Source organism: Oncorhynchus kisutch, linkage group LG12 (genome assembly GCF_002021735.2).
Source record: "Oncorhynchus kisutch isolate 150728-3 linkage group LG12, Okis_V2, whole genome shotgun sequence".
NCBI lineage: Eukaryota > Metazoa > Chordata > Actinopteri > Salmoniformes > Salmonidae > Oncorhynchus > Oncorhynchus kisutch.
Window position 1 is genome coordinate 13864513 of NC_034185.2, and position 60948 is coordinate 13925460.

Genomic DNA, 60948 nt, shown 5'->3' on the forward strand with positions numbered 1-60948 from the left:
GCAACTATTGAGGTTGTGTCACGGTTTACCTCTGTTGAAGGAAAGGCGGACCAAAACGCGACGTGGTTTGTGTTCATCTTGATACTTAATTAAAGAAAGTACTGAACACTGAATACAAAAACAATAAACAAATAACAACCGTGAAGCTAAATGAGAACTGTGATGACACAAGCAATCAACATAGACAATCACCCTCCAAAAAACAGTGCAACCCCATGGCTACCGAAGTATGATTCTCAATCAGAGACAACTAATGCCCCCTGCCTCTGATTGAGAACCATACTAGGCCGAAACATACAAATCCCCAAATCATAGAAAAGCAAACATAGACTGCCCACCCAACTCACGCCCTGACCATACTAAATAAATACAAAACAAAGGAAATAAAGGTCAGAATGTGACAGGTTGTTTATTCTGCTCGTCTTAAGTCTTAAGTGTCACACTCCTGATGGGAATACAATAATACTACAATCTTAGAAAAAAGGCTTCCAAAGGGGTCCTTTGGTTGTCCCCATAAGACACAAGTGTCAAACACATTCCAAGGAGGGCCGAGTGTCTGCGGGTTTTCGCTCCTCCCTTGTACTTGAGTGTTGAATTAAGGTCACTAATTAGTAAGGAATTGGTTTTCTAGGCCTTAATTGAAAGGAAAAAACAAAACCTCACAGACACTAGGCCCTCCATGGCATGAGTTTGACACTCCTGCCATATGAGAACCCTTTTTGGTTCCAGATAGAACACTTTCTTTTTGGTTCCAGGTAGAACCCTTTGAGTTCCATGTAGAACCAACCCTCTGTGGAAAGGGATCTAGCAAACTTTTGGGAAAAATCATGTTTGACCAAATACACGTTTATTTGACAGAAAACTAGTTAACAACAGACTTTCAACATGCTTATAGAGAAGGGCACTCAACATGTACTGCACTGTTATGGCTTTTCAACCTCTGCCATATTGTAGATGCAGAGCTACAGTATCTATCTAATAGAACTCAGTGGGTTTTCTTAAATGGAAGCTTATCTCATGTCAAATATGTAAAGTGTGGTGTCCCGCAGGGCAGCTCTCTCGACCTTCTGCTCTTTACTATTGACCTGCCACTGGCATTAAACAAAGCCTGTGTGTTCCTGTATGATGATGATTCAACCATACACGCAACAGCTAAGGAAGTCACTGAAACACTCAACAAAGAGTTACAGTCTGTTTTGGAATGTGTGGCCAGTAATAAACTGTTCCTGAACATTTCTAAAACTTTCTAAAACTAAAAGCATTGTATTTAGTACAAATCATTGTGAAAATGTTAAGTTAAGTTCTAGACCTGGTAATACAGTTTACAATACAGTTTACAACCTGGTAATGAATGGTGTGGCTGTTGAACAAGTTGAGGAGACTAAGTTATCCTAGATTGTAATCTGTCATGGTCAAAACTTGTAGTGGTTAAGGGCGCTGTACTGCAGCGCCGGCTGTGCCACCAGAGACTCTGGGTTCGCGCCCAGGCTCTGTAGAAACCGGCCGCGACCGGGAGGTCCGTGTCCGGGTTAGGGAGGGTTTGGCCGGTAGGGATATCCTTGTCTCATTGCGCACTAGCGACTCCTGTGGAGGGCCGGGCACAGTGCGCGCTAACCAAGGTTGCCAGGTACACTGTGTTTCCTCCGACACATTGGTGCAGCTGGCTTCCGGGTTGGATGCGCGCTGTGTTAAGAAGCAGTGCGGCTTGGTTGGGTTGTGTATCGGAGGACGCTTGACTTTCAACCTTCGTCTCTCCCGAGCCCGTACGGGAATTGTAGCGGTGAGACAAGATAGTAGCTACTAAACAATTGGATACCACAAAATTGGGGAGAGAAAAAAAAAGGGGTAAAAAATTAAATAAATAAAAAACTTATACTTGTAAAGATGGGGAGATGTCTGTCTGTAATAAGAGATGCTCTGCTCACACTTTAAAAAATCTGACACCATTGAAGACTTGTTCATTGGAACCATAACTTCATCCCAAATGGCTCCCTATTCCCTACATAGTGCACTACTTTTAACCAGAGTCCAATAGGGAATATGCTTCTATATGGGACGCATACCATAAATTAGTAGCTGTGCTTCACTGTAATTGTCAGATTTTTTAGAAACCTGTTCAAGCCTATTGGTCTCAGTATCCTTCAGCCTTGGGCCAACACAGAGGGGGCGCTTCCAGGCGCTAGGCAACAGACTATGCGTTGGGCAGGTGTGTGACACAGAGATACGTGGTAGACAAAGATATGTTCTGGATTATTCATGCGCCTAAACCTCACCTCATTACTGACTGACCTGCTGTTACCTGCTCGTATCATAACCAAGTGCTTTGGTTACAAACCTACAAATGAACATATTTGTTGTGTAAATTGTGCAATTTTTAACAACTTTTGAAATACTATTTATGGGCTTACTTTTTTGATTGAACGTGATTCCAGTTTACTTGAAGGTGATATACCTGAAATAACGTTTCTGTTTCTATTCCGTGTACAGTACCAGTATACCAGTACCAAAAGTTTGGACACACCCACTCATTCAAGGTTTTTCTTTATTTTGACTATTTTCTACAGTGTAGAATAATAGTGAAGTCATCAAAACTATGAAATAACACATATGGAATCATGTCGTAAGCAAAAAAGTGTTAAACATATCCAAATATATTTGAGATTCTTCAAAATAGCCACCCTTTGCCTTGATGACAGCTTTGCACACTTGTAGCATTCTCTCAACCATCTTCATGAGGTAGTCACCTGGAATGCATTTCAATTAACAGGTGTGCCTTGTTAAAACTTAATTTGTGGAATTTCTTTCCTCCTTAATGCGTTTGAGCCAATTAGTTGTGTTGTGACAAGGTAGGGGGTATTTGGTAAAAGACCAAGTCCATATTGTCACAAGAACAGTTCAAATAAGCAAAGAGAAACGACAGTCCATTGTTTCTTTAAGATATGGATCATTTCAAGAACTTTGAAAGTTTCTTCAATTACAGTCACAAAAACAATCAAGCACTATGATGAAACTGGCTCTCATGAGAACCGCCACAGGAAGGGAAGACCCAGAGTTACCTCTGCTGCAGATAATTGTTCAGGTAATTGTTCAGAGGAGATTGCGTGAATCAGGATTTCATGGTCGAATTCTTGCAAAGAAACCACTACTAAAGAAGCCCCACCTGTTTTAAGGCCCATATTTTTGTGCATCTTATTTTGGCATTAATATATGTCACATATCACTTTGCAAACAATGTAAAAAATATATATAATAATCATTGCGTCAATAAAGCCGCATACAAACATGGTCTCTTTTTGCGTTCTTGAGTAAGGTAGCTCCAAAATGTAGGTGTTTCAGCCTAGCTTAGTGCTTTCTGTGGTTGCTGTGGGGGTGCCAGTGGTAAATATACGGAGTGTAGGAGTTGGTAATGTTCTCTACTTGCGCCGTGATTGGCTCAGTGTTCTGTCACTCATGGGGACACTAAGTTACTGCCTTATCTAAGGGTAGAGCTTGAAAATTCAAGCCCCTTGGGTGCTGCCGTAGAGTTACATTAGAAGTGCCATCCAATAAATCTCAAGGTCATTGGCCACAGATAAAATGGTGTCAAATCACGTTATATCTACAGTAGCTTTGATTGGACTGAGGATGATCAGTCAAATCAGGATAATGAGGCCGAAGGAAATGGCCGCCGTTTTACGATCCCGTAACAAATTGTGCTATTGTGTATATTTTGTTGTGTTATTTTAAACTAATTTTGTACATAATGTTTCTGCCACCGAGTCTTATGATCGAAAAGAGCTTCCTGATATCAGGGCAGCGATTACTGAAACCGTACTGGAGGAATTCTTCTTCATCAATGAGTCGGACAGGAAGGATTTACTCCAGACACCCGACAAGGCCCTCATCCCCGTCATTCGCAGGAGGAAAAGACGGAGGTATTGTGGACGAAGGTCCGGGTGCCATGTAAGGATTCGTCGCCAAGAGGGTAATCTACCTTTACCATCGGTCCTATTAGCCAATTCACAATCAATTGATAATAAAATTGACAAACTATGAGCACTTATATCCTACCAACGGGACATTGAAAACTGTAATATCTTATGTTTCACAGAGTCGTGGCTGAATGACGACATGATTAACATACAGCTGGCGGGTTTTAAGCTTTTTCGGCGGAATAGAATAGCATCCTCTGGTAAGACAAGGGGCGGTGCACAAAATATGGTGCACAAAATCTAAGGAAGTCTCAAAGTTTTGCTCGCCTGAGGTAGAGTATCACATGATAGGCTGTAGACCACACTATTTACCAGAGAGTTTGCATCTATATTTTTCTTTTTACACTTATGCTACTCTCTTACTCTCTGTTAATCATATATGCATAGTCACTTTAACAATACCTACATGTACATACTACCTCAATAAGCCTAACATGTGTCTGTATATGGCCTTGCTACTTTTTTACTGTTGTTTTATTTTATTGCTTACCTACACACACACACACACACACACACACACACACACACACACACATATATACCTTTTTTTTTCTCGCAACATTGGTTAGAACCTGTAAGTAAGTATTTCACTGTAAGGTCTACCTACACCTGTTGTATTCGGCGCACGTGACAAATAAACTTTGTGGACTTCAGGAAAAGAAGGACCGAGCACGCCCCCATTCTCATCGACGGGGCTGTAATGAAACAGGTTGAGAGCCTTAAGTTCCTTGGCGTCCACATCACCAACAAACTATCATGGTCTAAACACACTAAGACAGTCATGAAGAAGCCACGACAAAGACTATTTCCCCCCATCGAGAGCATCCTGACGGGTTGCATCACTGCCTGGTATGGCCTCCGACCACAAGGCACTACAGAGGGTAGTGCGTACAGCCCAGTACATCACTGGGACCAAGCTTCCTGCCATCCAGGACCTCTATATCAGACGGTGTTAGAGGAAGGCCCTACAAATTGTCAAAGACTCCAGCCACCCGTGTCATAGATTGTTCTCTCTTCTACCGCACGGCAAGCGGTACCGGAGCGCCATGTCGACCATGTCGAGGTCCAAAAGGCTTCTTAATTAACAGCTTCAACCCACAAGCCATAACGCTCCTGAACAGCTAATCAAAGCGCTACCCAGACCCTTTCTTTACGCTGCTGCTACTCTCTGTTTATAATCCATGCATGGTCACTTTAACTCTACCTACATGTACAAATTACCTCAATTACCTCAACTAACCGGTGCCCCCGCACATTGAGTCTGTACCGGTAGCCCCTGTATATGGCCTTGCTTGTTATTTTACTGCTGCTGTTGAATTATTTGTTACTTTTATTTTCAAATTTTTTTTTACTATCTATTTTTTACTTATCTATTTTTTACCTGACACTTATTTGTTATTTTTTTCTTAACTTCTTAAAGGATTGTTGGTTAAAGGCTTGTGAGTAAGTATTTCACTACCTGTTGTGTTCGGCATATTTGACAAATAACATTTTATTTAATTTTATTTGATGTCAACATCATACTTTTAAAATCTTAGCAAGCTAGCAGTCCTCATCATCAAACAAGTTGACAATCTACTGGCAAATGCTTTTTAATCCTTGTATATGAAGAGAAATTATAGATAAAACGTATTGGTGCTCATCGGCCATTGGACATAAACAACAACAACAAGTCGGAAATCGCAAATTCAACAATGAGTGGTTCGGAAGGAATTAGTGGCTAACTTCAAGCATTGCAAAGCAATCACTAGCCTGCTATTCAGTGGAGTGGCTGTGTGGTCCCAAATCTGGATTTAAGGGTCTCTTTTCCAAGCTTAAAATTATAAACATTCAACATTGGCCATGCTGTCAATCGAACACGATTTCTGCTGCGCTAAAAACAACTGTTACCTCGGAACTGGGAAATCTGACTTCAGTGAGTTCAAGTCAACTGGAACTCAGGGAGAAACGAGCTCCAACTGGGAAAATACTTTTTGAACGGTCATCCAACTGGGAATTGTAATAAGTCGGGAACTCTGGCCTCTTTCTAGAGCTACGACCTGAAGATCGCTGACGGCATCATGATTTGACCTTGTTTTTTTCAGTTCCCAGTTGTCTTGAAAGCAGCATGAATCCAGAGAATGCCAGACTTTGATGACAAAGTTTGATTACAAAATTTGCCCATGAAGGACCGCTGTGCCACCTTCCTGTTCAAGTGAGCACAGCAAGGTAAGTCCAAAAATGTATGTTGTGTAGTAAGCTGTTAGTAGCCCATGTGCCTCAACCTAATAATTTGGTCAATTTTCCCCTCTTAATTTCGCCTTCTGACTTGGTGGTTCACATGTAGCCTGTAACCTGTTTTAGAGAAATGTAATCATCGAATATTGTAAGAGCTTTCATTGTCTGCTTATATGCCCCCTTTATTTATCCTATTTATCCTACGGTTCTGACTTGGTGTACAGGGAGAAAATGCTAAGAACTATGTTGCTGAACATTTCAAAAGTACTGAACAAATAGTTATATTAACTACATCCATCCGAGCTCGCTCATTAATGTCTTAATTGAAATTACGGATTGCCTCTTATCTACGTGTCGTCCCCTTATGTCATAGTTTGTACATCTCAATTGTCAGTAGACACCATTTTGTTTAAGCAAGTTAGCCATTTCAAGCTATGTTTTTTTTAAAGACTGACTGAACTGTTTCGCTGCCAGACAAGGCTCCGCTGATAGGCATGTGTAGTAGTGATAAGGTGTTAGGACTATTTTTCCAACCAAGATTTACATGTTAGGATTAGGGGAGGCTTAGCTAACATGCTAAGTAGTTGCACCTTCTTTTTGTTATTGCCTTAGGTAACCATCTGTAACCATACCAAATATATCATACCAAATGTAGGGTTTTGGATTAATTACAGAATAATATGAAATGCTCTGAGACCAGGTTGCATACACACATCCATTGTCCACACTTCCACACACCCACACCCACACGTGTGTGTCCGTGTGTGTGTGTGTCTGCACGTGTGTGTCTGTGCGTTTGTGTGTCTGACTACATGGTCACAGGCCCTGTAACAGGAACACAAGCAGTGGCATGAATAATTCATGGTGCCAATCAATGATTAAAGGTATTCATGTATCATACCTCACACCACACAGGGCTGGCTTTAGTGGCATTCAATGAAGACATGGAGTTAGGAAGAGGTGGGGTGCGGCGGGGTGGGTGGGGTAGGCGGTGGAGGAGATGGTGGGGTCGAGGTAGGGGGTGGAGGAGGTGGGGGTTGAGGTAGGAGTGGAGGAGTGGGGAGTGTGGTAGGGGGTGGAGGAGGTGGGTGGGGTAGGGGGTGGAGGAGATGGTGGGGTGGAGGTAGGGGGTGGAGGAGGTGGGGGTCGAGGTAGGAGTGGAGGAGTGGGGAGTGTGGTAGGGGTGGAGGAATGGGGAGTGTGGTAGAGGAGTGGGGTGGTAAGGGGTGGAGTAGGTGGGGGGTTAGGTAGAGGGTGGATGAGATGTGTGTGGGGAGGGGTGAGGTAGAGGTGGAGGAGTGGAGGAATGGGGGAGAGAGGCAGTTGGCAAACAATGATCTATGTCTATTAAACTATTTGCAATATAATCACCAAACATGGGGAGATAAAACTAAAATGAACTGAAATCAAATACACTATACTACACGAAACTACTCTAAACAACATTAAACTACACTATACTACACTACAACATTACACTACAATACTGCACTACACTATACTACACTACTACACCACTACATTACATTACACTACAGTTCTACACTACACCACACTACATTAGACTGCAATATACTACACTACTACACAAAACTACACTACTAAGCAACACTACTACACTACACTCTTGCTGCTGGTGATTCTCTGATACACCTCTACGCAGACGACACCATTCTGTACACTTCTGGCACTTCGTTGGACACTGTGTTAACTAACCACCAAACAAGCTTCAATGCCATACAACTCTCCCTCCGTGGCCTCCAACTGCTCTTAAATGCAAGTAAAGCTAAATGCATGCTCTTCAACCGATCACTGCCCGCACCTGCCCGCCCGTCCAGCATCACCACTCTGAACGGCTCTGACTTAGAATATGTGGACAACTACAAATACCTAGGTGTCTGGTTAGACGGTAAACTCTCCTTCCAGACTCACATTAAGCATCTACAATCCAAAATTAAATCTAGATTCTGCGTCCTATTTCGCAACAAAACATCCTTCACTCAAGCTGCCAAACATACCCTCGTAAAACTGACCATCCAACCGATCCTCGACATTTGCGATGTCATTTATAAAATAGCCTTCAACACTCTACTCAACAAATTAGATGCAGTCTATCACAGTGCCATCCATTTTGTCACAAAAGCCCCATATACTACCCACCACTGCGACATGTACACTCTCGTTGGCTGGCCCTCGCTTCATTCTTGTCGCCAAACCCACTGGCTCCAGGTCATCTACAAGTCTCTGCTAGGTAAAGCCCTGCCTTATCTCAGCTCACTGGTCACCATAGCAGCACCCACTTGTAGCACGCGCTCCAGCAGGTATATCTCACTGGTCACCCCCAAAGCCAATTCCTCCTTTGGCCGCCTTTCCTTCCAGTTCTCTGCTGCCAATGACTGGAACGAACTGCAAAAAACACTGAAGCTGGAGACTCATATCTCCCTCACTAGCTTTAAGCACCAGCTGTCAGAGCAGCTCACAGATCACTGCACCTGTACATAGTCAATCTGTAAACAGCCCATCCAACTACCTCATCCCCATACTGTATTTATTTATTTATCTTGCTCCTTTGCACTCCAGTATCTCTACTTGCACATTCATCTTCTGCACATCCTACCATTCCAGTATTTAAATGCTATATTGTAATTACTTCGCAACCATGGCCTATTTATTGCCTTACCTCCCTTATCTTACCTCATTTGCACTCACCCTATATAGACTTTTTTAAATATTTTTTTTTCTACTGAATTATTGACTGTATGTTTTGTTTATTCCATGTGTAACTCTGTGTTGTTGTATATTTCGAACTGCTATGCTTTATCTTGGCCAGGTCGCAGTTGCAAATGAGAACTTGTTCTCAACTAGCCTACCTGGTTAAATAAATGTTTAAAACAAATATTCTTAAAAATGCTACAATACCTCAATACAATACTACACTACACTACTACACCACACTACCACACTACACTACAATACACTATACTACACTATACTAATACACTAGAATATACCACACTACTACAATAAACTACACTACTAAACAACACTACTACACTACTCTACACAACACCCCTACACTATACTACACTACAATACACTACAACACTACACTATACTACATGACCACTACAAAATACTACACTACTACACTACACTATACTACACGACACAACACTATTTCACGACACTATACTACATGACCACTACAAAATACTACACCAAACTACACTGCTACACTACACTATACTACACTACACTACACTATACTACACTGCTGCACTACACTAAACTAAATTACACTACATTATACTACACTACTACACTAAGCTACGCTACACTGCACTAAAACACTACAAAACACTACACTATTACACTAAACTACACTACTACGCTACACTATAATACACTACGAGATGGCAGGTAGCCTATTGGATAGAGAGTTGGGCCAGTAACCAGAAGGTTGCTGGATCGAATCCCGAGCTGACATGGTAAAAATATGTTGTTTTGCCACTGAGCAAGGCAGTTAACCCACTGTTCCTCGGGCGTCGAAGACAGGGATGTCGATTATGGCAGCCCCCCACACCTCTCTGATTCAGAGGGGTTGGGTTAAATGTGGAATACTCATTTCAGTTGAATACATTCAGTTGGACACCTAACAAGGTATCTCCCTTTACTATTATACTACACGACTACTCCACATCCCTCTACAGTCGTGGCCAAAAGTTTTGAGAATGACACAAATATGAATTTACACAAAGTTTGCTGCTTCAGTGTCTTTAGATATTTTTGTCGGATGTTACTATGGAATACTGAAGTATAATTACAAGCATTTCAGAAGTGTCAAAGGCTTGTATTGACAATAACATGAAGTTGATGCAAAGAGTCAATATTTGCAGTGTTGACCCTTTTTTTTCAAGACCTCTGCAATCTGCCCTGGCATGCTGTCAATTAACTTCTAGGCCACATCCTGACTGACGGCAGCCCATTCTTGCATAATCAATGCTTGGAGTTTGTCAGAATTTGTGGGTTTTCGTTTGTCCACCCGCCTCTTGAGGATTGACCACAAGTTCTCTATGGGATTAAGTTCTGGGGAGTTTCCTGGCCGTGGACCCAAAATATCGATGTTTTGTTCCCTGAGCCACTTAGTTATCACTTTTGCCTTATGGCAAGGTGCTCCATCATTCTGGAAAAGGCATTGTTCGTCACCAAACTGTTCCAAGATGGTTGGGAGAAGTTGCTCTCGAAGGATGTGTTGGTAGCATTCTTTATTCATGGCTGTGTTCTTTGGCAAAATTGTGAGTGAACCACTCCCTTGGCTGAGAAGCAACCTGACACGTGAATGGTCTCAGGATGCTTTACTGTTGGCATGACACAGGACTGATGGTAGCGCTCACCTTGTCTTCTCTGGACAAGCTTTTTTCCTGATGCCCCAAGCAATCGGAAAGGGGATTCATCAGAGAAAATGACTTTACCCCAGTCCTCAGCAGAGATACTGGGGTGCAAGCAGTCCAATCCCTGTACCTTTAGCAGAATATCAGTCTGTCCCTGATGTTTTTCTTTGCTGCCTTTCTTGACACCAGGCCATCCTCCAAAAGTCATCGCCTCACTGTGCGTGCAGATGCACTCACACCTGCCTGCTGCCATTCCTGAGCAAGCGCTGTACTGGTGGTGCCCGATCCCGCAGTTGAATCAACTTTAGGAGTCGGTCCTGGCACTTGCTGGACTTTCTTGGGCGCGCTGAAGCCTTCATCACAACAATTGAATCGCTCTCCTTGAAGTTCTTGATGATCCGATAGATGGTTGATTTAGGTGCAATCTTACTGGCAGCAATATCCTTGCCTGTGCAAAGCCGTTTTTGTGCAAAGCAATGATGACGGTACGTGTTTCCTTGCAGGTAACCATGATTGACAGAGGAAGAACAATGATTCAAAGCACCACCCCCCTTTTGAAGCTTCCAGTCTGTTATTCGAACTCAATCAACATGACAAAGTGATCTCCAGCCTTGTCCTCATCAATACTCACACCTGTGTTAACAAGAGAAACACTGACATGATGTCAGTTGGTCCTTTTGTGGCAGGGCTGAAATGCAGTGGAAATGTTTTTGGGGGATTCAGTTCATTTGCATGGCAAAGAGGGACTTTGAAATTAATAAAAATTCATCTGATCACTCTTCATAACATTGAGGCAAACTGAGGCAGCAGACTTTGTGAAAATGTATATTTGTGTCATTCTCAAAACTTTTGGCCACGACTGTACACTATACTACGCTACATCACACCATACTACTAAATTACACTTCACTACTACTGTACGCTGTTCTACACTATACTACATCACACTACACTGCACTACTACTCTAATCTGCACTACACTACACTATACTTCACAACATCACACAACACTATACTACACTACTATACCACACTACTAAATTACACTGCACTACAACACTACACTACACTACCACACTACACTAAACTGCATTATACTACACTATACTACACTACTACACCACACTACACTATACTACACTACACCACCCTATACTATACTACACTACTACACTACACCACTACACAATAATATGCTTTACTACACAATACCACACTATACTACTACACTGCACTATACTACACTACCCAACTCCACTACCACACTACACTATGCTACACTACCACACTATACTACACTACACTACTACACTGCGCTACTACACTATACCACACTATTACACAACGCTACATTACACTACACTACTACACTACTACACTATACTACACTATACTACTACATAATGCTACACTACTACACTATACCACACAAACTTATCCAAGATGGCGTAGCAGTAAGTCGTCCTGTCGTGTCGTGTCCCTGTATATTTTGTTTATATTTTGTTTATTTTTCGTTTTTTTACATAGCTATCCCTTTAAAAACATTTTGCTAAACCTAAGCTTCCAAATACGCTGGATCTTCACAACTAGCCCCTGGCTAGCGTTTCCACCCACTTAGCTTGAAGCTAGCCCGGCCTGCGCTACCACCGTAGCATACTCCTGAGCTACAATACCCGGGCCCACGACCGGTCTATCGATGTCACCGCATGAAGAGGAATAAACAGACTCACCCCATCGCGACGTCCCCCAAAGGCTAACTCTCTAGCCCTCGCTATCTCCCTGCTTGCTAATTCGGCCTGCTAACTGCTAGCTTGTCCAGCTCCGGTCCGCTAACTGCTACCTTGTCTAGCCCGGGCCTACAAACTGTTAGCTTGTTAGCACAGGCCTGCTAACCGCCTGAATCGCCGCGTCCCAAACGCCCACCGGACCCATATTTACTTTCTATCTCTTTTGACTTTAATTTGTTTATACCTTCCGGAAACCTGCCTCACCCAATGTGATACGGAATCGCTATTATTTTTTATTTATTTTTAGAACACACTCAAGAACCTCCAGAAGCTAACCAGCTAACTAGCTACAAGCTATTTAGTCATTGTTCGTTTTTTTTAACCTGGATAACACTCGCCAGGCCAGCTTCCCTTCCCCATCCACCGCTGCCCCCTGGACACTGATCTCTTGGCTACATAGCTGATGCACGCTGGACTGTCCATAAATCACGGTACTCCATTCTGCTTGTTTGTTTTATCTGTTGGCCCCGTTGCCTAGTCTACGCCATTTTACCTGCTGTTGTTGTGCTAGCTGATTAGCTGTTGTCTCACCTACTGTTTTAGCTAGCTTTCCCAATTCAACACCTGTGATTACTGTATGCCTCGCTGTATGTCTCTCTCAAATGTCAATATGCCTTGTATACTGTTGTTCAGGTTAGTTATCATTGTTTTAGTTCACAATGGAGCCCCTAGTTCCACTCTTCATACCCCTGATAACTCCTTTGTCCCACCTCCCACACATGCGGTGACCTCACCCATTACTACCAGCATGTCCAGAGATACAACCTCTCTCATCATCACCCAGTGCCTGGGCTTACCTCCGCTGTACCCGCACCCCACCATACCCCTGTCTGCGCATTATGCCCTGAATATATTCTACCATGCCCAGAAACCTGCTCCTCTTATTCTCTGTCCCCAACGCTCTAGGCGACCAGTTTTGATAGCCTTTAGCCGCACCCTCATACTACTCCTTCTCTGTTCCGCGGGTGATGTGGAGGTAAACCCAGGCCCTGCATGTCCCCAGGCACCCTCATTTGTTGACTTCTGTGTTCGAAAAAGCCTTGGTTTCATGCATGTCAACATCAGAAGCCTCCTCCCTAAGTTTGTCTTACTCACTGCTTTAGCACACTCTGCTAACCCTGATGTCCTTGCTGTGTCTGAATCCTGGCTCAGGAAGGCCACCAAAAATTCAGAGATTTCCATACCCAACTATAACATCTTCCGTCAAGATAGAACTGCCAAAGGGGGAGGAGTTGCAGTTTACTGCAGAGCGAGCCTGCAAAGTAATGTCATACTTTCCAGGTCCATACCCAAACAGTTCGAACTACTAATTTTGAAAATTACTCTCTCCAGAAATAAGTCTCTCACGGTTGCCGCCTGCTACCGACCCCCCTCAGCTCCCAGCTGTGCCCTGGACACCATTTGTGAATTGATCGCCCCCCATCTAGCTTCAGAGTTTGTTCTGTTAGGTGACCTAAACTGGGATATGCTTAACACCCCGCCAGTCCTACAATCTAAGCTAGATGCCCTCAATCTCACACAAATCATCAAGGAACCCACCAGGTACAACCCTAACTCTGTAAACAAGGGCACCCTCATAGACGTCATCCTGACCAACTGGCCCTCCAAATACACCTCCGCTGTCTTCAACCAGGATCTCAGCGATCACTGCCTCATTGCCTGTATCCGCTACGGAGCCGCAGTCAAACGACCACCCCTCATCACTGTCAAACGCTCCCTAAAACACTTCTGTGAGCAGGCCTTTCTAATCGACCTGGCCCGGGTATCCTGGAAGGACATTGACCTCATCCCGTCAGTTGAGGATGCCTGGTCATTCTTTAAAAGTAACTTCCTCACCATTTTAGATAAGCATGCTCCGTTCAAAAAATGCAGAACTAAGAACAGATACAGCCCTTGGTTCACCCCAGACCTGACTGCCCTCGACCAGCACAAAAACATCCTGTGGCGGACTGCAATAGCATCGAATAGTCCCCGTGATATGCAACTGTTCAGGGAAGTCCGGAACCAATACACGCAGTCAGTCAGGAAAGCTAAGGCCAGCTTCTTCAGGCAGAAGTTTGCATCCTGTAGCTCCAACTCCAAAAAGTTCTGGGACACTGTGAAGTCCATGGAGAACAAGAGCACCTCCTCCCAGCTGCCCACTGCACTGAGGCTAGGTAACACGGTCACCACTGATAAATCCATGATAATCGAAAACTTCAATAAGCATTTCTCAACGGCTGGCCATGCCTTCCGCCTGGCTACTTCAACCTCGGCCAACAGCTCCGCCCCCCCCGCAGCTCCTCGCCCAAGCCTCTCCAGGTTCTCCTTTACCCAAATCCAGATAGCAGATGTTCTGAAAGAGCTGCAAAACCTGGACCCGTACAAATCAGCTGGGCTTGACAATCTGGACCCTCTATTTCTGAAACTATCTGCCACCATTGTCGCAACCCCTATTACCAGCCTGTTCAACCTCTCTTTCATCTCGTCTGAGATCCCCAAGGATTGGAAAGCTGCCGCAGTCATCCCCCTCTTCAAAGGGGGAGACACCCTGGACCCAAACTGTTACAGACCTATATCCATCCTGCCCTGCCTATCTAAGGTCTTCGAAAGCCAAGTCAACAAACAGGTCACTGACCATCTCGAATCCCACCGTACCTTCTCCGCTGTGCAATCTGGTTTCCGAGCCGGTCATGGGTGCACCTCAGCCACACTCAAGGTACTAAACGACATCATAACCGCCATCGATAAAAGACAGTACTGTGCAGCCGTCTTCATCGACCTTGCCAAGGCTTTCGACTCTGTCAATCACCATATTCTTATCGGCAGACTCAGTAGCCTCGGTTTTTCGGATGACTGCCTTGCCTGGTTCACCAATTACTTTGCAGACAGAGTTCAGTGTGTCAAATCGGAGGGCATGCTGTCCGGTCCTCTGGCAGTCTCTATGGGGGTGCCACAGGGTTCAATTCTCGGGCCGACTCTTTTCTCTGTGTATATCAATGATGTTGCTCTTGCTGCGGGCGATTCCCTGATCCACCTCTACGCAGACGACACCATTCTATATACTTTCGGCCCGTCTTTGGACACTGTGCTATCTAACCTCCAAACAAGCTTCAATGCCATACAACACTCCTTCCGTGGCCTCCAACTGCTCTTAAACGCTAGTAAAACCAAATGCATGCTTTTCAACCGGTCGCTGCCTGCACCTGCATGCCCGACTAGCATCACCACCCTGGATGGTTCCGACCTAGAATATGTGGACGTCTATAAGTACCTAGGTGTCTGGCTAGACTGCAAACTCTCCTTCCAGACTCATATCAAACATCTCCAATCGAAAATCAAATCAAGAGTCGGCTTTCTATTCCGCAACAAAGCCTCCTTCACTCAAGCCGCCAAGCTTACCCTAGTAAAACTGACTATCCTACCGATCCTCGACTTCGGCGATGTCATCTACAAAATGGCTTCCAACACTCTACTCAGCAAACTGGATGCAGTCTATCACAGTGCCATCCGTTTTGTCACTAAAGCACCTTATACCACCCACCACTGCGACTTGTATGCTCTAGTCGGCTGGCCCTCGCTACATATTCGTCGCCAGACCCACTGGCTCCAGGTCATCTACAAGTCTATGCTAGGTAAAGCTCCGCCTTATCTCAGCTCACTGGTCACGATGGCAACACCCATCCGTAGCACGCGCTCCAGCAGGTGTATCTCACTGATCATCCCTAAAGCCAACACCTCATTTGGCCGCCTTTCGTTCCAGTACTCTGCTGCCTGTGACTGGAACGAATTGCAAAAATCGCTGAAGTTGGAGACTTTTATCTCCCTCACCAACTTCAAACATCAGCTATCTGAGCAGCTAACCGATCGCTGCAGCTGTACATAGTCTATTGGTAAATAGCCCACCCTTTTCACCTACCTCATCCCCATACTGTTTTTATTTATTTACTTTTCTGCTCTTCTGCACACCAATATCTCTACCTGTACATGACCATCTGATCTTTTATCACTCCAGTGTTAATCTGCAAAATTGTAATTATTTGCCTACCTCCTCATGCCTTTTGCACACATTGTATATAGACCCCCCCTTTGTTTTCTACTGTGTTATTGACTTGTTAATTGTTTACTCCATGTGTAACTCTTTGTTGTATGCTCACACTGCTATGCTTTATCTTGGCCAGGTCGCAGTTGCAAATGAGAACTTGTTCTCAACTAGCCTACCTGGTTAAATAAAGGTGAAATAAAAAAATAAATAAATAAAAAAACTACATTATACTACACTACTGTCACAGTTCATGAATCCACTGCCTCCCTCTCTCTTTCTCTTTCTCTTTCTCTTTCTCTTTCTCTTTCTCTTTCTCTTTCTCTTTCTCTTTCTCTTTCTCTTTCTCTTTCTCTTTCTCTTTCTCTTTCTCTTTCTCTTTCTCTCTCTCTCTCTCTCTCTCTCTCTCTCGTGTTTGTGTGGGCGTGGTTCCCAATCTCGGCCTGATTGTCTGTGCCAGCTGGAATCACTTATCTTCCCTTTATATGTTCTGTAACCAGTGTTTCTTGTTGTCAGATCGTTGTTACTTCTCTGAGGTTGTGTCGTGTGTCCGTGCTCATCTCTCACCGCCCTTGTGTGGATTATCTGCTGTGCTCCCTCCTACCCATCCGGACACACTCCCCTGGATTTCTCAGCACGCTATCATCGGAAGATGCGCCCTAGTCCCTGGGTCGGATTCCGTCTGAGTACAGTCTGTCTGTCCTGTTGCTGCTGTAAACTGTATTCATTAAACCATCGTTGCTTGCATCTTGCATCCGCCTCTGTATTGTCACAACTACACTATATTACACTACTACACTATACTACCACACTACTACATAATGCTAACCTACTACACTATATTACACTACACTATACTACACTATGCCACACTACTACACTACACTATACCACACTACACGACTACACTACACCATACTACACTACACTACCACACTATGCTACACTACTACACGATACTACGCTTTACTGCACTATACTACACTACAACACTATAATACAATACTACACCACACTATAATACACTACACGACTCCACTACACTATGCTACACTACACTACTACACTATACTACTACACTGCACTACTACACTACTACACTAAACTACGACTACGCTAGTTAGTGTACTACATTAATGTACTACGACTACACTAAACAACATCGCACTACACTATACTACACTACACGACATTACATCACCCTACACTACACAGCACTCAACTACTACACTACACAACACTACACTTCTACACTACACTACACTACATCACCCTACACTACACAACACTAAACTACTGCAATACACTAGACTACACTACACTACAATCCTACACTACACTACTACCCTGAACTACACTGAACTACACTACACTACTCTACCACACTACACTACTACACTAAACTATACCACACTACTCTAAATTATACTACACTACACGACTGCACTACACTATACCACACTACACCACTACACTACATGGCTACACTAAACTATACCACACTACATTACACTATACTACTAGACTACACTATACCACACTACACTACTACACTACTACACTACACTATACCACACTACTACACTACACAAAACTAAACTGATAGACAGCTAGACAGAAAACAGGGGTCATATACAAGTGTTTGGTTTTATGGGTGAATGGTAGTTGTTTTAGTGCTTACTGTATATTGATTCTGGGATGATTGAACTGAAGCTGGACTGCGCTGTTAAAGTCTTCAAAATTGCTCTCTGTGGGGATTATATAATTGAGGGTGGGGCAGTGTGGAGAGAGGGGTCAGAGGGATGCAGCATATACTGTATATGTAGGGTGAAGTTGCCCCTAAAGGCTGATTTTGGATAATTTTTGCATTTTCCCCACTAATTCTTAAGGTTAGGATTGGGGGAGGGGAGGGGAAGCTGATCTTAAGGCACAGACAGACCAGTAGTGTCGGCCATAATTTGCAAACCAAGTTTAAACCGATTCTACATGTACAGAAAAGTAAGATCATAATTTGAGCCAGTTTGCTACAGCAGGAAAATAATCCTGCAGCAACAGGAAATGGGAATAATTATGTGGATTATAATGATCGTAGGAGTTGATGTATTTTTGATTTGGGCAAATCAAGTCTGAAATGGAAATTACAAACTTTAGATGCACTTTTAAAACTAAAAGATAGTACAAGGAAAATTCTCAGCAACAAAAGACTGATCAAATTAAGATCTTAGATCTGTAGAAATTGTAAAAAATGACAGCTGTCTGACACCAACTGGCAGGTGTTCCTTAAAACATACCGAGCCGTCAGCAAGTGAATGACCAGCAGACTGTCAATCGATGCAATGTCCCATCATACATGTCCACATTGGCATGATATATTGGGCCCATGTATGCTGCCAACAATGCCCCCAAGGCATTTGCCCAGTGTGGCCCAGTGTGGGCAGCCCATATCTGGTGAAGGCAGCCCTCACTTTGCCTGAAATAGGCCCCTCTTTTCCCAGAAAACATGCCCATATTGCCACATCCACTTATTTTCGTTTTTTTTAAAAGACTTCATCATTGGCAGTGTACTAGATTTAAAAAAAATTGGAATCACATGGGAATCACACAACAGGGGAAATGGGAATCACACAACAGAACATTTAAACTGGAGCAACACGCTCAGTAATGGTTGCACAAAAACTTCCTGTGTGCAACCACGCCCCAAACCACGCCTCTTGGCTTGGGGTGGGTTTGATGTGGGCTAGCCCGTACCCACCTGGCCCAACGAATACCAACATGGGGCCAATGGGGTTGTGTTTGATGGGGTGTTTTCACCATTAGATCTGTACCTAGCGATACAGTAAGGGTTAGGGTTAGAAGAAACTTCCCCCTGGAGTGATACAGTTAGAGTTAGGGAGACATCCCCCTGGAGTGATACAGGTAGAGTTAGGGAAACATCCCCCTGGAGTGATACAGGTAGAGTTAGGGAATCATCCCCCTGGAGTGATACAGGTAGAGTTAGGGAGACATCCCCTTGGAGTGATACAGTTAGAGTTAGGGAGACATCCCCTGGAGTGATACAGGTAGGGTTAGGGAGACATACCCTGGAGTGATACAGGTAGGGTTAGGGAGACATCCCCTGGAGTGATACAGGTAGGGTTAGGGAATCATCCCCCTGGAGTGATACAGGTAGGGTTAGGGAGACATCCCCCTGGAGTGATACAGTTAGAGTTAGGGAGACATCCCCCTGGAGTGATACAGGTAGGGTTAGGGAGACATCCCCTGGAGTGATACAGTTAGAGTTAGGGACACATCCCCCTGGAGTGATACAGTTAGAGTTAGGGAGACATCCCCCTGGAGTGATACAGTTAGGGAAAGGTTTATATGTTAGGTGGTAGTGTCCTGAAAGCCTCCTTTCTGACGTTGTATGTTATTTTTCTCAACAAAACCACCACGAGAGAATACAAAATTGATTGACGTGAAAAATACATTTGTATAATTGTTACTAAAAGGTTTGACGTCTAGCAATTTCACATTTGTTACCAACAATTATAAACATCTATATTTGATGTCAATCGTCTTTGTGTGATGGAACAAAATTAACCAAATTAAACTATTTGCTTTTCTGCGAGTGTTGTGGCTCTGCTCGTTAGCGACTAGTTTTTCAGGAAACTCACACCAGAGTGGTGGCTGGGATAATGGAAAAGTTTGTTATGTTTGAAAGAAAGGAAGATTGAACTTAAAGTCAATCTGAGGGCTAGATGGAGGGAGAGGGGGAAATAAGTGAAGAGGTAGGGAAGAGAGGGACAGGAAGGGAGAGGGTTTTGGGATAAGTAGGAACAAATACTGTGTGTGGATGAGAGGGGGATGAGAGAAGCTGGGCAGGGAGAGGTTAATATGGTGCAGGGAGAACATGGGGGGACAATAGGCAGGTGTATTGGCTCGTAAAGCCTGGCTATAGTGTTGCAGAGAGGGACTTCTCTCTCTCTCCACTGACTGCAGCATCACCCACCGTGCTTCCTGCTTACTCACTGTATTAATCAGTTTCACAGCATCGCCCACTGTGCTTCCTGCTTACTCACTGTATTAATCAGTTTCACAGCATCACCCACTGTGCTTCCTGCTTACTCACTGTATTAATCAGTTTCACAGCATCATCCACCGTGCTTCCTGCTTACTCAGTGTATTAATCAGTTTCACAGCATCATCCACTGTGCTTCCTGCTTACTCACTGTATTAATCAGTTTCACAGCATCACCCACTGTGCTTCCTGCTTACTCACTGTATTAATCAGTTTCACAGCATCACCCACTGTGCTTCCTGCTTACTCACTGTATTAATCAGTTTCACAGCATCATCCACCGTGCTTCCTGCTTACTCAGTGTATTAATCAGTTTCACAGCATCATCCACTGTGCTTCCTGCTTACTCACTGTATTAATCAGTTTCACAGCATCATCCACCGTGCTTCCTGCTTACTCACTGTATTAATCAGTTTCACAGCATCACCCACTGTGCTTCCTGCTTACTCACTGTATTAATCAGTTTCACAGCATCATCCACCGTGCTTCCTGCTTACTCAGTGTATTAATCAGTTTCACAGCATCATCCACTGTGCTTCCTGCTTACTCACTGTATTAATCAGTTTCACAGCATCACCCACTGTGCTTCCTGCTTACTCACTGTATTAATCAGTTTCACAGCATCACCCACTGTGCTTCCTGCTTACTCAGTGTATTAATCAGTTTCACAGCATCATCCACTGTGCTTCCTGCTTACTCACTGTATTAATCAGTTTCACAGCATCATCCACCGTGCTTCCTGCTTACTCACTGTATTAATCAGTTTCACAGCATCACCCACTGTGCTTCCTGCTTACTCACTGTATTAATCAGTTTCACAGCATCACCCACTGTGCTTCCTGCTTACTCACTGTATTAATCAGTTTCACAGCATCATCCACCGTGCTTCCTGCTTACTCAGTGTATGAGTCCATTTCACAGCTGATGTCATGCCACTGCATGCACAACAGGATGCAAAATTTACAACACATAGTGGTGGGAACTAATGTACTGTAGGTTTCAACATTTGTGTGCAATTTGTGTTTCCTGTTGAATTGTTGAAATGGATTGAATGTTGTGGATTTTAATGCTTCCTTATCTTGTTAAAGGGGAAATTTAACCTCATATTATCTCCATTCCAGCACCATGTCAGTGTCTACACATGTTTAAACAAAGCCTTTCTACGTTCTGTAGTTAAAAAGATGAGAAGAGAGGTCCTAAGAAAGTACCATGTGAAGATGTCATCATGTTCAAACCATGGAAACGGAATTTCAGAAGATTATGATCACATTTCCTCTTTAGTGTGGTGGGACTCCGACAAGGGCTGTCTGTATGACAAACAAACACCGTGTTCATCTGAGGCTGTTGATCCCTTCATTTTGCATGACGCCTCTGAAAAACCCAAGTGAGATAAGAAAAATATTTGTTTGGCAAAGTTTTTGAAATTAACATAGCAAGTCAATGGAAAAGACCAGGGTGATGAGGCTGGACAAGACCAGGGTGATGAGGCTGGACAAGACCAGGGTTATGAGGCTGGACAAGACCAGGGTTATGAGGCTGGACAAGACCAGGGTGATGAGGCTGGACAAGAAGATCAAACCAAAATATAATTTAAATAAATAAAAAACGTACTCATTTTGAGTTTTTCTTGTCTTTAACTTGATGTGTCGGTTAATGAAACTTTATCAACATTTGAATCATGTTGCAACAACATAAATGGTTGATTGAATTTGCAGCATTTATTGGGTGTAATTTTAACCTAGATTTCAAGCAAAAATCAGCAATAGGGCTTTAAGTGTTGGTTCATTTCAAGTAGAATTCATATTTGTTGACAACTCATACAAATGGACGTTGGATGTTCGTCTGACATCTAACCATGAAGTGGCATCCTTTCTAGCATGAAATCAAAGACTAGACAGTGTTGGGTAGACTTCAGAGCAGAGAGACAGGTCTAGTTACCTAATCAAATATGAAATCATTCACCTTTAGGGGATCCTCGTCTCCAACTCTTGGCAAGTGAAGAAAAAACATAATCAGTGCTTAGCGTTAAAAACGGAGAAATGCAGCATTTTTTTTCAAAGGAGAAAAAGTTTAGGACCTGAGTTTAAACCTCACATCTGTAGAACATGAAGGTCACAGCTTGTTGTGTGTGTGTGTGTGTGTGTGTGTGTGTGTGTGTGTGTGTGTGTGTGTGTGTGTGTGTGTGTGTGTGTGTGTGTGTGTGTGTGTGTGTGTGTGTGTGTGTGTGACTGGACTAGAGCCAGAGGAGATCTAGGGGGCATCATGAAATGCTGAGTCCAGCTCGGGCCCATGCAGCAAGCTCAGCAGCTGCTGTACGTCTAGACTCTATGGCAGCTCAATACCAATTAATCTGTCTGCTGCACTCCTATAGCAAACTACATTAGGATTATGTTATGGACCGAGATCGATGTGGATTTCCAGGAGATGAGAGATCAAAGTACAGGTGACATTGACCAAGAAGGACGGTTTCAGAAGGCTGGATCAATAAACAACCAAGCTAGATTCTTAAAACAAGATTTGGTAGTTTTTCATTTCAAAGGTAGTGAAAGTAGTTAAGCCACCAAAAGAGAAACCTAAATAGTGAATCTTAAACCTACAAACTCATTGGGGCGGCAGGTAGTCTAGTTACAGCGTTAGGCCAGTAACTGAAAGGTTGCTGGTTCCAATTCCCGAACTGACAAGGTACAAATCTGTCGCTCTGCCCCTGAACAAGAGAACCCACTGTTCCCCGGGAGGCCGTCATTGTAAATAAGATTTTTTCTTAACCTTTAACTAGGCAAGTCAGTTAAGTAAAAGTTCAATTAAAACAAAACAAAAAATGCATCCAGTGACAGTATAGTATCAACCAATGAAACACCTTTAAAACAGTAAGGAGAAAACATACAAAATAAATATTTTTAAGTATAATTTATTGTACATTGTCATTCCTTCCCATTATTTCAGAAGATTTAACAAAAACTAACATTGTAACATTGCCATTTATACAAAATATAAACTATAAGGGGGAATATAAATTTAACATCAACCCTTCCCACATGGTTACAGTACAGTCATTTTGTTAGGACCAACCAGGCATCGAAAGGGAGAGATGCCAGTTATACCCTCCTTGTAAAAGACCAGAAACTCTTTATAAATCACAAGGTATACCGACACAAGCCCAGTATCAATCTTATTATCTCTACATACAACACATCTTCTGGTACATTTCCAATAACAAAAAACTCAAAAAGTGCCAAATCGTGGCCATTTAAAATAGTTTAATTAAAAGAGGCTTGAGTTTCTCTTTAATAATCTATGTGCAACCTTCACTTTGGGCAGGGCACATACAAAACAAATTTAGAATTATTTCCCAGGTGAAATTAAAACTACAATAAGAACTTCTGTACACACAAGTGGTCCACATTTTTTTCAAGAGACCTGACATGACAACCACTTCCCTGTAGGCCTACATACCCCAGAATACCCCAGACTGATAACCAGGATGTTGGTTGTGTTACTATGGAAATGCAGGTCTTGAGGGTTGGCAGAGCAAGGAGCCATGTTGAGGTTCCGTATGGGGTTTCAAAATAGGGGAGGGGTGCGAGGGGTTGATGGTGGCGGCTTCCTCTCCAACTAACGCCCCCCCCCCTCAGAAAAAAAAAGTCAGCACTAGGATTTTCTTTTTTCTGTGGGGGCGAACGAGTGGGTGTGGGTGATGTGGAGTCCATTTTGGCTGCTGGATGTTAGGATTGTGGTCTTGGTTCAGTGCGGTTGAGGGGAGTGGTGGTGGTTGAGGTGGTAACAGGAGGGTGGATCAAGGGTTATGGGTTCAACAAAAGCAGTGCAGGAGCCAAGTCGCCATGACGATGGGGAGCAGGAGGGAGAAGTGGCTGGACTGCAGTGACATGCCCACTCCGGTAGGGGAGGTGGAGTTGGCCGAGCTGCTGTACGTGTCCGTGACCATGGTGGAGTTGACGCTGGAACCTACGCCGGGCTGGATGCCCGATGTGGTGTTCAGGGAGACCACCTACAGGCAAACAGGAAGAGGCTTGGTTTAGCAACATCTCAAATTTAATTCCACTGGATTGAGAAACTGAGTTCTTTATTTTTGAACAAAAACATTCTAGCCAAAGGACACATTCACATTTTAGTCATTTAGCAGAGCTCTTATCTAGAGTGACTTTTAAAAAATTAAAAAAAATCTTATTTTCAATGACGGCCTAGGAACAGTGGGTTAACTGCCTGTTCAGGGGCAGAATGACAGATTTGTACCTTGTCAGCTCGTGGATTTGAACTTGCTAGTTCTTCACAGCCTTCCTTTTCTACCCTAAAATGTAAAGTCCTCTAGATATGACTAGTCCAACACTCTAACCACTAGGCTACCCTGCCGCCCATCAATACGGTGTCATATCTAGATGACTTTACATTTTAGGGTAGAAAAGGAAGGCTGTGAAGAACTAGCAAACAAATACTTCAGGAGGTTAAAAAACAGCTATCGTGGCATATGGGTATTCTAGGCACAATCTGAAAAACAATCATTGGATTGAGATTTAGAATGGAGGGATGTTTTACAATTAAAATGGCCACCAATTTACTGAACACCATGTAGGGTAGTCCAATTTGTCATGCCATATCCAAAGAAAAATCCTAGATTAGACCAAATCAGTAACCTAACTGAACCAAGAAAATTTCCACTGAATGTTCTTCCAACTGGTAGCCTAGCTAGTTTATGCTGAAAAATAGCAAATCGTGCAAATTAAACACAATGCACTTTTCATTTATACATCCGCTACACTGGAAAGAAAACATGAACAGGAGGAAACTGTTCCCCCCCCCTAAAGATGTAACCTGTTCGTGTCTCTGTTCGGGTCACACCCAGTTTTCACGTTGGCCTGTACATGTAACACCACATAAAATGCTAGTCCAAACAGGCACGCGCAATCGGACGGTCTTCGCTATTCGTTTCAGGTATCGTTTGTCGCGCAGCACTGAAAGGAACTTTATCCCTTTGGTAGACTGGAAGACTCGGGTGTACGTGGCTTTAAATCATTCATTTACCGAGATGTTTTTAATAAATTCAAGAAACGTGCATCACAACTATTAGGATAATTGCCAACAAGACAAGATGGATAGATAGATGTTGAGGAACGGTCCCAAAATGTGCGCACACGTTAAAGTAAGTGATTGGCACCAATGTGAGGCTTATGACTTGGATCAGATCATATAATTGCATGACTTTACCTGATTACTACCCACTGGGCAAACACTGTTTGAATCAACGTTTCCACGTAATAAAGAAAAGCAATGTGATGACATGAATCAACATAGAAAACGGATTGGATTTTTAAAAAGTCATCAACATAAGGTTATTTGGCTTTTTTGTTTTTTACCCAACTTTTAACCTAAATCCAATGACATGATGACATGGTGAAATGTTTTGTTGAATTCAGGTTATCAACCAAATGTAAATAAAAACTGGACGAACTGACGTCTATGCTCGGTGGGCTACTTTAAATCCTCTCTGCCATAGCCCTATAACGTTAAAACCATATCACGAACAATTAATTATAGACTATCGAAGAAATACCCTACAACAAAAACACCTCACGCAAATAAAATGCGAATTACTTGACAAAAAACATGATTTTTTTGTAGGAAAAATATTAATAATAAATGTATTTGGCATACCTGTGTCGATAAACATATAGCGAACACAATCACTCCGAGATGAACAACCATCATTTTTGACATCCTTATGATGATTTGGCTAGAACTTCAAGCACAGACGCAGCCACAGTCCCTCTGAAAATGTGATCACTGAAATAGTTGGACCGACCTTCTTTATACCAGCATCATGACGGACGTGTGACGTGAGAATTGTCACATACCTACAGTAAACAACCAGGAAACAAAATAACCAATTAATGTAAAATCTTGCGCTAAACATATTTATTTTATTTTGAACATATTGGTCGTTAAAATCCATACGCATTTTGTATATTTTATAAGGGTGTGTCATCAGTGGGAAAGCTACATTCAGAGCTACATTCGGAAGCTTTTTGTGGAATAAAACAAAATATGGCTTTGGAACGGCGCCCATTGAATGAAAAGGTCTGCTACAGGGGCAACTTCAATCCAGGAATTATTAGGTTTCAACGTCCAAATAAGTCATTTGCAACGAGTTGCTTGGCCGGTATCTTCTGCCAACAGTTCGCAATGAACCTCTTCGTCGTCATTTTACTTGCGTCTTCGGTCTTTGGAAAGTTTCTTATTATATATATATTTACCATTGTAGGCTATGGGCTAAGGATAGGTTCCTATGACCAATACAGGAGTCTCTAGATTTTCTGTCCAAGACCTATCTGTATAGAAATCTAATGGCCCAAATACAAAATGAGTATCATCGCCTGAGGTGGCCTAATTCCATATGCAAAAGCATCCAACAGGTGAGCCACCACTGCCTCAACCGAAAACAGGCTACTGTCGCCCTCTGGTGGCAAGTCAAAGTATCGCAAAATAAAATATATCTTACACCAGCCCTTTACAAACGAATTGGCGAAACCTTCTGTTTGTACTGCACCAACGTTTTTAATCATTTTCAAAACTGCCAGGGGTACACCAAAATGCCATTCTTATGTTTGGATCCAGATGTGGGATTGTACATTTTGGCCTATAAATACCGTCCCTAGTCTCCTCGCTTTCGGGTAAGTGGATTTCTGAGAGAATAGTGAAATGATCTGATCCCCTCCAGAGGGATCCCAAAGAGACAGCGCTCCTTCGCTGCCTGCGCTCCCTGCAGAGGCACCAGATGTGCTCTGTTATTGAGACGGGGAGAAAGTGGGGCCTTTAGTAAGGCATCAGATAAGCCCGTTTCCCAAAGCTCAGGCTGATCGTGTATCACCAGCGGGTCTATGAGTGGAGCCAAACCCCAGCTAGCGAGTGCACCGGGATCGGGGGGGGGGGGGGGGGGGGGGGGCTGAGAGACATAACATATAACATGATATAACATATAAGATAACATATACTATAACATATAACAACATATAACATAACATATAACATAATATATAACATATAACAACATATAACATAACATATACTATAATATATACAGTGGGGAGAACAAGTATTTGATACACTGCCGTTTTTGCAGGTTTTCCTACTTACAAAGCATGTAGAGGTCTGTAATTTTTATCATAGGTACACTTCAACTGTGAGAGACGGAATCTAAACCAAACAACCAGAAAATCACATTATATGCTTTTTAAGTAATTAATTTGCATTTTATTTGACGACAGTGTCCAAAGAAGGGCCAGAAGTATACAGAATGGTGTCGTCTGCGTAGAGGTGGGTCAAAAAATCACCATACAACATATAACATAACATATAATATAATAAATAACAACATATAATATTTAACATAACATATAATATATAACATAACATATAATATATAACATAACATATAATATATAACATAACATATACTATAATATGTAACATAACATACAATATATAACATATACTATACTATAATATATAACATAACATAACATATAACAACATATAACATAACATATAATATATAACATTACATATACTATAATATATATCATATAACATAACATATCATATTTAACATAACATATACTATAATATGTCACATATAACATAACATACATATATAACATAACATATACTATAATATATAATATATAACAACACATAACATATAACATAACATATAATATATAACATTACATATACTATAATATATAACATATAACATAACATATAATATATAACATATACTATAATATATAACATATAACATAACATCCAATATATAATATAACATATACTATAATATATAATATATAACAACACATACCATATACTATAACATATAACATAACATACAATATATAACATAACATATACTATAACATATAATATATAACATATACTATAATATATAACATATCACATAACATATAATATATAACATATACTATAATATATAACATATACTATAATATATAACATAACATATAATATATAGCATAGCATACTATAATATATAACATATCACATAACATATAATATATAGCATAGCATACTATAATATATAACATATCACATAACATATAATATATAACATATACTATAATATATAACATATACTATAATATATAACATAATATATAACATAACATATACTATAATTTATAACATATAACAACATATAACATAACATATAATATATAACATATACTATAATATATAACATATAATATATAACATAACATATACTATAATATATAACATATAACAACACATAGCATAACATAGGCTACTACTTCTATGAGAAGGCCCTTTACATCAGCAGGAAAAAAAGGATGTCAGTTCCGACACCAATATCAACTGGTTCAAAGTCATATACTGGTCACAGACTTCTGAGAGAGAGGAACATTCCCAATAAAGTAGGGTTAATCATTCATTGAATAGACATAGTTTTGCTGCCTGTGGGATTTCATCAGATCAGAATGCTAAGGCATATCGAGTCTGCGTGTGGTATGAATGACCTTAAAGGGAGAGTGGGTTGTAAGCTACTTTCCTCTGTTATGCTGTGTCCAAGGCTGCTATCCCACTGGGCACAAACATCAGTCCAATGTCTTTCTTTTGATTTACATTTGGTTGAGTTGTCAATTAATGAATTCAACATGAAATCAATCAAAAATGTCACCATGTCATTGATTTTAGGTTAAAAGTTGGGTGGAAAAAAACTAAATTCCCTTAGTTGATGACTTTTTAAAAATCCAATCAGTTTTCCACCTTGATTGAATATCATCTCCTCCCAAGGAGCCTCCATTGGTAGGGACGAGGAGCTGCTTCGTGGTCTTATGGAGAGGGTCCAAACTTTGGCTGAGCGCCATGACCGGGCGTAGGACATGCTGCTGGAGCAATTCCGCGGGTTGTCTGGGGGGCAGCCTGCCATGGTGGTAACCCCACCGCCCCTCAGTAACTTGGCGGTTAACAGCTCTGCCCCACCGGCCACTCCACCTTCCCGGCAGCCCCGTTGACCTCCCCCAGAATGGTTTAATGGAGAGCCGAGCACCTGTGGGGGATTTTAGCTCAGTGTGCCCTAATTTTTTCCTTCCCCTCCGATCGCTCCAAGATAGCCTACTTCATCATGCTGATGTCTGGGAGGGCTCTCACCTGGGCTACCGCTGTATGGGAACAACAGCCAGCCCTGTGCGTGAGTCTGGAGGGGTTCATGGGAGAGGTGAGGAAGGGTTTTGATGCCCTGTTTTCTAGGAGAGAAGCTGCCCAGAAGCTAATCCGGCTCCGGGAGGACGCCCGCGGAGTGGCCGACTATGCAGTGGATTTCCCCACATTGGCAGCGGAGAGTAAGTGGAACAAGGAAGCACTGTCCTACATGTTCCTGCACTGCATCTTGGAGGAGGTTAAGGACGAGCTTGCTGCTCAGGATTTACCCACGGATCTTGACTCCCTCATCACTTTGACCATTCGTAGCGATGGGCGATTGAGGAAATTCGATTTCACTCGCAGGTCCAGGGATTCCACCTTGCCTCCAAGTCAGCCCGGAAGTCCCCGACGGTCCTGTTGCCGAGAGCACCCAACGTTTCAAAACCTTCATCGAGAGTCACCAAAGACGACCGAGGCACTGTGTCCTGAGCCTATGAAACTAGGCAGAGCTGTGCTGTCGCCAGCGGAACGGCAACACGGGATCAACGCAAGGAGCTGTCTGTATTGCGGGACTCTTGGTCATTTTGTGTCCTCTTGCCCGTTAAAAGACCAGGCTCGCTGGTAGGAGCGAGTACTCCGGTGGGCCATATGGATACCTTTTCTGCTTCCCCCTTTTCATGTCATTCTGCTGTGGGGAAACCAGTCCAAATCTCTCCAGGTCCTCATTGACTCTGGAGCCGATGAGAGCTTTTTGGACGCCACACTGGCTTCTGAGCAAAACATCCCCACTCAGCCCCTCTCCATTCCCATGGATGTTAGAGCCCTGGACAGGCGCTCTATAGGTCGGGTCACCCATAACACCACTCCTATCAACCTACGTGTGTCAGGGAATCACAGCGAGACCATTCAATTCCTGCTCATCAAGTCCCCCCAGATTGGGGGACTCTCCTGGGATTCTCCTGGCTCCAGTGACACAATCCCCTCATCAACTGGTCTACGGGTGCTATCATGGGCTGAAGTCCATTCTGCCACGCCCATTGTCTGAAGTCGGCGCAACCTGCCCCGGGACATCTTCCTGGTGGCTCGGAAGTTTTTCCGGACCTCTCTGCCATTACCACGGAGTATGAGGACCTTCAGGAGGTGTTCAGCATGTCCCGGACCACTTCCCTTCCACCGCACTGCCCCTATGACTGCGGAATTTACCTTCTCCCTAGCACCACGCCGCCCCGGGGACGTCTGTACTCTCTGTCGGGACCAGAGACCAAGGCCATGGAAACCTACGCTGGGGATTCCCTAGCTAAAGGATTTATCTGTCCCTCTTCCTCTACCGCTGGTGCAGGTTTCTTCTTTGTGTAGAAAAGAGACAATACCCTGTGGTCATGCATTGACTACCGAGGACATTACAATGACATTACTGTAAAGAACCGTTATCTGCTACCACTCATTTCCTCGGCCTTCGAGCCTCTCCAGGGGGCCACTGTTTTTTCCAAGATGGATACACGAAATGCCTACCACCTGGTGCGGATACAAGAGGAGGACGAGTGGAAGACCGCCTTCAACACGACCAGCGGCCACCACGAATATCTGGTCATGCCCTTTGGTCTCACCAACGCCCCTGCCGTGTTCCAGGCTCAGGTGAATGATGTTCTCCACAACATGCTGAACCGGTTCGTCTTTGTCTACATTGATGACGTCCTTGTCTTCTCCCGATCCCCCCAAGAACACATACTCCACGTCCAACAGGTTCTCCAGCGCATTCTGGAGAACCAGCTGTTTGTTAAGGCGGAAAAGTGAAAGTTCCATTGCTCCACCATTCTCTTTCTGGGCTACATCAGCTCTGCTGGAAATGTCCAGATGGATCCCGAGAAGGTGAGAGCGGTGGTGGGTTGGCATCAGCCTACATCCAGGATGCAGCTGCAACGCTTCCTGGGGTTCGCTAACTTTATCGCCACTTTATCTGGGGTTACAGCACCCTGGCCTCCCCCCTGTCTGCACTCACCTCTACCAAGGTTCCATTCCCGTGGTCCTCTGCCACTGACCGGGCATTCTGAGACCTTAAGCACCGCTTCTCCCACCACCTCAATGCACAGAGAGGAACTACGATGTGAGGAATCTGGAGCTTCTAGCGGTGAAGATGGTGTTGGAGGAATGGAGGCACTGGTTAGAAGGGACGGAATATCCGTTCATTGTGTGTACTGACCACAAAAACATGGAATATCTCCGCACTGCCAAGTGCCTCATCTCCAGGCAAGAGAGATGGGCCCTGCTGTTTACCCGGTTCAACTTTTCCTCTCCTACTGGCCGGGGTCCAAGAGCTTCAAGCCGGATGCCCTGTCTCACCGCTATAACCCCACGATTACCATCCCGAAGCTGGAGACCATCCTTCCCACCTTGTGCCAGGCGATGGCACGCAGCTTCGGTATAGGTAAACAGGTCCAGGAGGCGCAGCAGTCCCAGCCGAACCCTGGGGGGGCCCAGATAACTGGATGTTTGTGCCTGATGCTGTTCACTCCGTGGTCCTGGAGTGGGTCCATTCCTCCAGGCTTGCCTGTCACCCGGGATTTAGTCGGACCCGGGCCTTCGTGCGGCCACGCTTTTGGTGACATACTATGGTTCCAGTTGTTGCCTCGTTTGTCGCTGCCTGCACGGTCTGCACCCAGAACAAGATTCCTCGGCAAGCTGCAGCTGGTCTTCTCCAACCACTGCCTGTCCCTCACCGTCCCTGGTCCCAAATATCCCTGTATTTCGTCATGGGTCTCCCCCTGTCTGAGGGCAACACTGCCATCCTAACTGTGGTCGACTGGTTTTCCAAAGCCGTCCACTTCATTCCTCTCCCCAAACTATCCTCGGCCAAGGAGACGGCCAGCTTATGGTGCAGCACATCTTCCAGGTCTACGGACTCCCGGTGGACATGGTCTCCAACCGGATTCCGCAGTTCTCGTCCCGGTTCTGGAAGGCGTTTTGCACGCTCATGGGGTCGTCGGTCAGCTTGTCCTCAGGATTCCACCCCCAGGCCAATGGCCAGTCGGAGCGAGCCAACCAGGACTTAGAGACGACTCTTCGCTGCCTAGTCTCCTGCTCCACACTCTCGGTTCGGGCAAAGGGTATGGCTCTCCACCTGGGACCTGCCTCTCCAGGTTGAGTCCTGTAAACTTTCAACCTGTTTCATCAGCCCGTTCCCCATCTCTAGAGTCATTAGCCCCACTGCTGTTCCACTTTCGTTACACTGTACCCTCTGTATTCACCCTACTTTCCATGTGTCTAGGATTAAGCCTTTGTCTCACAGCCCTTTGACTTCTGTCATCGATGGCCATCCGTCGTACACGGTGAGATGCCTCCTGAGTGTTCAACCACAGGGCAGGGGTTTCAAGTACCTGGTTGACTGGGAGGGTTATGGCCCAGATGAGAGGTGCGGGGTCCCTGCTAGAGACATCCTGGACCCAGCCCTCATCGCCAACTACCACCGCCGGTACCCCGGTCAACCAGGTATGCACCCAGGTGGGATGCCAGATGGAGCCCCTAGAGGGGGGTACTGTCACACCCTGATCTTTTTCACCTGTCTTTGTGATTGTCTCCACCCCCCTCCAGGTGTCACCCATCTTCCCCATAATCCCCTGTGTATTTATACCTGTGTTCTCGATTGGTCTGTTGCCAATTTGTCTTGTTCGTGAAGTCAACCAGAGTTTTTGTGTTTCAGCTCCTGCTTTTCCCAGTCTCTCCTTTTCTCGCCCTCCTGGTTTTGACCCCTGCCAGTCCTGACTCTGAGCCTGCCTGCCTGACCACTCTGCCTGCCCCTGAGCCTGCGTGCTGAACTGTACCTTTGTCCCACCTCTGGATTATTGACCTCCACCTACCCTGACCCTGAGCCTGCCTGCCGTCCGGTACCCCACCTCTGGTTTACTTAGCCCTGCCTGCCTTGACCTATCTATTGCCTGCCCCTGTTGGATTATTAAACCATTTTTAATTGTACGTTTTCTGCATCTGGGTCTTACCTTCGTACCCGATAGGTGTTTCACGTTGAACACAGAGAATATGTTTGAAGAATTCTGCATGCAGTCTCAATTTGGTGTGTGTCCCAGTTTGTGAATTCTTGGTTGGTGAGCGGACCCAATACCTCACAACCGTAAAGGGCAATGGTTTATATAACTGATTCAAGTATTTTTAGCCAGATCCTAATTGGTAAGTTTAATTAATTGATGTCATACAAGGCCCTTCTTGCCTTGTCTCTCAGATCGTTCACAGCTTTGTGGATGTTACCTGTGGTGCTGATGTTTAGGCTAAGGTATGTATAGTTTTTTTGTGTGCTGGATGGAATTTGTATTTGTGGTCCTGGAAACTGGACATTTTTTGGAGCACCATTACTTTCATGTTATTGAGATTTACTGCCAGGGCCCAGGTCTGACAGAATCTGTGCAGAAGATCTAGGTGCTGCTGTAGGCCCTCCTTGGTTGGGGACAGAAGCACCAGATCATCAGCAAACAGTAGACATTTTACTCCAGATTCTTTAGGATGAGGCCAGGCACTGCAGACAGTTGTAGTGCCCTCACCAATTCGTTGATATATATGTTGAAGAGGGTGGGGCTTAAGCTGCATCCCTGTCTCACCCCACAGCCCTGTGGAAAGAAATGTGTGTTTTTTGCCAATTTTAACCGCACACTTGTTGTTTGTGTACATGGATTTTATAATTTTGTATGTTTCCCCCCCCCAACACTTTCCATCAAGTTGTATAGCAGACCCTCATGCCAAATTGAGTCAAAATCTTTTTTTAAATCAACAAAGCATGAGAAGACTTTACCTTTGTTTTGTTTAGTCTGTTTGTCAATTAGGGTGTGCAGGGTGAATACGTGGTCTTTCTTACAGTAATTTGGTAAAAATCCAATTTTACATTTGCTCAGTACATTGCTTTCACTGAGGAAATGTACAAGTCTGCTGTAAATGATAATGCAGACGATTTTCCCAAGGTTGCTGTTGATGCATATCCCACGGTAGTTATTGGGGTCAAATTTGTCTCCACTTTTGTCGATTGAGGTGACCAGTCCATGGTTCCAAATATTGGGGAAGATGCCAGAGCTGAGGATGATGTTAAAGAGTTTAAGTATAGCCAATTGGAATTTGTGGTCTGTATATTTTATATTTTCATTTGGGATACTATCAACACCACAGTCCTTTTTGGGTTGGAGGGTTTGTATTTTGTCCTGTAGTTCATGTAATACAAGAATCGAGTGTGTTCTGGTAGTCTTTAATAGTTTCTATGATTCTAAGATTGTCACGCCCTGACCTTAGAGCTTTTTATGTCTCTATTTTGGTTTGGCCAGGGTGTGATTTGGGTGGGCATTCTATGTTCCTTTTTCTATGTTTTTGCATTTCTTTTTTTCAGGCCGGGTATGGTTCTCAATCAGGGGCAGCTGTCTATTGTTGTCTCTGATTGGGAACCATACTTAGGTAGCTTTTTCCCACAGTGTTTTTGTGGGTAGTTAATTTCTGTTTAGTGTTTTGCACCTTTCAGGACTGTTTCGGTTATTCCCTTTGTTATTTTGTTATAGTGTTCAGTTTTAATAATGAAAGCATGAACACTTACCACACTGCGCTTTGGTCCGATGATTTCTCTTCTTCAGATGACGAATACGGTTACAAAGATTTTCATTTGATCATGTATATGTTTTTGCTGTTTGCTCTTTGATATAGGGCCAAAAAAGATTGGAGAAGTGGTTTATCTATACTGCTCCATTTTGGATAGATAACTCTCCGTGTTGTTTAGTGTTTTCCAATTTTCCCAGAAGGGGTTAGTCTATGGATTCTTCAACTACATTGAGCTGATTTCTGACGTGTTGTTCCTACTGTAGTATTTTTGTGATTCACCATAGTGAAGGCATAGGCTCAGGTTTTCTGGGTCTCTGTTTTTGGTTGGATAGGTTTCTCAATTTCTTTCTTAGGTTTTTGCATTCTTCATCAAACCATTTTGTCATTGTGAAATTGTTAGATTTGATAGGGAAGCTCAGAGGTCAAATATACTGATTAGGTTTACGACTGCCAAATTTACACCTTCGCTATTACAGTGAAAGGTTTTTTAATGGCATCAGACCGAGGCTCTTCATCTGTCCTCATGCTCCTAGACCTTAGTGCTGCTTTTGATACCATCGATCACCACATTATTTTAGAGAGATTGAAAACCCAAATTGGTCTACACGGACAAGTTCTGGCCTGGTTTAGATCTTATCTGTTGGAAAGATATCAGTTTGTCTCTCTGAATGCTTTGTCCTCTGACAAATCAACTGTAAATTTCGGTGTTCCTCAAGTTTCTGTTTTAGGAGCACTATTGTTTTCACTATATATTTTACCTCTTGGGGATGTCATTCGAAATCAATGTTAACTTTCACTGCTATGCGGATGACACACAGCTGTACATTTCAATGAAACATGGTGAAGCCCCAAAATTGCCCTCGCTAGAGGCATGTGTTTCAGACATAAGGAAGTGGATGGCTGCAAAACTTTCTACTTTTAAACTCAGACAAAACAGAGATGCTTGTTCTAGGTCCCAAGAAACAAAGAGATCTTCTGTTGAATCTGACAATCAATCTTAATAATGCTTGTACGGTCGTCTCAAATAAAACTGTGAAGGACCTCGGCGTTACTCTGGACCCTGATCTCTCTTTTGAAGAACATATCAAGACTGTTTCAAGGACAGCTTTTTTCCATCTACGTAACATTGCAAAAATCTGAAACTTTCTGTCCAAAAATGATGCAGAAAAATGTATCCATGCTTTTGTCACTTCTAGGTTAGACTATTGCAATGCTCTACTTTCGCCTACCTGGATAAAGCACTAAATAATCTTCAGTTAGTGCTAAATACGGCTGCTAGAATCCTGACTAGAACCAAAAAATGTGATCATATTACTCCAGTGCTAGCCTCCCTACACTGGCTTCCTGTCAAGGCAAGGGCTGATTTCAAGGTTTTACTGCTAACCTACAAAGCATTACATGGGCTTGCTCCTACCTATCTCTCTGATTTGGTCCTGCCGTACTGAACGGTCACAAGACGCAGGCCTCCTAATTGTCCCTAGAATTTCTAAGCAAACAGCTGGAGGCAGGGCTTTCTCCTATAGAGCTCCATTTTTATGGAATGGTCTGCCTACCCATGTGAGAGACGCAAACTCGGTCTCAACCTTTAAGTCTTTACTGAAGACTCATCTCTTCAGTGGGTCATATGATTAAGTGTAGTCTGACCCAGGAGTGTGAAGGTGAACGGAAAGGCTCTGGAGCAACGAACTGCCCTTGCTGTCTCTGCCTGGCCGGTGCCCCTCTTTCCACTGGGATTCTCTGCCTCTAACCTATTACAGGGGCTGAGTCACTGGCTTACTAGGGCTCTTTTATACCATCCCTAGGAGGGGTGCGTCACTTGAGTGGGTTGAGTCACTGATGTGATCTTCCTGTCTGGGTTGGCGCCCCCCCTTGGGTTGTGCCGTGGCGGAGATCTTTGTGGGCTATACTCGGCCTTGTCTCAGGATGGTAAGTTGGTGGTTGAAGATATCCCTCTAGTGGTGTGGGGGCTGTGCTTTGGCAAAGTGGGTGGGGTTATATCCTTCCTGTTTGGCCCTGTCCGGGAGTGTCATCGGATGGGGCCACAGTGTCTCCTGACCACTCCTGTCTCAGCCTCCAGTATTTATGCTGCAGTAGTTTATGTCAGGGGGCTAGGGTCAGTTTGTTATATCTGGAGTACTTCTCCTGTCCTATCCGGTGTCCTGTGTGAATTTAAGTATGCTCTCTCTAATTCTCTCTTTCTTTCTCTCTCTCGGTGGACCTGAGCCCTAGGACCATGCCTCAGGACTACCTGACATGATGACTCCTTGCTGTCCCCAGTCCACCTGACCATGCTGCTGCTCCAGTTTCAACTGTTCTGTCTTATTATTATTCGACCATGCTGGTCATTTATGAACATTTGAGTTTTTGCTAGCCACTGTGCTTCTACACCTGTATTGCTTGCTGTTTGGGGTTTTAGGCTGGGTTTCTGTACAGCACTTTGAGATATCAGCTGATGTACGAAGGGCTATATAAATCAATTTGATTTGATTTGTCCAGGAAGTTGTCTAAAAGATTGAAGAAGTGATTTATCCATACTTGTCCCAAGTGGGCTCTCGAGTGGCGCAGTGGTTTAAGGCACTGCATCTCAGTGCAATATGTGTCACTGCAGTCCCTGGTTTGAATCCAGGCTGCATCACATCTGGCTGTGATTGGGAGTCCCATAGGGCGGCTCACAATTGGCCCAGTATCGCTGGGGTAGGCTTTCATTGTAAATAAGAATTTGTTCTTAACTGACTTGCCTAGTTAAATTAAAAGGGATTGAATTTGTTGTTGCCTAATTGTTTTTTTGGTATGTTTCCACACTACTTTCCTTCCATCTATAGCATTTCTTAATTTTATTCAGTTTATTTGGCTTTGATGCCTCATAATTGACTATTGCTCTGTTTAAGTCGACTGATTTTGCTGTGATCTGATAGGGATGTCAGTGGGATGACTATGAATGCTCTGAGAGACTCTGGGTTGAGGTCAGTGATAAGGTAGTCTACAGTACTACTGCCAAGAGATGAGCTATAGGTGTACCTACTGTAAGCGTCCCCTCGACGTCTACAATTGACTATGTACATACCCAGTGTGCGACAGAACTGCAGAATTTGTGACCTGTTTTTCTTGGTTATGTTGTCGTAATTGTGCCTAGGGGGGCGTATGGGGAGGGAAGGCTGTCACCACCAGGTAGGTGTTGTCCCCCTGTGTGCTGAGGGTGTCAGGTTCTTGTCCAGTTCTGGAATTTGTCGCCACAGACTAGTACATGTACTTGGCCTGGAAATGATTCATTTCCCCCTCCAGGATGGATAAACTGTCATCATTAAAGTATGGAGATTCTAGTGGGGGGATATAGGTAGCACAGCAGGACATTTTTCTCTGTTGAGATAATTTCCTTTTAAATTTCTAGCCAAATGTGAAATGTTCCTGTTTTGATTAATTTAATAGAGTGAGGTAGGTCTGCTCTATACCAAATTAGCTTACCCCCTGAGTCCTTTCCCTGCTTTACTCCTGGTAGTTTGGTGGATGGGATTACCAGCTGTCTGTAACCTAGAGGGCAACCAGTGGGTCCATTTCCTCTATACCATGTTTCTTGTAGGATGACAATGTCTGTATTTCTGATTTATTTGGTGAATCCAGGTTCCTGCCCCTTAAGCCAAAGGCAGATGACCTCAGGCCTTGGATATCCCAGAATGAGATAATACTGCTGCACAATTAATCAAATGGCCACCCATACGATTTACATTTTTACACTACTGCTACTTGCTTTTTATTATCTATACATAGTCACATTACAAATTACCTACTTATTGTTATGTAATTTTCTTGTGTTTATTTTTTATTTATTTACCATTTTTTACTTTAGTTTATTTAGTAAATATTTTCTTAACTATATTTCTTGAACTGCATTGTTGGTTAGGGGTTTGTAAGTAAGCATTTCACAGGCGTTGTGTTCCTCTCGCTCTGATCAAACAGATGTAATTTGAGAAACCCCAAAACATTCTACCGTGGTATCGTTTACCGAGGCGGGATTTTCATCTATTTTATTTAAATCCTGGAATATAATAGACTGTGTTGGTTCTGTGTTCCCCGCAGATAAAACAGTCTTTGCATTCCTCATGAAATGTATCTGTTGAGATTCGGGAGGGGTGGCCGCCAGGTGTTGGGTTACAGCGCGGAGGCCCCTCCCTGCTCTCTGGGATTTAGAGAGAGGGGTTGTTAGTCGGCGGCGGTAGGGCGGCAGCAGCAGCCCACAGCACCCATGTTCAGTGGAGAGTCAGTGGAAGGTTCCCCCAGATGACCGACGCAGACGTCTGGGAATGACAGCCGCTGTCACCGAGAGTGACAGCTTTCGCTCTCTGTCGCCGCACCTTGACTAGCCTTGACTAGCCCCGGAGTGACGCGCTCTATCAGTCGCACGCCAAAGAAGTGACACGGAGCCGGTCAGAACTATGCCAGAGATGGAGAAAGGGAGACCGCCGGAAAACAAACGCAGTAGGAAACCCGCGCACCCCGTCAAGAGAGAGATCAACCAAGAGATGAAGGTGAGGGGAAATTACTTATTTGGCTTTTTCTTTTAGCAGTGTTCTGTTTGTGAATAGTCTTAAGTCATGCCATGCTATGTTGTTGTCTTAGGTCTCTTTTTATGTAGTGTTGTGTTGTCTCTCTTGTTATGTGTGTTTTGTCCTATATTTTTATTTAATTTATTTAGATTTTTAATCCCAGCCCCGGTCCCCGCAGGAGGCCTTTTGCCTTTTGGTAGGCCGTCATTGTAAATTATAATTTGTTCCTAACTGACTTGCCTAGTTAAATAAAGATGAGATAAAAATAAAAGTGCAGATTGAGACTTTTGAGGCATTGGGAGAGAGCTCCGTGCGCACTAATCACACAGTTGGAGGCATTCACAGACGCCATGAAAACTTCGATTTGTTTCACAATTTAATTTGCTTATAATTGAATGCCGTTATATTATTGAATACTTCCGAAATAATGATGAATAATGATAATGATGATAATTTCATATGATGAAATAAGACAGCTATATTATATTACCTGGCCTTGCCACAATAAACCGACTGTCGGGAAATATAGCTTTCTGAGGGAATGAAAACGTGTGACTGTTTGATTAAAGTGTCACTCTTAGGTTATCTAATATTTGATGTCGTGTCCACTGAATGGTAGGTAGCCCTTCTGTAGTGACGCCATGTCAGTCCATCCGTAGCCTCGCGCAGCAAAGTCCAGTGGTGTTCCAGATGTGCGTCACCACCAAACCGCAAGAACACTTTACTTCTTCCCCGCTTCGGTTGTGCGCGCACTTGTTGTAGTAGGCTAGTTTACATGTTTACAACAATGTAACGTAAAAAATAAATACATTCGAACGAACATACATAGTTACATCACTTAAGAATATCCGCTAGGGCAAAGGATCAGTAGGCCGATCCTAAACAGGTAACCGTAGTAATTGTGCCCTTGGAAAGTGACTCAGAATCAGTTTCATGGAAACTATGTCTACTGTTTTATTTTGGTGATTCCAATTCAAAACAAAATTTAATATGATGGTATTGGTTTCAGTCCTACTGCTAGAGTGCAAGTCTTGTAGTAGGCTAGGCTACAAGCCCACATTTAGTCTGCCTTCAGTTTTATGAGTTCTGACATTGGCCACTGGGCACAGATGTCAGTTCAAAGTCTAGTTTTGATTTACATTTGGTTGAGTTGTCAACTATTGTGAATTCAACATTAAATTAAATGTAAACAATCGTCTTGTTTTGTGAGAGGAAATGTGCTCTTTTTGCGTAAGTGGTTTGGATGGTAGCTTTTGATATCCAGGGAGTGGTGTAGAATTGCAACTTAACTCATTTGAATGAAAACATGCTAAATGCTGTCTGTGCTTGATGTAAGTCAGCCCGACCTGGATCTGAGCTGGATCTGGGGGTCGGCCCTGCGTTGTTGCCTTTGCTCAGGGTTCTTTCTGTGGGGCTTGTCACTCTCACAAAGCAAATGTTTGTCTGAACTGCCAATAAGAAACAATAACAACATTGTGGGAAGTAAAGCACAGGGAGGAGAAAGAAAAAATTCCTGTCTCTCCCTAATGAGAAAATAGTGAGACAAAACAACACTGAATTCAATGTAATATAGGAGGACATGCCCTGATGGAACTGTTGATGTAGACTAGGCTAGTCCCACGGGATGCAGGCAGCACAGGCAGAGTACTACTTTGTGATTCTCAGACTTACAGGGAGCCACGTGGATCTACAAAACAGGCCTTGGGTGACCGCGGTAATGAACTGGGGCTGTTGGGCTTGAAGGTCAGTGGTATAAGTGTGTGATTATGAAATAGAGAAGGGTAGATAAAGAAAGACAGATGGACAGATATATTTTGTCTAACTCTCACACAGATCAGAGAGACAGACAGACAGACAGACACACACACACACACAGTCAGAGAAACAGACAGACACACACAGACAGACAGACAGATCACAGACAGACAGACAAAATAGAACTCTCAGAGACAAACAGACAGACAAAATAGAACTCTCTGAGACAGACAGACAAAATAGAACTCTCAGAGACAGACAGACAAAATAGAACTCTCAGAGACAGACAGACAAAATAGAACTCTCAGAGACAGATGGACAAAATAGAAGACAGACAGACAGACAGTGATTTCAGGAGCTGTCTGTCTGTGGGCTGCTCCGGTCCAGTCCAGTGTTGTCTTAGTCAAGGGATCTATTTCAATACCACAGTCAAACCCACTCCTTCCATGCCAGACCGTAGCACAGCACGGACACCAGATACCTGACTTTATTCATCGTTAGGCATATTTAGCTGGATATGATACCTCTACATACACACAAACACACCCGCACACACTTGGGGACACACACAATTCCTTTTCTTTGAGGCCCTGTCAGAGTGAGGAAAGCAGAGGGAAGAATGTGTAGTCAGTACCACAGCCCTGGTGTAACACTACAACAGGCAGACTGTCCACACTGGAAAAGGCTGAAACCCGAGAGGGAGTGCAGTGTCGGGTATCAGGGCTGGAAGGTGCCGGGTGGAGGGGGCAAGGGGAGAGACAGAGGGAGGAGAGGGCAGGTGAGGGAGGGGACACACAAAGAGGGACTGGGTAGTGCTGGACACTTGGGAGAGGACACACAAAGAGGGACTGGGTAGTGCTGGACACTTGGGAGAGGAGCAGGGAAGGGAGGGACTGGGTAGTGCTGGACACTTGGGAGAGGAGCAGGGGAGGGAGGGACTGGGTAGTGCTGGACACTTGGGAGAGGAGCAGGGGAGGGAGGGACTGGGGAGTGCTGGACACTTGGGAGAGGAGCAGGGGAGGGAGGGACTGGGTAGTGCTGGACACTTGGGAGAGGAGCAGGGGAGGGAGGGACTGGGGAGTGCTGGACACTTGGGAGAGGAGCAGGGGAGGGAGGGACTGGGTAGTGCTGGACACTTGGGAGAGGACACACAAAGAGGGACTGGGTAGTGCTGGACACTTGGGAGAGGAGCAGGGGAGGGAGGGACTGGGTAGTGCTGGACACTTGGGAGAGGAGCAGGGGAGGGAGGGACTGGGGAGTGCTGGACACTTGGGAGAGGAGCAGGGGAGGGAGGGACTGGGTAGTGCTGGACACTTGGGAGAGGAGCAGGGGAGGGAGGGACTGGGTAGTGCTGGACCCTTGGGAGAGGAGCAGGGGAGGGAAGGACTGCGTAGTGCTGGACACTTGGGAGAGGAGCAGGGGAGGGAGGGACTGGGTATTGCTGGACCCTTGGGAGAGGAGCAGGGGAGGGAAGGACTGCGTAGTGCTGGACACTTGGGAGAGGAGCAGGGCATTTCCGAGAACCGTGGGACCTAGCGGTGGTGTAAGGTGTCCTGCTCGGATTTCTGCTAATTTCAGATCGGATTTCTGCTCCAATCCCCACTCGCCTCAAAGCCACAGAGGAGACGAGGTGGGCGGATGAAAAGAGAGAGAGACCTTTGTGTTGTTTTCTTTCATATGGTCGGAATGTTTAAAAAGCCAGGATGTTCACTTCACAACACATCTGCTGAGAACACTTCTTTATTTTGCCTCTTTTTTTCCCCAATTAAAAGAGCTAAACAAAGAATGATTCATATATTTTACACTGGTATTAGGTTGGAAAACTTTTCCATCTCCTATTTAGCAAGAGTAAACAAACTGCAATACATCATGGAAAAATAGTCATACTGTACTCTTCTGGGTTCCCTTGCTCATTTCATCCAGTCAGGGCTGGTCTGGAAGTCTAAAGAATCAGCACATTGATTCGCGACTGGAAGCTCTGGTTACATTTAAAGAGTGGGATAAAAAGTTCCACTAACAAACCTCGGATGTAAGGTCACTCACAACTGAACTTCACATTGGCTTAGAGTTAGCAAGCAGTGGCTCGGTTGTCCCGTCTCCCGCCATGTCCCCTGACTGACATAACCTATAATGTTGCTCAGTGATTTATTTTCCATTTTTCCTTTTAGACGTTTGCAGAGAGCACCATGAATGAGCTCCTAGGCTGGTACGGCTATGACAAGTTGGAGCTCAGAGACTCCGAGGCCACCGAGATACGGAACTACCCCAACCGTGAGAGACGCCAGCAGCACGTCTCAGTTCTTAAAGGTGAGGGAAGGCCAGGGCCCTGTTCACTAGGCCACACCGGAGTAAAACGCTTTGCAATGGAGAGTGGAAATCTGTGTTTTAATTGAACAGGTAGTTCAAGTAGTACCTCCTTTTTCAAAACGATTCCTGCCTACTGAACACGACCCAAGGTCATTTGTTAAGGTAGTATCCTTGTTTCACTCCCTTTCTAAACGTTTACTGCCTACTGAACATTTGCTGCCTGCTGGGCATCTGTACAATACAGCTAACATATTTAACAGAGGTCAGACGGAATTCACAGGTAACCCAGTAACAGAACATAGAGGTTGTTCAATCCAGACATATTCTTTCACCCTTCTTATGTTTCACTTACTATCATTACAGTAAACCTGTGTGGATGGACTATTCTCTTTCTACAGTTTTCAATGTCATTGTTTTCTGTCCATGCCCTTTAGGCTGAATCTACATCTGTATTTAAATTGTGGTGCCAAGAGAAACTGACTGAATTCAGATTCCATTTTTGTTGGCACTTTACATGACTTTATATGTATGTTAAGAACATAAATTCACTCTGAAGTGACCCTAGATATCCTGTGCCTTCCAGAAAACTCGGTGCCCAAATCCAAGAGCCTAGACAGCCCCATGACACTGGCCATGAGGAGTGGAGAGAGAGAATCATCCAGAGTCCCCTCTTCCTCCCCCGGTTCCTCCTCTCTGACCAGCCCTAAGGAGCAAAAGAGTGCCCCCGTAATTGTTCCGCTTATAAAGCCATCGGCAGGTAGGGACAGGCCTGAAAAAATCTCTCTCACACACACACACACACACACACACACACACACACACACATCTACTGAGCATATGCAAACACACACCCTTTGTGTGATCAACTGGGTTAGAACCCATGTCTCCTGCACATCACAAAGTGTTTTAGCCTGCCTAGCTAAAGTCTAGACATTATTCAGGAAGCTAACACAAGTCTTCAGGTCTCAGGCAAGGTTCGTCATCACACAGGTGTGGTTCACTAAATCACCCCTGTTACACTCATCATCATCACTACCGTACGTAGCCTACGATTCTTCAACACTCACACATCATCATCATCATCATCACTACCATATGTAGCCTACGGTTCTTCAACACTCACACATCATCATCATCATCACTACCATATGTAGCCTACGGTTCTTCAACACACACATCATCATCATCACTACCATATGTAGCCTACGGTTCTTCAACACTCACACATCATCATCATCATCACTACCATATGTAGCCTACGGTTCTTCAACACTCACACATCATCATCATCACTACCATATGTAGCCTACGGTTCTTCAACACTCACACATCATCATCATCATCATCACTACCATATGTAGCCTACAGTTTTTCAACACTCACACATCATCATCATCATCATCATCATCATCACTACCATATGTAGCTTACGGTTCTTCAACACTCACACATCATTATCATCATCATCATCACTACCATATGTAGCCTACGGTTCTTCAACACTCACACATCATCATCATCATCACTACCATATGTAGCCTACGGTTCTTCAACACTCACACATCATCATCATCACTACCATATGTAGCCTACGGTTCTTCAACACTCACACATCATCATCATCATCATCACTACCATATGTAGCCTACAGTTCTTCAACACTCACACATCATCATCATCATCATCACTACCATATGTAGCCTACAGTTCTTCAACACTCACACATCATCATCATCATCATCATCATCACTAACATACGTAGCCTACGGTTCTTCAACACTCACAAATCATCATCATCATCACTACCATATGAGCCTACGGTTCTTCAACACTCACACATCATCATCATCATCATCACTACCATATGTAGCCTACAGTTCTTCAACACTCACACATCATCATCATCATCACTACCATATGAGCCTACGGTTCTTCAACACTCACACATCATCATCATCACTACCATATGTAGCCTACAGTTCTTCAACACTCACACATCATCATCATCATCATCACTACCATATGTAGCCTACAGTTTTTCAACACTCACACATCATCATCATCATCATCATCATCATCATCACTAACATACGTAGCCTACGGTTCTTCAACACTCACAAATCATCATCATCATCACTACCATATGAGCCTACGGTTCTTCAACACTCACACATCATCATCATCATCATCACTACCATATGTAGCCTACAGTTCTTCAACACTCACACATCATCATCATCATCACTACCATATGAGCCTACGGTTCTTCAACACTCACACATCATCATCATCACTACCATATGTAGCCTACAGTTCTTCAACACTCACACATCATCATCATCATCACTACCATTTGAGCCTACGGTTCTTCAACACTCACACATCATCATCATCATCACTACCATATGTAGCCTACAGTTCTTCAACACTCACACATCATCATCATCATCATCATCATCACTACCATATGTAGCCTACGGTTCTTCAACACTCACACATCATCATCACTACCATATGAGCCTACGGTTCTTCAACACTCACACATCATCATCATCATCATCACTACCATACGTAGCCTACGGTTCTTCAACACTCACAAACTCCTTAAATCCGCATCTTCATCATCAAACACACTTCACATGTTGATGTTGATTCCTCTCCCCTTTGGCTCTGTCCACAGTGGAAGACGTGCAGAATGTGCAGATAGTGTGTGTGTGGTGTCAGAAGGAAGGGGTGAAGCGCTACTCTCTCTGTATGGGCACCGAGCTGAAGAGCTTCTGTAGTGAGAAGTGCTTCGCCGCCTGCCGACGGGCCTACTTCAAACGCAACAAGGTGAGGGATTCAACCTTGGTTCAACCTTATTTCAACTTGGAATCAATGGGACAATTTTAGGTCAGACAAAACTGACTTGTCAACTGCAGCAGTTCAGATGGAGAAAATGACACACACACACGCAGTGTTTTTTTTATGGACAGGCCAGTGTTTTGAGGGTGGGAAGGGGTCAACGTTTGCAGAGGACACTTAGTTAGTATCAGTTACGGCTTAATGGAGGAAGGGCCAGTCATAATGTGGCTTGGGTCTGGAGGATCGGGAAGCATCAGGGAAGCAGTGCCTAAACACAACTTCACTCCTATACACAGCTCCACTCCTATACACAGCTCCACTCCTATACACAGCTCCACTCCTATACACAGCTCCACTCCTATACACAACTCCACTCCTATACACAACTCCACTCCTATACACAACTCCACTCCTATACAGAACTCCACTCCTATACACAGCTCCACTCCTATACACATTACCACAATTTTTCACCCTCCATCCAAGACATGGATACCCTCTCTTAGAGGCGCGGGGGTGTCAGGCTAGGCTATCCCCTTTCACCGTTCCTGTTGTTTTGCCGCGCTAAGTTTTATTCACACGACAACAGACAGGGAGGGAAAAGGTGGAGGGGGGGGGGGTCGTCTGCTGCCTACCTGCAACAAACCCTTTAGTTGGTGGAAGTGGGGATGGAACTGTGGCCGTTGGCTTGTCCCTGCTTGTTACTTGGAGGGAGAAGGGCAGAGGGCCTGGGGGTGAGGTGTCCACTTTCAGTGCATACCTTACCTGCATCTGCTTCATGTTTCGTAACTCCACACGTCTCAATGGGTCACAAAGAAGGGACCATTGAGAATAAAATGAGGGTTCAGGCTTGTCATCTACTTTATCTTACTGAAACATTCCAAAATGTTACCAAAACTTTTTAAAAACAGTCCCTTTGTTTCAGTGACCTCAAAGCCCATAGGTCAATGTACTCTGTTACTTTGAACCCCTATGACAAGGCAAATTGTGCAGTGGTTATTTTGGGATTGGTTATGTAAGTTTGTTTTAATGACCAACCACGGGAGCCTTGATGATTTAAAGCAACTGCTACTTCATCAACACTTGATGCTTAAATCCCATAGTGGATACTACTGAATCCAGGCTCTACTCTGAAACAGCTTTAACACAATCCGGTGTCCTGTTCATTAGGGCACACAATGTTTTGCAACAGAGATCGAAAATGAATGTTTTGCTATTAGACAAATCCAGCTAGTTTGGTGCCTAATGAACATGACCCAGCTCTTGATAGTTTGTTTTAAGTGTATAATGATGCAGCTTTGCCCCACTCCGTCAGGCCCGGGATGAGGACCTCCATGTAGGGGAGAGGTCCCCCCAACACACCCATGCTGATGATTCACCACGACTCGTGCTGAACAGTGGAGGGGCCAGAGTAAGAACAAAACACAATCCACTTCGTAGAAATATAATATAAATAGTTTAGCTCAAAGACTAGTTATGCATTAATGCATGTTTGTCTTTGAGAGCTACTTCAAAACATGTAGGGGCAGTTTCTAGGACACAGATTAGGGGACAGTTCCTAATACACAGATTAAGGGGCAGTTTCTAGGACACAGATTAAGGGGCAGTTTCTAGGACACAGATTAGGGGACAGCTCCTAATACACAGATTAAGGGGCAGTTTCCAGGACACAGATTAAGGGGCAGTTTCCAGGACACAGATTATGGGGGCAGTTTCCAGGACACAGATTATGGGGGCAGTTTCCAGGACACAGATTAAGGGGCAGTTTCCAGGACACAGATTAAGGGGCAGTTTCCAGGACACAGATTAAGGGGCAGTTTCCAGGACACAGATTAAGGGGCAGTTTCCAGGACACAGATTAAGGGGCAGTTTCTAGGACACAGATTAGGGGACAGTTCCTAATACACAGATTAAGGGGCAGTTTCTAGGACACAGATTAAGGGGCAGTTTCTAGGACACAGATTAGGGGACAGCTCCTAATACACAGATTAAGGGGCAGTTTCCAGGACACAGATTAAGGGGCAGTTTCCAGGACACAGATTATGGGGGCAGTTTCCAGGACACAGATTATGGGGGCAGTTTCCAGGACACAGATTAAGGGGCAGTTTCCAGGACACAGATTAAGGGGCAGTTTCCAGGACACAGATTATGGGGGCAGTTTCTAGGACACAGATTAAAGGACAGTTTCCAGGACACAGGTTAAGGGGCCGTTTCCAGGACACAGGTTAAGGGGCCGTTTCCAGGACACAGATTAAGGGGCCGTTTCCAGGACACAGATTAAGGGGCCGTTTCCAGGACACAGATTAAGGGGCCGTTTCCAGGACATAGATTAAGGGGCAGTTTCTAGGACACAGATTAAGGGACAGTTTCTAGGACACAGATTAGGGAACAGTTCCTAAAACACAGATTAAGGGGCAGTTTCCAGGACACAGATTAAGGGGCAGTTTCCAGGACACAGATTAAGGGGCAGTTTCCAGGACACAGATTAAGGGGCAGTTTCCAGGACACAGATTAAGGGGCAGTTTCTAGGACACAGATTAAGGGACAGTTTCTAGGACACAGATTAGGAAACAGTTCCTAAAACACAGATTAAGGGGCAGTTTCTAGGACACAGATTAAGGGGCAGTTTCTAGAACACAGATTAAGGGACAGTTTCTAGGACACAGATTAGGGAACAGTTCCTAAAACACAGATTACGGGGCAGTTTATAGGACACAGATTAAGGGGCAGTTTATAGGACACAGATTAAGGGGCAGTTTCTAGGATACAGATTAAGGGGCAGATTCTAGGACACCGATTAAGCCTAGTCCTAGACTAAAAATAATTATTGATGGAGATTCTCCATTGAGTTTGCTTTTTAGTCTACGACTAGGCTTAACTGTGGGTCTGTGAAACCGCCCTTTAAAGGGATAGTTCAGGGATGTTACATATAGTATTTCCATATTTGTTTCCTTACCTTTGCCAACAATTAGCAACATTAGCCATGTAATTTAATCTCGCCTGTTAGCATGGATTATTTTTCATGCCCAAATCAGCTCAAAATAACACAATCAATTTAATATGATTTGGTCATGACATTTAACACATGCTGAACGGGGGAGATTGATTTACATGGGGAATTTGTCCCAAAATGCTAATTGTTGGAAGTGGCTAGGTTAACAAAATCAGAATGGATTGCAGTCACTCCTTGGCCATAGACTTCTTTCAAGGTAAAAAAAATTAATAAATGTCAACATTTGTAAAAATCTCTGAACTATGCCTTTACAAGCTTTGTGAATGAAGCAGCTTTTCACAATACTGTCATATAGAATATTCCATATTTTATATTACCATCTCTACGACATATAGACACCAGTCATTTGCGTTTTCCTTTTCACATGTCACTTAAGTAACTCTTCACAGTCTCTCTCGCCTGTACCGCAGGTGTGCAACTGGTGCAAGCACGTCCGCCACACCAAAGAGTACCTGGACTTTGGCGCCGGTGAGGAGCGGCTCCAGTTTTGCAGCACCAAGTGTCTGAACCAGTACAAGATGGATGTGTTCTACAGAGAGGCCAGGGCCACTCTCACCAGCTCCAGCCCAGGAAGACCAACCCAGGAGGGGAGACCCGAGTCCACCGGAGGGGTCCAGAACCAGAAGCTCCTGACCCCTGAATCGTGGAGCAGCAATGCTGGGGACGTGAGGGGGACGACCAGGTCGCCCAAAGGTCAGACGCCGATCAATGGTACAGTGGCACCAAGGACTGTGTCTCCATCCGAGGCGTCATCTTCGTCATTGAAGGTTAACATTTCAGGACTGAGGCACCTGGAGAGGCACGTCCTGCCACCACCCGCGCAGGTAGCGAGCCACCACCCCGCCCCCCACCCTCCTCACCCCCCCATGGAGCACCACAAGGCCATGCCTCAGATCCCGCTGCCCTTCATCCGGCCCCCTCTCCACGCCCAGGGCCTGAAGAGCCCCCTGGCCAACCCCCCCAGGGGCCACCCTGGCCCCCCTTCCAGCCCCATCCACCAGCCTCCCCCTCACTCCCCCCATCACCCCCACCAACCCCACCTCCAGCCCCCATCGGCCACCTCCATGAACCCACCCGGAATACACCCCTACCCAGGGGCCTACTTCCCAGGCTTGCACTCCCCCCCTATCAACATGATGGGGCTCCGTGGCCCCGTGCCCATGCTCCCTATGATGAACTTCGGGGGATGGCCGTCTTTAGGCCCCTTCTTCCCCCAGCCCACGGTCCTGGTGCCCTACCCCATCATTGTACCAATCCCAGTCCCCATCCCCATCCCTATCCCAATACCCATACCCCCTAAATCTGCTCCTCCAGAAGCCCCAGGGGTCCCCCACAGTGGGGTTATCCAGCCCGTGCCGGAGGGGATAGAGGGGGGACGCTCCAGGGGTGTCAATTTGCCTTCTCCCAAGAGCTTGGCGGCCAACAGATTGGGTAGATCCACCAACCAGGGTCTCCCCTCACCCTCAGACCACCCCAGAAGGGACATCACAGATTGGGTGAAGTTAGAGAGGCAGGCTCAGTCACCCATGTCGATCCCTCACAGTGCAGTGTCCTCCCCCAGGGCTCGCTACGATGCTTCCCCATCTTCCACCTCAGTGATTGAGGGGCTGTCAGACTTTAAGCTGAGCCAGCAGCAGCAGCCAGAGAGGCAGGTCATCCAGAGAGTGCTCCAGAGGACCCCGGTCAAACTGGAGCCCAACCCCCACGGAGTGGTGGACCTGTCGGGTCCGGGTGAGCCCGGAATGGGGCAAGGCACCAGGCTGGTGGATACCAGAGTGGACCACCACAACCACCACCATGACATTATCAAACCCACCCCTCCACTAACCCAGTCATCCCCTCTTCTGCACAACACCGCCTACCCCCAGAGCCCTAACATACGACCCCCCTCAGACACCCCACCAACTCCCAGAGGGGAATGCAGCAGCCCTCCCTGCGATACCGCCACCCCCTCCCCCTCAACACTCCCAGACGTCCCCAAACAAACAACACCGTCATCATCCCCCGATCCTGCTCCCAGCCCAGACTCCTCCCAGTCTCAGAGAGAGGCCCCGCCTCTTGGCCCTGACGCCGCCCTCAGTGAGCTAGAGGCAGTCAAAGAGAACAGCTGCTCCAATGGACAGGTCCAGCTTCCATCCATCCCCACCAGCCAATCAGAGGGGCCCTCGGCCGCTGGCGACGCCGAGGACCCCCACGTCCCAGATGAGGACCATGCCTATGCCCTGCCCACCCCCAACCTTACACCCACCAGAACGGGCGGTGCCCCCACCAACACCCCCACCACTCTCCTCCTGCCCAAGCTTAGGGACAAGGGTGTTCTACTATGCCCACCGAGTGTGGCTGGGCCTGGGGATATGGAGCCTGCTCTGAAGAGACGGTGCCTCCGCATCCGAGATCAGATCAAGTAGGGAAGGGAGGTAGGTGTCTCTTGTTACAACAGGTTTTTGGGACACTAACGCAATGGCGATGTTAGAGAGGAATCGGAATGAGAAAGACAGAAGACGTGAAAATTAGGTAAAGGAACTTTCATAAAGATGAAATAAGATTAGAAGGCACACAATTAACTGTTTCACTCTATCACCAACATTCACACACACACACACACACACAGACAGAGAGGGAGAGAACCCCGTAGGAAGCAAGCAGACATCCAAACAAAGCACTGTCACAGGCCCTGCCTGATTAGGTGATGCCTTTTCAAAATGACTCTCACTTTCTCTATGCTCTGCCCCTTCCCCTGGCCTAGCTATAACCCTAGAGCTGTCTATCTGTTTGCCCCTTCCTCTGGCCTAGCTATAACCCTAGAGCTGTCTGTCTGTCAGCCCCTTCCTCTGGCCTAGCTGTATCCGTAGAGCTGTCAGTCAGTCTGTCTGTCTGCCCCTTCCTCTGGCATAGCTGTATCCGTAGAGTTGTCTGTCTGCCCCTTCCTCTGGCCTAGCTATAACCCTAGAGCTGTCTGTCTGTCTGTCTGCCCCTTCCTCTGGCATAGCTGTATCCGTAGAGTTGTCTGTCTGCCCCTTCCTCTGGCCTAGCTATAACCCTAGAGCTGTCTGTCTGCCCCTTCCTCTGGCCTAGCTATAACCCTAAAGCTGTCTGTCTGTCTGCCCCTTCCTCTGGCCTAGCTATAACCCTAAAGCTGTCTGTCTGTCTGTCTGGTCCTCTGGCCTAGCTATAACCCTAGAGCTGTCTGTCTGTCTGGTCCTCTGGCCTAGCTATAATCCTAGAGCTGTCTGTCTGTCTGTCTGCCCCTTCCTCTGGCCTAGCTATAACCCTAGAGCTGTCGGTCTGTCTGTCTGGTCCTCTGGCCTAGCTATAACCCTAAAGCTGTATGTCTGTCTGTCTGCCCCTTCCTTTGGCCTAGCTATAACCATAGAGCTGTCTGTCTGTCTGTCTGCCCCTTCCTTTGGCCTAGCTATAACCCTAGAGTTGTCTGTGTCTGTCTGTCTGTCTGTCTGTCTGTCTGTCCCTTCCTTTGGCCTAGCTATAACCCTAGAGTTGTCTGTCTGCCCCTTCCTCTGGCCTAGCTATAACCCTAGAGTTGTCTGTCTGCCCCTTCCTCTGGCCTAGCTATAACCCTAGAGCTGTCTGTCTGCCCCTTCCTCTGGCCTAGCTATAACCCTAGAGTTGTCTGTCTGCCCCTTCCTCTGGCCTAGCTATAACCCTAGAGTTGTCTGTCTGCCCCTTCCTCTGGCCTAGCTATAACCCTAGAGTTGTCTGTCTGCCCCTTCCTCTGGCCTAGCTATAACCCTAGAGTTGTCTGTCTGCCCCTTCCTCTGGCCTAGCTATAACCCTAGAGTTGTCTGTCTGCCCCTTCCTCTGGCCTAGCTATAACCCTAGAGTTGTCTGTCTGCCCCTTCCTCTGGCCTAGCTATAACCCTAGAGCTGTCTGTCTGCCCCTTCCTCTGGCCTAGCTATAACCCTAGAGTTGTCTGTCTGCCCCTTTCTCTGGCCTAGCTATAACCCTAGAGCTGTCTGTCTGTCTGCCCCTTCCTCTGGCCTAGCTGTAACCCTAGAGTTGTGAGGAGTGCCAAGTTACTGAGATTCTCTCTCTTTGGCGCCATTCTCTTTAGTGGCCATGCGCATATTGTGTGACCTGTGTGTGTGTGTGTGTGTGTGTGTCTCCATTGCACCGTACAAGTTCAATCAAACAGTGCTGCATTCAAATCCGTTTTGAACCCAGGTCTGGTGAGAAAGTATGTTTGAGTGTGTCTGAGTGAGGTCCACTGGTCAGCAGCTCACCAAACACACCACGCGGTGATATTATTTTCTCCTATGAGCCTCCACTCTTCTGCCCCAGCCGTCTTTCTGGTGTTGTCGTGGAGACAGTGGCGATCGTCAGACTTGGCGGCACTGTGGATGTTTGTGTGCTGTGAATATGAGAGCCAGCCCTCAGTGATAGAGCTCTGGGGCTTCAGAAAACGGAGCAGTAGAACCGGAGAGATCCGGCTCCGTGTGTCATCATAATGACTGGCCCAGGCCCCGGCTCTCGGTATAGTGGTGTGGAATCTTCTCCTCTCATTAAGTAGCATTCTCTCATCTTCTCTCTCCCCCCTCTCCTCCTCGCCCCTCTCCTCTCTTCTTCTCTCCTCTTCTCATTCTTTTCTCCTCTCCTCTCTACTTTCTCCTCTTCTCTTCCCTCCTCTCCTCTCTCTTCTCTTCTCCTTTCCTCTCATCTCCCATTTCCTTCTCTCTCCTCACAGCTTCTTCTTCTTCTTCCATTGAACCAGATGTTCTATGGAAGATATACAGTACATTACAGTGACAACCCTAACGACCAATCAGATTGGAACCCTCCTTACTTTCAACCAATCAGATTGTTCTCCGTGTTCCCCTTTCCAGATTGTTCATTCAAATGGTCCCGTTGCCACCCAGAGCTGTGTGTGATTATGTGCTCATGTTTCAGTTTTACATCGTGGGCTTAATGTACACATGATGACCGAAAAGGTTTTCATTTCCAGTTACCTCTACTTACTCCCCTTTCCCATCGCATATCAAAAACCTTGAAAGGTCAAGGGTCATCTTAATAAAAGATGGCTATTGGCAGAGAGTGACACATAACCCCATAACTGGATTTAACTGGTTTAACGTATACTCCCAACAACGACATGCCAGAAGTATTAAACGATTTGCTTTTGCAGAGAACGATGTCCCTGCTTCACCCTTTGTCATTTGTTGTGGTTTTGCGCGGTCCTCCGTTTCCCTTAGTAACCAATACATATGAAAATCATAGTGTGTTGCCAGCATTGCGCAGACGGATTTATTGCTTGGTGTTCTATGTAAGGGGAGCCGGTGTGTGTGTGTGTACATACGTGCACGCGTGCCCGTGTGTAATGGGAGCTGGGCTGCGTTCATAGTCGACTGATTTTAGTTTAGCACCTCTCAGCGCCAAGGGGAATATGGTTATCTAGTTCCATTGTGTTCACTGCTAAAAGTATTCTTTAAAAAAACATTTAAAGTATTTTAGCTCTGACAGAATCAACAGGCCAACTGGAGGATTGGAGGATTTCACCTCAGGAAATAGGCCGGTTTCGTCTCAGTTTTCCCTGCCTTTATTTGGGCTATTTTATTGCCATGCGGAAATGGATCCCTCCACATTGGTTTTTGCAGAGCGTTTGAAACTAAAACGGAGAGGGACACAGGCAGTAGAGTTAGAGAGTGCAGAGAGCAATGGCTTCTTGGCCCCTCGTGCGTGTGCGTGTACATGTATGTGCGTGTGTGTGTGTGTGTGTGTGTGTGTGTGTGCGTGTACATGTATGTGCGTGTGTGTGTGTGCGTGTACATGTGTGTGTGTGTGTGCGTGTACATGTATGTGCGTGTGTGTGTGTGTGTGTGCGTGTACATGTATGTGCGTGTGTGTGCTCTTGTCCGCATGTGCATTTTTACTCCCCAAAAAGTCCTGCAAATTCACGAAAACAAAGCTGTTTGTGTGTGTGTGGTGTGTGTCTGTGCGTGCGTGTATGTTTGTGTGTGTGTGTGTGTGTGTGTGCATGTATATATGTGTGTGTATGCATGTGTTCAGCACAGATGTTCTTGGTTTGATAGTGCCCTAAACCTCATTCTCACAGTGACTGGGTGGATTAAGGAAGGGAGGATTGATAGACTGCAGATTGATAGATGGCAGACTGTAATATGGATGTAAATGGAACTGAAATGGACATCTTTCTCGCTCTCATCCCTGCCTCTCCCTGTGTTTCTCTCTCCGTTTTCCTCTTTCTCGCTCTCATCCCTGCCTCTCCCTGTGTTTCTCTCTCCGTTTTCCTCTTTCTCGCTCTCATCCCTGCCTCTCCCTGTGTTTCTCTCTCCGTTTTCCTCTTTCTCGCTCTCATCCCTGCCTCTCCCTGTGTTTCTCTCTCCGTTTTCCTCTTTCTCGCTCTCATCCCTGCCTCTCCCTGTGTTTCTCTCTCCGTTTTCCTCTTTCTCGCTCTCATCCCTGCCTCTCCCTGTGTTTCTCTCTCCGTTTTCCTCTTTCTCTCTCTCTGTATGTAATGTACAGCGGTACCAGATCCAGTGCCCCGCCCTCTTGGGTACATCACCAGCACCAACGCCCTCCCTCCAACCCATTACTCAGCCACCTGGGAGATCAACTCCACCCTTCTTCTGACCCCGACGTGCCAATCAAGGAAGCAGTCCAATGGGAGAAGCAGTCCAATGGGAGAAGCAGTCCAATGGGAGAAGCAGTCCAATGGGAGAAGCAGTCCATGTGCACTTCCAGTACATTCACAGCACAAGAGTGTGTGTGTGTGTGTGTGTGTGTGTGTGTGTGTGTGTGTGTGTGTGTGTGTGTGTGTGTGTGTGTGTGTGTGTGTGTGTGTGTGTGTGTGTGTGTGTGTGTGTGTGTGTGTGTGTATATGCACGCTGTATGTACCTTTATGTGGCATTTCTGGACCTTCCCAAGGGACAGACAATTCCATCTCTGATCTCTCCCATAGTCCAGGAGCCTATGAAGCCAGCCCAAAGAGCCCACTCAGCCCAGTTCCCAGATACAATCCTCAGCCATAGTCAGGGGCTCTACACTGCACTAGATGGTAGGCTGCTAGGCTACAATCAGCAGCCTTGTGTGGTCTTCTCCAATGGAGACTGAACCTGATCTCTTTCCTGGGGAAATGGTTTGTTTTCTCTGCCCGGCTCCACACAAAGAGCCACATTGTTCCTCTCCCCCATATCCCACACTGACTCTCCTACTCTGGTTTTGGGTTACCTGGCTAACAGGGGCTCAGGCTTCAGGAGGAGTTTGTCTTTTTAAATTGTTCTGTCTGACGGAGGGCCAGGAATATGTGTGTACCCTTCTCCTTCTTTCCTGTCCTTTCCACCCCGCAGTCCCCTCTCCAATGGTACACACACTAGTCCTAAAGTGTGACTCTGACACCAATTGCTTGTTAATGTCCTCTTCCCCTCCTATTTCCCCCCTCTATGGACGAGGGTCAGTTCAGCACATATTTCTCTGGTGGTTTTCTGTTTGAAAGAGGGATGGATCCCTTGGGGCAATGAAACATGACAAAATAATTAACTGTAAACTATGTAATATGATAATGAAAGAGAGTCCCATATATCATGAAATCCACTATTTGTGACTTGCCTGAGACCGGAAGACTTGTGTCAGCTCCCCAAAACGAATGCCTAGGTTTTGGCTCGAAGGGCTAACACAGTCTTGTGGTGCGCCGGAGACCCAGCTTTCGAACCCAGTCATTTGATTTACAACACTGACTCGGCAATGTGACAGAGGTAGATCATTTCAGTGTCCAAACCTACTCACTCTGTTGACGCTCTTTATCTTACTCAGATGACTCCTTTTGGTGGGTTTGGGCAGTCATGTTACCAGCCATGGTATTATTTTGAACTGTCAAAGGCTGCAAAAAAGCAGCTATCAGTATTACAGTTTCCCCTAGTCTGGGGGTTTATAATGATGATACTAACTATAAGCCTGGTCCCAGATCTGTTCATGCTGTCTTGCCCACTCTTCTGGTCATTGTCATGCCAAACAGCACAAACAGATCTGGGATTAGCCTGAAAACGATCTAGTGGTAGCATCATCATCTGGAGGCCTTGCCAACACTCATCATCACATTGTGAGAATTCACTTTCAGTTTTTGCTTTACATAGACTTTGACTTTATAATAATTTATGAATGATGCCTTCATAGATCTCCAGAAAGTGCTTTATTGATTTTTATTTCGATCCTGATTATTATACTGTATTTGTTTGCGAGTGCCGAAGCTCTTACCAGTGTCCAAATGTTTTGTTTGAATTTGTCCACTAGAGTGCAGTGTCTGTCTATGGAACATAGCAACTACCTGTCTCATATACCTTATATAAATAATTTTCAATAGTGTACACAATTGTTCATTCAACCATACATTTACTGCCAATTATAAGTCTTGTCTTTTTTCACGACAGCCCAGTTTCAACAATGCCTCGATCTATGCCTCGATCCAGCCACAGAACATCGCCTATTGCCATCACTATAGCCAAAGTAGAACATTGCCACAACCATAGAAATACAATTCCTAGAAGGATGTCCCGATTCAAGTCAATGAGGCCATAATGGGTCATTCTATTTCTATGGCCACAACAACATTGCCAAGTCATTGGCTGGAAAGCAGACTCCTTGCTACGGGGGAGTGACCACACTGGCTTTCCAGGGTCTTTCTATAGTCATGACCTCGAATAGCCTCCTGACCCACACTCCCCTCTCTCGCACACCCACACAAACACACACACACATGCCTCTGCAATCTCAAAACTGCATTCCAAAAAGAACGTCAATCAGCATGTAACCATGGTGAAAAGTAGCTAATTCCAGTCAACATGCTCACCCCAGGTTATACCCTGTAGTGTCATTGTAATCTTAGTCTGGCCAAGGGACTGTGTCAACAACTATATGAGTCAGTGGTGGCGTCACTTGGCATCTCTATACTATCAGTCTTGTGATATCGGGGATAGTCCCCTAGCCATACCTTTAGTGCAGTGTTTCCCAACCCTGGTCCTCCAGGACCCCCAACACTACACAGTTTAGTTGTAGACCTTGACAAACACACCTCATTCAACTCATTGAGGGCTTGATGATTAGTTGACAAATGAATAAGGTGTTCCTGTCTGTGGTTACAATAAAAATGTGTGCTGTTGGGGGTGTTGGGAAACACTGCTTTAGTGGCCAAGAAGTGAACAAAAAACTGCCATGGTATATTACCCATCTGCCTATAGTAACTAACTCAAACCCTAACCCTATAGTATACTACACCTACCATCACTGTCCCTCACCTGTTTATTCAAGACTGTGGGGGGGAAATTGGGAAGAACAAAAAAAAATGCTAAGTTGTCTGAAACCCATAGATTGTGGACTCGGGACACTCATTGAACATGTAAGGCACCATATAATTGACAATTCACTGATTGTTTGTATTTAGGCCTAAATTAATAGCATCAACTGGGAGCTGTTTGGTGGATACCTATTTGTAAAGTGAATAAAGGCTATTCTGAGAACAACAACATCATGTGTTTCTCATATCTGATGTCATTGTTTACTTTGTATCACAGAACAAATATACTTTTCAATGTAAAATGGTCTAAGTATAGCAACCAAGGTCAAAACTATTCACTGAAACGTAACATCCGAATGTGGGATAGATAATATTCTCTCTGCCATATCTTGGTTGTATCCAAAATGTCACCTTATTCCCTATACAGTGCACAACTTTTGATCTGAGCCCTTTGCCCTATACAGTGCACAACTTTTGATCTGAGTCCTTTGCCCTATATAGTGCACTGCTTTTGATCTGAGCCCTTTGCCCTATATAGTGCACTGCTTTTGACCAGAGCCCACAATAGGGTTCAATTTGGGATGCAAGTCTTTATCTCAGTTAATGAAGTTGTTACAATTCAGCAATAACGCACAACGGGATGTGGTATATGGCCAATATACCATGGCTAAGGGCTGTTCATAGCACGACGCAAAGCGGAGTTGGCCATATACCACAAACCCCTGATGTGCCTTATTGCTATTAAAAACTGGTTACCAATGTAATTACAGCAGTAAAAATAAATGCTTTGTCATTCCCATGGTATACGGTCTGATATACCATGGCTGTCAGCCAATCAGCATTCAGGGCTCGACCTCACCCAGTTTATACTTTAACACATTTGACAGAATGACAGAATATCTGGAATGATTTATTCTATAAATGTCTAGCATACTTTTACAACCTTTGTTTTGAATACAAATTTAATACAAATTCCAGTTTTGATTTGATAAAAATACATAATCTACAGAATGCCATTAAAAGCGGTATAAACTTTTACAACATTTTATTTGAGTAAACATTCTAGTTCTGATTTGATAGAAATACATAACATCTATAAAATGTCATTTAAAGCTATATGAATCAATAACCTTTTCACAGATTATGACAGAAGAATCAAACTAGGTATGATTTATTCTATAAATGTATAGCATACTTTCACAACCTTTTGTTGAGAGTAAAAATTCCAGTTTTGATTTGATAGAGGGAATGTAGTCCGTCTAGAGTGCATGTTCAAACCAAAGTTCAAACCAGTCTGTTGTACCCTATTAGAAGGGACCTGGCATAAGATTCTGCATCTTCAGTCATATTAAATTACAGGAAAAAACTATGGGATGAAGGGGTCAGGCCTGACTAACAAAAAAGACAGGTGGATGGATCAACATGGACCTTCCACAGTGGAGATAAGGACAACTAAGAGTGAACCATAACGTACACTACCATTCAAAAGTTTAGGGTCACTGTTTTTGAAAGAAAAGCATGTTTTTTTGTCCATGAAAATAAGATCAAAATGATCAGAAATACAGTGTAGACAATGTTAATGTTGTAAATTACTTGTAGCTGGAAATGGCAGATTTTGGGGGGAATATCTACATAGGCATACAGAGGCCCATTATCAGCAACCTACTCCTGTGTTCCAATGGCACATTGTGTTAGCTAATTCAAGTTTATCATTTTAAAAGGCTAATTGATCCTATGAGGACCTTGTGGATCAGATTTACCATTATACCTACTGATCAAATGTATAACAGACAGACACTGCTAAAAAGGGGTTGTTTGTGATATTGTCACTCAGTTGCCACTTTATTAGGGTCACCATCCTATTCACGAAAATAAATTGCTCTTACATACAGTTGAAGTCGGATGTTTACATACACCTTAGCCAAATACATTTAAACTCAGTTTTACACAATTCCTGACATTTAATCCTGGTAACAATTCCCTGTTTTAGGTCAGTTAGGATCACCACTTTATTTTAA

General features: G+C 44.6%; 1 protein-coding gene and 1 long non-coding RNA gene across 3 annotated transcripts; one reads left to right on the plus strand and one right to left on the minus strand.

Moving 5' to 3' along the window:
• Positions 1-23336: 23336 nt before the first annotated feature.
• LOC109900540 (uncharacterized) lies at positions 23337-26244 on the minus strand. Its single transcript, XR_002256618.1, has 2 exons — positions 26112-26244; positions 23337-24450 (listed from the first exon to the last, which is right to left on the minus strand). It is a non-coding gene; the product is annotated as an uncharacterized LOC109900540 (long non-coding RNA).
• Positions 26245-39401: 13157 nt separating this feature from the next.
• LOC109901329 (sine oculis-binding protein homolog) lies at positions 39402-59156 on the plus strand. 2 transcript variants are annotated; one of them, XM_031836921.1, is made up of 7 exons: positions 39402-39736; positions 43678-43816; positions 44400-44573; positions 46497-46648; positions 47976-48071; positions 50063-52090; positions 56167-59156. In XM_031836921.1, the coding sequence occupies exons 1-6, from the start codon at positions 39644-39646 to the stop codon at positions 52079-52081; spliced, it is 2673 nt and encodes an 890-aa protein (XP_031692781.1). In that variant the 5' UTR covers positions 39402-39643; the 3' UTR covers positions 52082-52090; positions 56167-59156. The 2 variants fall into 2 exon arrangements, with proteins under 2 accessions (XP_031692781.1, XP_031692782.1); XM_031836922.1 differs by having other exon boundaries at positions 50084-52090.
• The last annotated feature ends 1792 nt before the right edge of the window (positions 59157-60948 follow it).

Excerpts from the sequence above, each read along its gene's own strand:
- LOC109901329 (XM_031836921.1), top strand. The coding sequence starts at position 39,644 with ATGCCAGAGATGGAGAAAGGGAGACCGCCGGAAAACAAACGCAGTAGG. Across the intron at positions 39,737-43,677 it reads AGATCAACCAAGAGATGAAG|ACGTTTGCAGAGAGCACCAT; the intron begins GTGAGGGGAAAT and ends TTTTCCTTTTAG. Across the intron at positions 48,072-50,062 it reads TGAACAGTGGAGGGGCCAGA|TCTCTCTCGCCTGTACCGCA; the intron begins GTAAGAACAAAA and ends AACTCTTCACAG.